At 40.0% G+C, this 72,089-nt stretch overlaps 2 protein-coding genes, 2 long non-coding RNA genes and 1 pseudogene across 9 annotated transcripts; all 5 read left to right on the plus strand.

Annotated features, from left to right (window-relative positions):
• The first annotated feature begins 4,691 nt into the window (after positions 1 to 4,691).
• Positions 4,692 to 4,764, plus strand: LOC139957829 (U2 spliceosomal RNA; annotated as a pseudogene).
• An 11,411-nt stretch (positions 4,765 to 16,175) lies between these two features.
• Positions 16,176 to 28,621, plus strand: LOC139954825 (uncharacterized). Of its 5 annotated transcripts, XM_071954788.1 has the most exons (8): positions 16,176 to 16,623; positions 17,383 to 17,444; positions 17,848 to 20,395; positions 21,732 to 21,835; positions 22,560 to 22,962; positions 23,662 to 23,883; positions 24,800 to 24,884; positions 26,803 to 28,621. In XM_071954788.1, the coding sequence occupies exons 5-6, from the start codon at positions 22,644 to 22,646 to the stop codon at positions 23,790 to 23,792; spliced, it is 450 nt and encodes a 149-aa protein (XP_071810889.1). In that variant the 5' UTR covers positions 16,176 to 16,623; positions 17,383 to 17,444; positions 17,848 to 20,395; positions 21,732 to 21,835; positions 22,560 to 22,643; the 3' UTR covers positions 23,793 to 23,883; positions 24,800 to 24,884; positions 26,803 to 28,621. The 5 variants fall into 5 exon arrangements, with proteins under 5 accessions (XP_071810889.1, XP_071810885.1, XP_071810888.1 ...); XM_071954784.1 differs by having other exon boundaries at positions 17,383 to 20,395; XM_071954787.1 differs by lacking the exon at positions 16,176 to 16,623 and having other exon boundaries at positions 16,912 to 17,444.
• Positions 28,622 to 32,501: 3,880 nt separating this feature from the next.
• LOC139984848 (uncharacterized) lies at positions 32,502 to 38,994 on the plus strand. The gene is made up of 3 exons (XR_011799207.1): positions 32,502 to 35,529; positions 36,486 to 36,605; positions 37,118 to 38,994. It is a non-coding gene; the product is annotated as an uncharacterized lncRNA (long non-coding RNA).
• Positions 38,995 to 39,952: 958 nt separating this feature from the next.
• LOC139954842 (uncharacterized) lies at positions 39,953 to 45,938 on the plus strand. Of its 2 annotated transcripts, none has more exons than XR_011788208.1 (4): positions 39,953 to 40,315; positions 42,356 to 42,532; positions 43,947 to 44,032; positions 45,412 to 45,938. It is a non-coding gene; the product is annotated as an uncharacterized lncRNA (long non-coding RNA). The 2 variants fall into 2 exon arrangements; XR_011788209.1 differs by having other exon boundaries at positions 39,957 to 40,315; positions 42,356 to 42,523; positions 45,412 to 45,934.
• A 3,687-nt stretch (positions 45,939 to 49,625) lies between these two features.
• LOC139984485 (uncharacterized) lies at positions 49,626 to 58,838 on the plus strand. Its single transcript, XM_071998400.1, has 6 exons — positions 49,626 to 49,685; positions 52,327 to 52,474; positions 52,748 to 52,856; positions 56,771 to 56,855; positions 57,433 to 57,528; positions 58,605 to 58,838. The coding sequence occupies exons 1-6, from the start codon at positions 49,626 to 49,628 to the stop codon at positions 58,830 to 58,832; spliced, it is 726 nt and encodes a 241-aa protein (XP_071854501.1). The 3' UTR covers positions 58,833 to 58,838.
• The last annotated feature ends 13,251 nt before the right edge of the window (positions 58,839 to 72,089 follow it).

Genomic DNA, 72,089 nt, shown 5'->3' on the forward strand with positions numbered 1-72,089 from the left:
ACAATAGGCACATAACAAAAATTACCCCTACTTAAAAGGTTCATTATCGAATAAAAGACCAAATATCTATATGACTGGGGATGTAATGTAGTCCCAAGTTTGTACGGCACAATACAGTATGGATAGAGCTAACATGCCTGTATGCATACTGTCGTGTGCCGTTATAGCGAGATTAACAAGCAAAGAGGCAGTGAGGTAGCAGTTGGTAAATAAAGCTCAACTATTGCCAAACTATTCACAAAGTTATGATGGCTGACAGATGCTACACATCTCACTCAAGCATATTCCCTTCTTGTCTTTTCTCTCTTTAATTTTGTCTTATGTGAGTTTACCTATCAATCAACTATCCAGTAAAGAGGGTAGGTAAAACACATAGGACAAAGAGACACAAAAGGAATACATATCACTGGGATCTTTAAATTGAGAAGAAAAAGGAAACTACTGGAAGGGAGGTTTTGTTTGTCCACGGCAACAAGACGTGTAATTTTGTACATGCAGGGACAGTGGGAAAATATTGTATTTACAGCAAAGCAATCTAATGAAAAAACAGTACAATGGTAGAAGGTACAATGACAAGAGAAAAAGAAAAAAAAATAGAAAGTCACGTCACTTAGTGACTCCTTGGCAATATGAGAAGAAACTTTCTAAGGAGCTGAATTGCTCAGCAGAATTGAGTAATGCATAACTACGGAAAGAGGGTTGAAGGTCAAACAAACTTCACTTATGCATAATAAGACTTATTATGACTGTAACCAACAATTCACATTCAACGACATTTAACCGCCACGGAAAACCCAAAAGCCGAAGGGGCGCTACGGTAACACTATCCTAAAATTTGATTTCCGGGTTTAATGTACACACAATATTATTGCCGTAAATATCACATATCAAAGATTGGTCCTTTTGAGAATGTCACACTTCACCGCATCCAGGACTGCCTGCCAAGTGGCTAATTTCCCCCTAAAAACATCACATCTACTCCTCCAAACAGTTTTTTCACAATAGAACAAAAAGAAATAATACAGTGAAACACAACAACAGGACAAACTCGAGGATCTACCCCATATAAAGCGAAGCCCTGTCCTACCGACCATGAATGGTCGCTGAAAACACTCAGTTGCCAGTTGGCTTTCGTGGAGTGCGGACGTGTTATTTTTTCGCTCTCGCTCTCCATCTATGACAGGTGTTATTGTACTGAACTGTACGCGTATTTTTTTCCCCAGGACGAACGTGGGCATCGGCCAATCAAATCCCTGGATTCCAAACATGTGACGCTTTTTCAAAAAACATGTTCTGAATCTTTTTTCCTAGTTTTGACCCCAGATTATGAACGACAATCCTGCAATTTCATAGATGGTGTATCCTTAACCCACTTTCTAAACCCTAACTCTGATTTCAAACGAATTTGTAAATTCCTGAAACCCACGTTCGTCCAGGGAAAAAAAAAAACGCGGCCAGGCCACAGAGGAGCAACCAAAAAAACAAACTAAAGACAGGTTGGTGAAACTACAAACGATATACGAACTGACGCACACACGAACACAAGCTATCACACCCGCCTGGCGGGAAGCGTTTTTTTTACAAATTCGTTTGAAATCAGAGTTAGGGTTTAGAAAGTGGGTTAAGGATACACCTTCTATGAAATTGCAGGATTGTCGTTCATAATCACAATCCAACTGTCGTTCATAATCGCAATCCAACTGTCAATAATGACAGTTCGGTGTGGGTGACAGTCCTCCATCTCCCTCTGGACATGTCTGAACAGGTTGTTGTGCGGACACTGGGGCGTTTTGGGAAAGTGACCGGCTACGAGGAGCCGGAATTCCTTGAATGTAAAGGTGTCAAGACCGGGACTAGACGAGTTACAATCGAACTCAAGTCCGATATCCCCTCTACCTTGTGGGCTAATGGGCACAGGGCCCACCTTGCATACCCGGGCCAGCCTCGCACTTGTTGGAGGTGTGGGCTGGAAGGGGCATGAGGCCAGGTTGTGCCCGAACAAGCGGTGTAGCCGCTGTTTACAGGTTGGGCCGAGTGTAAAGGGGATATCGTTTGCAACTCGTGTGGGAAAACGGGCCATCTCGCCCGTTTATGCCCAGACCGCTCATACGCCGCGAGAGTGGCTACGGGCGTGGTTGAAGCGGTCCCTGTCCCGGCCTCTGACACCGTACCACATGATGCTCCTGTCACTCCCCAGTGTCCGACACTAGCGCCCCGATGGAGGCTTTGTTCCCCCTTTCGTGTCCGACCTCTCCCCTGATCGAACTTGCCGAGACTGCCAGCCTGCCCACTGAGGCAGAGCAGGACAACGGCGGAGATGGTACTAGCGGAGTGGCACGCGGCGCAGGATGCCGCTTGTACTGGTTGACCGGTAGCTACGCCCGCTATCGGTGATACTAGTCGGGCCCCGTGTCAACCGGCCCAAGAGACATTAAGTGGCCCAGATTCTGACTCGCCAATGGAGGACTGCACTACAGCCTTATTAGTTGTGGCTAAGGAGTCCTCCGATTGGTTTGATGAGACAAAACAGGCCACTGATCTCATTGACTCGAGTGGCCCTTCCACCCTACCCGCAGCCGCTTCCGCTATACCGTACACGATGGTCGCTAGTGGACCCTCCTGTTCCTGACAGGGAGGTCCACTCGATCAAGGTTGACGAGGAGTTAAGAACTCTGCTCCCTCGTAAGAAAAGGGGGGAATACTGTTAGGGGCTTGAAAAGACCCGTATTAGGAAAATTTCGCAGGTAATGCGCAAGCCTGTCGTCTGCTATCGGGACGGCGTACCCCAGATGAATTTTGGAGTTAGTTAGTTCTTTGTGTGGGGTGGGGGGTTTGTGTGGTCCTTACATAATATGGGTTGGGGGTTTTCTGTTTGTGGTTTGGTGTTGGCTTTTTGGGGCTGGTTTGTGGAGCTTTATTGTTTTGGTTCTGTTAGCCTTTGGGTCCGTGTCCTTTTCACGTCACGTTAAACGCTATATTTTATACATTTGTGGGTTAGTGACAGATTTCTGTTTGTGGGTTTTTGGTGGTTGTTAAACAGACTGGGATTGTTTTTGGTTTTGTTGACCTTCGGTCCGTGTCCGTTTCTTTGCACGTAAAAAGCACAGGGTACTATTGATGTTCTCTGAGGTGGCACCACTGGACAGACACATATCCAATAGTTGAGTGTGGACCTTTCCTCTGTTCACGTCGTATACACGAACAGTCAGTGGATTCATCTTGGAGATACCTTCGTCGTTTGAGCTATCTGTGGCCAAGGAGTATGGGCCCCGTCTTCATTTGCTCAACGAGCGCAGATCTGTATGGAGACAAAACAAGTGAAATATGTGCATATTATTTAAATATATTTGTTGTGGCATGTGACACAGCTACTCTGGATACTAAAGTCTGAATATGATGATGACCGGGAGCCGTAGGTTAATCCTCGACCGATAACTCACGACCACAGACCCCAACACGAAATGAACAGTGTTCCTCATCTTCGCATGAGAGAGTTATCATGTATGTTTCACCCCTGACGACTCTCGAACTCTTCCAGAATAAACGGGGTACGACTTCATTCATGTACTCAATAACGAAATGTGATCTTGGTCAACTTGAATCGTGATCCCAATTTGTTAAGAATGATTCTTTGCAGGATGGTCCCCACTAAAAGCAATAGGGTTCCTGTACTCCTCCTGAGGGAGCTATCACACCAAATACCAACTTCATCCGACTGTTCCTGTTCTCAAGCAATGCGCGTTGAGGTATAAAGAACTCTCAACTACAATGGATGAGGAGTCGTTGGTCGATTTGATCATCCGAATGAAACTCACCTGAAGTATGGTTTCAATGCTAAATTAACGATGCTATTTGTCTTGGTTCTTGCACAAGCATATGACTTGGCAATATTGGAATCCGGGAAAATGTTCTTCATGAGTGGTGATATGGTGTCAGCCATGGCGAAACTGGCGTTGTGTTTCACTAGGGTCAAAGCCATGCGAACCTCTGCAGTAGTGACCCGATTCAGTATGAACAGAAGAAGTCAAAATTAATAACTATATTATACCTTTTCTTGCGAAAACAAATTCACACTTAAGATATATATATATATATATATATTATCAATAAGTGTGAATTTGTTAAGATATATATATATATATATTATCAATATCTTAATTTCTGTTGGAGGTCGGATTAGCTCAGTCGGTAGAGCTTAGGACTGATGATCAGAAGGTTACCAGTTGAAATCCCGGCGGGCTGGCTTTTCCGGTGTCTCGTCCAACCCGGGCGTTATCGGGAACCTTGTGAGGTCACGTGTAAATAGTAGCGTGCGCCGTATGTAGCAGCCCTGTCGGGATGTCCCCCAGAGGACACGATGTGGTGACACACGGGAAGCGTGTGTCCAGATTGAACAGCACAAGTTGCGTTCTACATAGTACGGGTTTGACAAGTCATTAATGATCAGGGGTAATATGCTGTGAAACGCCTTAAATTAGAGCAGTCACTGACTGAATAGGGCGATAAATAAATGCGGTATATTATTATTTTCTTCTCATTGAAAACTTGGATGAGTGTACCTTGTCTGTGATAGGATCTTGTAGAGGACGAACGGTTGGCTGTGATTTGAATGCCTTGCATTTGTTCGTGTGTTTTGTACTCTCGCAGTGCCGCTGGATATCTCTCTCTCCTTGGCTAAGATCATGTGTAGTATCGCTTCTCGGCCTTTTGGCTAAGATCATGTGTAGTATCTGTTCCCTTCGGGAATGGTGATACACACCTGACGATGATCACACAGTCACAGTCCCGATGCAAGAGGACTGGGGCTGAGAGCGGATCAGTCGTTTGCTAGTTTGGTTTTCGTGCCCAGGTTCTTTCCTGGGTGACTTTTTCTTAAAAAGTATCTCTCTCCTTGGTGGGAACAGCTGACCGTGCAGTGACAAACTGTACATAGGGATATGCCTGTGTCCATGAACTGGAGAATTTCGTCTTGTATTTCATCGAGCCGTGGTATTTCCTCCTGTGGTCTTTTTTAGGAGAAACTTTCTGTGAGGAAACCTCCCGGGGAGATTTGGTAGACGCAGGTATCGGACACACTTTGCTGGGAGAGCTAGGAAACACTTCTTTTCGAGGTACCTTCACATTAGATGCCATAGGAGACGAATTCTTCGGAAATACTTTCGTGAGAGGAACTTTCCTCTCGTGAGAAGTGTCTCGGGCACTTTCTCATTAGTTGTTTCTGGTTCAGCCTCCCGAGTTTTTCTCAGAGTCGCTTCCTTTGCCGGAGAGACTTTCAGGGGTACAGTCTCGGATGTTTTCCCTGTGGCCACTTTCTTGGGCGATCTGTGTTTGGTGTGTGTCATTTTCCTTTTCCTGCGATTCACCACAGTGGTCCATTCTGACTCGTTTTCTGCGCCAGGAGACCCTAGCAAGATTGAAATCAAATGTTTTTCATCAACTCAGGCCAAAATGTAGAATTCTGTGATTGTATGAAATCTGATTTGATTTTAATGCTACGGCTTCAGGAAGCCACTGAAGGCTCATCAAAGAACCCTGGTCGTGCTGATTGTGGATATCGAGGCAGGGGTGCACTGTAACCAATCCCAACCTGCTCCCGGGACCGCCATTTTATGTCCCCATTCGACGGACGACCAGTCAATCCCAGGATCTAACCACTTTCTCAGATCCTGGAGGAGCAGAAGTTTTTGGTCTTGTTTTTTCGAACTTCAACCACGGTAACTGCGTACAGCCGACCGACAAGACTTATTGCAACTAACTTGAATTCGCAACAACCCCACATAATTACCAGGCCTACTGCACCACAGCAGAGCCTGGACGCCAAGACCCTGCCAGTCGTCACTGTAAGTACAGCCACCTATGGAGCAAAACGCCCGACGGTGAATGCGGGAATCGAACCCGAAAAGCCGCAACCATTGTATTGCCAAGCATGACTGGTACCGCTCGACGACTGCTCTGCTCTAGCAGATTCATGTTAAAGCATTTCCAGTTTTTCTTCAGTGATAATGGTATATATATTGCACCACGTTTCCAGGTTACACAATATTATCAAAGTCGACCTATATAATTGTGTAAAACCATGGAACCTATCGGATGTAATCATCTCATGCATCGTGTCTAAGTCATCTGGGAAAAATATAAGTGCAAGGCTCACCATTCGTCGTAACTTTCTTCTGGGTTTAGTGGATTCCACAATTGATGATGCTGAGACACATGGAACAAGGAGGTTTTATGGTTGCTAAGTCCAAATTTGATGCAATTTTTGGAAGGTATACTTGACAATTACAATGCGGTTTTTCGGACGCTTGTGCGGGTCAGCGGGTTTGGGTGTTACAATGCGGGTCTAATTCCCGCGAATTGCGGGTCAGTTGGGAGCTCTGCATGTAATTTTAAACCAGAAAACGAAAAGGTTTAGACTAGTCTACCACTGCTATTCCTCTCCATTTTTGTAATTTCCAATCATATGATTTAGCGGATGTTCGGAAACACTTTTTGGCTCACCTTTGGGGGGGGGGGCATGGCCCCCCTTGGATCCGCCAGTGCTACTGTATCGCCTTAAAAAGTGATGAGAGGAAATTGTTTCTCCAGGATCGTATCGTGGGTATCGAGTGCGTCTGATATACGAACGTACGTAGTACGTACGTACGTACGTCTATGATGATATGCACTGTACTGATCACGCGTACGATAAATGTTATTCACAAATTAACAGTCAGAATATGAGAAGTTTTCGCAGCTATTCAACATGAACGTACTGTAGAACGTCAGCCGCATCACCTGGTATGAATTGTCGTCAATATGTGCGTGATGCTCCGCATGGCCAATGGGTATGGAAAAAACAGCGCCCCACAAGTGGGAAATAGTTTTGGCACTGCTAATCAAACAGTTGAAAATTGTTAGATTAACATACAATGGCTATGAGCTCAAGTTCAATGTTTCATCAGTCTAATTAACAATACTACAATATCCATATTGGAAAATAATTACCCTTCTTGTTTGTCAGATTCAAACTCCATGGTTCCTTCTCTAGGCAGGAATAATTTAATCCGCTTGCTAGGTAGGAGGTAGTCCGAATAATCAGAGTTCGGATGGGCACAACTACACAAGCTCCAGGCAGCACTGGCCCCCGTAGTCTGGACATTAACAACAGTCCGGCTAGGGATGAGGTGTCGGGATCATAATCACCTGCAGCCAGGCGTTATCTGTAGCATATCCCCCCCCCCCCCCAACTTTCTTTTTCCTATAAAAACATAGGTGAATTTCACTCCATGGGAGTGATCACTGAGCACATTCCGATATAAGAGTGAATTTCCACTCCTAATAGAGTTATATTCACTCATATTAGGAGTGAGGAGTGAGAGTTCAATTTCACTCTTAATTTGAAGTGCGCCGAGTGATCACTCCGATGGAACGAAATCCATTTGTTTTTTGAGTGTTGCTAGATATATGAAGAAGAAATTTACATACCAATACATGTTATCGGTCATCGATTGGCACAAAAACCCAGATTCTGATGACAGCTGCCTCCAGAAACCCAATAAATGGCCTAATTAGCACCGAGCCACCAATGTGGACCATTACCGAAACATCGATGCGTGTTAGTCTTCCATCCCCTTCCTCTAATGCTATTTAAGTCCACATGTGGGCATACCCTGGAAACCTACTGGTAGCCCACATGGGTTTGAGTTGGGAGAAAGGCCTTGACACCTTGAAATGACAAATGATGCCAACTTCCCTCAAGTTAAAAGTCTGGCTGAGTTGGCTAGGCCAGTCAGCATGAAAGAGAAAAAACCTTTTTTTGCATTTCTGTCACCAAAGTTGCACATCTTGTTGGTTGCTACTTTGCCTCACAGCTGGTGCCATCTCCTGCGATCTGGGGGGGGTGCTGAAATCTCTTATTTTCTCTGCACGCTCCGCGCCAACCAAGGTGGCGCTCCGCTTAGATAGTAACCTCCGGCCCCCACAAGAAAGGACAGCCCACCCATGCCCCCCACTCAAAAAGTCTTAGCTACGCCAGTCTCTTGTAAAAAACAAATTCTTTCGAGGAATAGGTGTCATGTTGTTTTTAGGGGTAAATTTGCCACTTGGCAGGCAGTCCTGGAGGCGGTGAAGTCTGACATTCGCCTTCAGGTTAAAGGCTTTTGTGTGGTCGTTTGTTTGGTTTGTGTGGTCGTTACATAATATGGGTTGTAGGGTTGTGTTTGTGGTTTGGAGTTTGCTTTTTGGGGCTGGTTTGAAGAGCTTTATTGTTTTGGGTCCGTGTCCTTTTCACGTCACGTTGAACGCTACATTGTATACATTTGTGGGTGAGTGAGAGATTTCTGTTTGTGGGATTTCAGTTGGGTTTACGGTGGTTGTTTAACAGACTGGGATTGTTTTTGGTTTTGTTGACCTTTGGTCCGTGTCCGTTTTCTTTGCACGTAAAAGGCACAGGTTGAAGGCATGGGTGTCAATCCAGGGGGGGGGGGACGGGGGGACACGTCCCCCCACATTTAGATGGATGGGGGAAACAATATCAAATGTCCCCCCACACATTTGGAAAAAGAGTAGTGTCGTGGCTCTATTTGGAGGACCTGGACCTATGTGCTTCTCAGAAGCTCTCTACCAACGGTTGTCTGACAGTCCTTTAACGTGTCAATTGACTGTAGATGACATTCAAGACACACTTGCTCAAGATGTTTTGAAAAAGGTAATCCATATCTACTACATGAAATTGAAGTTGATTACATTTATCCAAGTCATTGTTTGCTTATTGGGAATGAAAACAAATGTAAATGCATTTTATTTTCCATCAGAGTAAGTATTTCCATGCCAAATGAAGGTAAAACGAATATGTGTGTTGGTGATAGCATGTGTGTGACACTGTGGCTTTTAAACACAATATCTCAAGAAGAGAATGTTCAAACTTGCTATTTAGCTAGCCCTTAATAGTGAGTCGATGATTGCTACTGATGTTCATGGAGGTTAAAGGTCAGCAAAGGAGAGGTGAAAGTCTGAAAAATTTGAACAACGATATATCTCAATAAGAGAAAGTTGCTTCAACTTCAAACATAGTTTGTTGGTAGAACTTGGTCAGTAGATTTGCAAGTTTTCATGAGGTCAAAGTTCATCTCAGGTCAACTCAGGTAGAAAGTGTGAAAATTCCTTGTAAACACGTTATCTGAAGAACAGACCTGGTTGAACTGTAAACTTGGTATTTATTCACGTAAACCTAATAGCGAGTTGATGAGCAATATTGATGTTCATGTTTACGGTCATTTAAAGTCAACAGAGGTGAAAGTCTGAGAACCTTGTAAATGCTGTATCTCAAGAGGGGAAAGTTACATGAATGCCAAACTTAGCATGTTGGTAGTAAATAGCTTCCATGGTTTCCATGGAGTCATAGGTCAACTTTTCAAACAAGATATTTCAATAACGGAAAGTTACTTCAACTTCATCATTGCTTCTGACATTGGCAAGGAATCACTAATTGACCTTTCAAACCCATGAAAGCCCACAGAAATTATCTGCTACGCAAGGTCTACACACTAAGTTTAAAGTTTAAGTAATTCTTTGTTATTATGATATTGCATTTACAAAGTTTTCAGACTTTGATCTTTGTTGACCTGAATTGACCGCCATAATAACTGCTAATTAATATCTGCACTTTAAGGGCTACCTACAGCAGGTCAATAAGGCTATGAGTATACTATTTTTATTTCGTTTTTCCGACTTTTTTTTTACTTTGAATTGAGTTTTTCTGAGTTGAAAATGCTTTTTTCCGACTTTGTTTTCGTTTCTCTGCCTTTTTTTATTTGTTCGTTTTTCATACTTTTTTATTTCCGTTTTTCTGCCTTTTTTTCGTTGTTCCGACTTTTTTATTTTCGTTTTGTGCCTTTTTTCTTGACCCTGTAGCATTTCTGCAGTATGTATACAGTGCTACTGTCCACGTGGAAATAACTTGTATTGTGTGTGCCGGACAGCGGATGTACTGAAGCTAGGACTAAAGCGTAAGCCGACATCTACAGACGATCGACTCGCCTCTTACCAGCATGGAACCCAAAGACAATGTTGAAGGTATCCTTATTAAATGAAAACTCAGATATGATTTGAAATTTGAATATTCTTGTGTGGCCTAACCCAGCCATAAGGGTTGTACTCACCTAGGCTGGGTCTATTGCAATAAGTCTAGCCATAGGCCTATTACTATAGCTTTTAACTTTAGTTATCGTTTTTTTAGTTCAAATGCCACGCCAGTTTGGCGTACTGCCAACTTACAGTATGCATGCAAGATGACTTACAGTCACTCAGTCATAGGCTAATACTGCCCCATCACTTGCTCAAGATATTCGGCGTAGCCTACCCTAGGGGGGCCTACATACTTTCCAGTTTGGGGTAGGCTAGGTTTACAAATGACAGTACGTCCTGGCATGGGCTGAAAATTTCTTTCTTTGGGGGTGCGAGGAGGGCTATTTTAAGTTTTCAGTTCAAAGTTACCCCGTCAACAACAAGGAAGAAGGTCCCATGTTACTTTGGGAGGACGATTTTGTAGATTTCAGGGGCCAAATCGACCGTAAGCCCAGCTTATTTACACTTTTCAGCCCTGAGTCCTGACACAGGATTGTGTTACGCGTAATGTTGTAAACGTATGCTCTGCTAGGCATAGTACGGGGGTGCTGTAGCCTACAGCCCGCCAGCTTTTCGAAGGCGACGCCTAAGGCTAGGAGGTGCATGTTTCATGTTCAGTATGTTTATGGCCTAAGGGTTAGCGTTTCTATTCATTGAACAGGACTTTGGGTCCAATAAGCTTCACAAATCTCCACACTAACATCCTTGCACTGCATGCAGTAAAAAATATGGAGACAGGAGAGTGGCAGGGCATGTTTTGGTATGGAAATCATGTGGGCTTGACATGTACATAAGTGCTAGCACACCTGTGTGTTCACATTTTACAAGTACATTCTTACTGTACACATGTAGCCAAAACATACCTGTATGTATCTGTATAGTGACGTCAGTCGCTACGAGGATATTCCCAAACAGTTTACTTGTAGCAATACATGGACGAGAACTGGGCAGATTTTTAGTGCAAAATGGCTGCATTATTAGGTCGGGGAAGCCTTATCTCACACAGATGGGGAGGGGAGGAAGAGGCTCTTGGATTCATGAGCCTTCCCACACAAGCTAAGCCTCACAAGATGAGTGAAATACAGTTGTTATGGGAAGGATTCTCTAAACTATTTCTTTCTGTTGTTAAATACCATTTCTTTTAGGTGGTGGTGAAAGTCCATATGAATTTTTGACTAGTCGTGGGTTTGAAGAGAAGAAAATCCAAGAGATTAAGGAACAGAAGCTAACTTTACTATGTGGAATACCATTTTCTCACCTGTTGAGGCTAGTGGTATAAATTGCTTTATAATACCTGTTTAAGTGAATTGCATGTTTCCATAGACTGACTAAACTGCAACTTTGAAAGTATAAGTTGCAGCTACTGAAACGCAGAATTTACAAACACCACAGAGCTACTATGATATGGTCAAGGAATAGGGAGTTGTAATCACAGTTCTAAAAAAAGACAAGGTGGTTTGCCAAGTGTATTGGTATATTGGTAAAATCTTACAATTAATTGCAAGTAAATGGGCAGGAAAGAGAAATGTGTGATAATACTTTCTGTCATGAGTGCTAGGTAGGATGTGCTATATCTAGGAAACTACAACTAGGTTGTTTTTTATGTATAATATTTTCATGAAAGGTCTTTGCATATTTGAAAAGTGTAAAAACATTAAAATCTATAGTCAAGCACTGCTACTGAAACTCTTATCATGTTGACAGGTGTAAATGACCAGTGATTGGAAGATGAAAGCATTGCAGTTGATGATATGGCAGATTGATAGTGAACTACCCATGTTAATTCCACAAACACCTTTTGAAACCAAATTTATTTCCAGAAGTTTTGCAACCTATAATGAAACTTTATGTTTTCAGTTCTGATTATCAACCTAACCTAATGCCAAGCTACCAATACCAGTATGTGCGCTCATTAAGTCTCATGCATTACGCATGATGCTGACTATCGTTATACTTTTTGACAATTATTTTTGCAACTGACATTGGCTATTGACTAATCTATGTGATCAATATGATGACATGTACGGTACAGGTACGGTGACCGGACAACTCCCCCCTGGACAATTACCCCCCGGACAATTACCCCCCAGACAACTTCCCCCTGGACAATTACCCCCTGGACAATTCCCATCCAGACAATTCCCACCCCGGACAGTTCCCCCCCGGACAATTCCCATCCCGGACGACTTCCCCCCGGACAATTACGCCCCGGTCAAGAAAGCGGAATATATACGTACAAATATATATATGCTGTACTTGCGATATACATACATGGTTAACTTCAAAAATACATTTTAGACATATTTGTTTACACATATATATTCCCTGAAAATTATATTTATTCCCTTAAAGTATATATTTATATATTCTCCAGGCGTACAGAAAGTATTTTCGTAATAACAAATATGTATTCTGTGCAAAAATATATATTCTCTTATAGTAAATATTGTCCGGGAACCACAGGTACTGTTATATGTTATTACATGCCATGTGTACTTCATATATCAGACTCAACCTGGGTGGGTATTTTTGCCACTATCAGTAGATGAATGGTAAATTTAAGATGCCCCTTTAAAGTCCATAGGCTGCAAGTTATAGCTTATGAAGAAATCCTCCCCTAGGCAGTGACATGTTAGACTTCAGGACTGATGTCTGGAGTGGGCACTGTCCAGGAGGTAAATTTCAAGGGAAAAGTCGTTCCAGGGGAAGATGTCAGGGTGGGAATCGTCCATGGAGGAGTTGTCTGGGAACCGTATGTATCATAATGATTGCATAAATTCCCTGTTATTAGAATTAGGAATCAACTTGCACTACTAATAGTGTAATTGATGGGCAGCACTGCCCAGACATATATGAATGTCTTGTCAACATGAAAACTTGTACAAAGCGGGCGTAAAGTTCCTTTCATATAAACGGAAGTTCTTGAAAGGTTGGCATTTTCAAAGTTATTATTTGGCATAGATGAGCCTATCCTTGCAATGGGCGATGCAGATCTATCCCATGTCTTTCCAACATATGGTGACAAACTAGCTGTTATTTCATATGCAAAGCAACAGGAGAGAATAAAGCAAGTCAATGCCAGAAAAAGAGCTTTATTTGAAAAACTCTCACAAATTTTCATCAAAGAAGTACCAAAATCCAGTTAAGCCGACCAGAAAGATCGAAATAGGATGGATAGATTACAACCTTTCAAAGAAAGAATACAATCAAGTTAGGACAAGGTGTGGGGCGGAGTCAGGAAAATGAGTGTCAACAAGGATGCTAAGAGTATGGACATCATGAGAGAAGCCAAAACCCTGTTTTTTTTTCAAATTGGGGCTTCATCAAAAGGGAAAGAGGAAGAATTTTCATTTGAAGTCATGAATTATCAACTTGTTGAGATGGACAATATCTCAACAGTAGGTGATGTCTACAAATGCACCAAGTTTTCGCTACTAAGGTTCTATCTTGTAAGTAGAAAGACCCGAGTTGATTGTCATGTAGAATCAGATGAATCTGACAGTGAGTTATCTGTCTTCAACTTCAAATGGTTGTGCATTTCCACCTACTAACGAGTTTCCATCAATTTCAGGTGAAGCAGCATGTTTTTTTGCCCTTGGCAAGTACCCCTACACAAAGTTCTAAAAAGACAAGCAGTGTAGAGGAAATTTGTTTGACTCCTGATGACCTTGAAGTACAGTTTGGTCCGTTCATTTCAGATGAAGACATTGGGGAGCACCCTGCGAATAAAAAGGAAACGGCACAAATTATATGGTGGGGTCAAGGGGTGGAACCTCTTGTGGGTGTCAGGGGCGAAGGCCCCCGAAAAATGTAGGTATTTTTGCGTGTCTGGCGATAACAAAATTCGCACTTGAGGATGCAAAATACTGACAACCTTTTGAATTTAAATTGTCACGAAACTTATGGAAATTTTAAAATGACAAGTTATAGAAGCTATATTATGTTATAAAATGGAAATAAAATGCAAAGCCCTGTTTGTAGACTGCCTAACAATGAATAGCGTGCACTATATGTACATTTTAGAACTGCGGTGTTTAAACCTACCCACTAGTACACTACATGTGCTGCGAATTTTCCCAGGTACCTTGCCAAACAACTATGAGCTCATCTCATCCCCTATCTGTAACACCTGTTTCATCACATTTTTGGCTCGTTTCCAAGGGACGTTTCATGGAGTGAATTCAGTAAAATGTTTTGGCTCCATTCTAGAATTAATTAGGTCAGTCAGTAAAGGATCGGTAAAGTAATGCGAAATATTGCCTTAGACGTTGAAGAAAGTAGGTAAACTATCCCCATAACATTTACCTAAGTAAAACACACCTCAAGTCAACTGACTCCTCCGCATGAACAAAACAAGTGATTCCCCATGAAACACAAGGCACAGTGCATACCATACACGCATAGCACGATATTAAAGCCCTAGCTATGGCCATCTTTATGAAAGTAACCCTTTTAATCACATGTTTTAGGCCACTTGGCATGATTAATTAAATCCTAAATATTGCTTCCATGTTCTTGTAGAAATGTCTACTCCACAAAATACAATGAGCTGTATTTTGTAGTTACGTGAGATCCGTTACCTCCGAGGTGGTTAGGCTATTTGCTATACACTTAACTATGGTAGGATATTCTTTTTTCCGTATTTTGGGAAATTCTAGAAAATACTTTCTTTTCTCCCCGCTTAACACAAGATGTGGTCTTATAGAAATAGAGCCTTGTATACATGACATTAGTTGCATTTAGCACGATATGCCATTTTAGCGTAAATTTATAGCCGTGTTTTGCTCGATCTTTTGTAAAATTTGAAAAGTGTAGCACGTCACTTTCTGTACACAATTGGTTATTTCTCTACTGATTTTCGATTTTTTTTTCTCAATACACAACTTGTATTGAGTATAAAATTATCGCGAATATATTGGAAAGGCTATTTATGCTCGAAAATCGCAACTGATGGCACCATTTTGTGTCTGGTTTCAGTAAAAAAAAATAAGGGGAAGAGGGACACCCCCTCACCTCAGACACCCGCCTTAACTTATGCCTTAACTTTGCAGGCCTAGATGCTGAGATTTGCCCCCAAAAAACATTGAGCAATACATTTGTTCTCCCCATGCTCTATTCACTCGGCAAGGAATCGCATCACAACGTTGTGTTCTTTGCATGCTACGCGCCAAACGATTGATGGTAGTACCATGCTTATACTGCATTTGCTTATACTGCATAAAAAAGAACAGTAAATATGGGAAGTGCCTTTTCCGACGATCGGAGTATTTTGTTGGTTAAACAATTATCGTTGCGCTCAGATACTAGTGTCAAATATGTGTTATAGGCCTATAAATGTTGCCCCCCACCCCTCCCACCACTTACAAACATTTCTGCGGACGCTTATTGAGTATTCAGCAAAAAGTTCACCCTCTGTCAAGGACGCAACGACTGGGAGGGGGGGAGAGGGGTTGTGACCCCATTGCAACTTTTACGAGGACCTGCCCAACTTCTGGAAGACATTATTTTCTAGGGTCGAGGTCCAAAATAGCCCGTTTATTATCGTGAAACTCATCCATTGTTCACAGGTGCACGTTAAAATAAATAAAATTAAAAACAGGTGGTCTTTACTACTAGCTTAATCTAAATAAAACATTAATTAGTATTTTATGTACACATGATCCTAATGTCATTCATGACATCACAACGGCAACCCCGACGGCAACACTTCCATATACGCTCAAATACGTGATACTGAAAGAAGATCCCCAGTTCCTAGTGACGTGCTCGCTTTGCTCGCCCACAGATCACGTTACTATTGGCTGTTCCCCCCTCACTTTCAACACGTGGTTTCCCCCTTTGCTAGAGAACGAGGTTAAGAAATTTTGTGACAACCTGCTCCACTCTGGAGTCTCCATATGTAATTTAGTTGGATTGTCATCATTTTTGATAGAATATTGTAATTGGCTACGGTCTTGCTACAGTACAGTTGTTTTGAAATATGGATATATCAGTTTTCAGTTTGATTCTACATTTAGTGGTGCCATCCCAGTGCGCATGCCGCCGTCGTTCCGGCGGCATGTTCGTGCCGTCCCCGCGCCGGCCTCGAAACGCCGGTACTGTTTGCACACTGAAATTCCGGGGAAAGACGGCTGACGGCGATCCGCCGTCGTTTCGCCTCTGGCAAAATTCAATCTAACTGTACTCTGTGGAGTGCACGATAACAGCTGTGGGAAGGTGGGGGGGGGGGGCTATGCAAATGCCAAAATGTGTGGAATCATCGAATGACCGAACACATATGATCCGATTTTTTTCGGAGAGGCTTGCAGATACATTTTGATTTTGTGTGCAAGTGTTGCACTGAGCCCTGATTTCGAGCTTAGGGTAACCCTTCACAATTGAGACCAGCCTCGCGCGTACGACGTATATCCGTCTGTTCACCATTTCTCGAGATCTTGGAAGGTGCACATGTTTTGTAACATACGTAACCCGAGTCGAAAAGTTTTTGCCGTCTTTCGAAGTCCCGTGAATCAGTTAAATGTGAGTATGTTTGTTTATAGCCTGTTTGTTCATATTATGACTTAACGCGGCACAATTCATGTGCAACTCGATATTGTAGGGGCCTAGCCTAGTACAGTATTAGTAATAGTAGCTAATATGAGTATGAGTGTTCCTTATTATAAGCTGTAACAACTGTTGAATCTCACCACACTGGAGCTTAGGAGGTATACGTGGGGACTTGATCCAGGTTTTCAAGATTGTGTATGGTTTCGACAACGTATCCTTTGCAGACTTTTTCATGTTTGCTAAGAGAAGTTGTACCAGAGCTCATTGCACAGCTGGTCCATATTTGAGTCACTGAAAAACCATGTTTAGAAAATCATTACTCGAATCAAATCAGGAGCCTTCACAGGCATATGTAGAGACATGGCTCTATATTTCGAGATAATATGTCAAAAATTACGTTTTTCGGTGTAAGTTAGGGCCAAAACACGGTCAACAGATAATATTTCTCCAGAGTAGATTTTTAGCTCTCCAGAAGCGCGACACTGAAATGCTATGCTACATAGGAATAATTTAGCAATAGCGCCTTCACTTTGTGAGTAATCCTTAGCAATTCAACTCGAGCATTTTCATGATATAGAATTTCGGTCAACCACAGTTGAAATGCTTCGTGTAGTGTGTGATCAACGCTATCACTAATGTAATTCAAACGGTAACCATTTAGCACATATTGTCATGGCTAAATACTTCTAAGAGGCGTTAGACCTTCTTTTTATGGCCAATTTGACCATCCAGCTGTTGGAGGATGACGACATCGCTCAATCTGAAGAAGATTCTGACGATGAAGTCCTGATATGGTAAGCCACACTGTATGTATTTTGTATACATATACTGTAGTCGCGCAATAGGCCTAGATATGACTCATTGTTACGCTTGACTAGGGGGAGGGAAAAATCAGTCATATTCCTCACATTCAAACATCAAATTATATTTTACTTAGAAAATAACATGTCTTGAACTCATGAAACTATGAAATGGTCCAGCAGATTTCATCAAAATAATTTGAAATGCGCAAAAGAAAGTACAGTGTATGTATCATAACCTCATTTGCATATTTACATAATTAGCTGAATTGCCCAAAAAAAATATAAAAATTAAAAACCTCATTTCGATACCTATATTAAAATACTTGGGTCCCTATTGACAAAAATGAACAGATTTTAAGCACCGTAATTACAATGTGTAAATATTTTCCCCAAGGAACAATGATATGACGTGGCAATAAAGCATTCAGTAGAATCAGAGCATCAGATTAAGGCTAGTGGATTTTGAGATGTATCCAAACAATGGGTATCAGGAGTCGATCACCAGCACCGTGCACGTAAACATTCCTCTCACACAACATTGTGTATTGAAGACCAACGTTTCTCTCGTGACGAATGACGACTGAACCTTCTTTTTGGAGTATCCAACGCTGATGGAACGATGCAGTGAAATTATCTGTTCTTTTGGACAAGTTCTTGGCAATTTTTATTCTGTCAGTTCAGTTAAACATGAAAATCCAAACCTGCATATATGCATTTGCCAAAGAAAAAGCAACAATCGAAATATTATAGTCAGATGGGGTAAAAACAACAACCCCCTTATATCAAAGGGGAAGATTTACTGGTAGTTCTTTTAGGTGATGTCTAGTTTATTACTATAAAAAAATGTTACACTCTAAGCCACTTCAGTGCCGATCACCATTTTTCGAATCAATCGAGCGCTGAACGGCTGAAGTTTGTACCACATTTCCGAAAGTTTCTCCTGCATACGTAGCTTAAATGATGTAGAGTTTTTCCCAGGGGTTACAGCACTCCAGTTACATGTAGTAGTATTACACTATCCCGTAGTGGAATTACTTCATTCACGTTTCGTAGAAAACCCTACCTTCCTGCTCTAAAACACTCTGCTTTTTGCCCAAATGGAACAATTTTTACTTTAAAGTTGGTTTTAGAGGTTCAGCAATTAGTTTTCATGCCCGTCATGTGTCAAAAATGTTTGACAATTGGGCAAAACTAGCTATAATCGGCTCTTGTAATGATTTTAACATATATTGCACTACATTGTGTAGTGTGTACTACTTTGTGTACATTGTGTACATGTGCACTACTTGTGTACATGTGCACTACATGTACTTTGTGTACATGTGCACTACATTGTGTACATATGCACTGTACAGTGCGGTTAACTGAACATGACCTCTGTAACAAGCCATCCACAATCAATATAAATTTGAAATAGTTAAATTGTGATTTTTTTTCCATTGTATAGGATAGCTTATTTATTCTAAGATGCTGTGAAATATGCTAACATGATTTCCAAATACATTCTTGAGGTAATGACATGTTTTCTAACATACTGGTAAAAAACCACAATTTTGTTATTCTCCAAAATTGCCACTTTCTATTTGCGAAAGATTCGCACCACTGCAGGGCATGCGAGAAAACACTATTGAAATTCCGCTGCATATCATGCAGGTATGCTCCAACACAATGTTTTTAGATTTGGCCACTGTTTGAAATTTCGCAGAACTGGTACATGTACAAATTTCAACCGTGTGCTGTAGTTTAACTTGACTTTCAAATAGCTTAAAAATTGACAATTTGAATTCTTCCAAAAATCCGGAAATCATGAAACAGGCATGTAAATGTGTTAATTATACTATTCACAAAATACTGGAGCACAAAATTACAAGGTGTCTTCCTACAGCTGATTTTAGTTTTTAGGCTGAACTGTGACCCTGTACAAAACCATAGCAAGTTCAAAAGCCTAGACCTGCCTTGTGGATTTTATAACATGAGTTTACCAATCCGTACCTGTGTACAGTGTTTATGGATAAGGGGTGGGGTCAGGTGTTAGTAGGGTTTAGCAGTCAAGGTCAGGGGAGGAAAGGTTAGGTTTCAGGAATAGGGTGAGGGTTTAGGGCATAGGGTTGCTAGGCTGCAAGCTAGGGTTAGCCTAGAGCAGGGGCGGAGTCTGGTGGATGTGGTCTACCCAAGCTTGGTCCTGAGAATTTTTCAAGGTACCACCTGGGTCACTAGAGGTGCAGTAATTTGTGTAATTTATGCACATTTCAAACTTGGTCAGACCTTTGCAAAACTGAATGCCTATGGTCCTATAACCTTTGTCATGCATTCACTGTCATGAATTTCACCATATCCTTGCTTTTATATGTAAGTCACGTAAATGCTGGCAACCCACAACCTTTAAGATGCTTTTTACTGATCTTTTTATCGGCCCACCTGAAAATTCCTACATCGAACCGATCGAAATGGTTGCAACTAAATAACTACTGTAACAATAAAACCGCTGATCGCGAAACAGGCGAGACTAGCGGTTCGAGAACCCACTTGTTTTTAATTGGTTCTCTCAAAATCAGGGCTGGAATCAAGGTTTCAGGAGGGGCAGGGCAGGGCAAATTATAAAACTTTCAGGGCACCAAAGGCCGAGCCAGTGAAATTGTATTGCCTTCTATGTGCTAGTTTGGGTTGGCACCAGAGGCCAAATGGCCTTCAAAAAGGTACATTTTGTGGGGCACCAAGGCCATTGCCAAAAATCTGAAGGCGGTGGCCTCCGGATAATTCAAGCCCCTCCAAAATACAATCTTGCCCCTGTAGAACATGGGATTATTGGATCAGAAAAATAGTGCCCATAAATATTTTGCCTTTCAAGACGGCCCTGCGGTTTGAGAAGGCAGTGCGCTACCTCGAACCACCCAATACCGAAACATGGGCAGTTCACTCTGTGAGCGTGATCAAGAAATCAGGTAAGTTCAGAGCTTTGCATTACTTTGTTTCTGAAAGTGGTCTAGAAAATGTGTGGCAGTCAATAGTTCAGGAGGTCCCGTCCATAGCAGCATGCACCTTTCAGTCTTTCACATATGTAACATTGAATTTGAAACTGATGACCATACATGCACCTATTTATTTGGCTTGGTTCCAGGACCAAAGTTTTGTAATTTCTAGGGCTGGCCTAAGAAAAGCTGTCTTTTGGGAGGACTTCAATGCCAGTGATGAGGGGCGGGCAGCAAGGCCAACTCTCAAATTCTGACGAGGGCACTGAGACACTTTAAAAAAATGATGCAAAGAATGTCTGAGCTGTCACTGTCTCCGTAGACACGATTACCACAGATTTTTCCATGGGCCCATCGCCCAGATCCAGTGTCTCAAAAGGTTTATAACTAGCTGATAAGGGAGTAAGGGAGAGTGGGGTTAGTTTGAACATCTTTCTCTCAACATAAAAACCATCTTAAGTAAGTGTCACCACCCATTGTAGCCCTTAATTGCCAACCCCCATACACCATATTACTTCCAGACTTGGTGATGAGTGATATAAGGGGAATATTTGTGCCCAGCACAATCAAAAGTGGTGTTTCTTCCTCATGGAGGGAACCAACAAAATATTCTGGACTGGTTTCAGAGTATTGACAGCTTTTGTTCTAAGCTTCAAAATGAGGTGGAAAGAGTTTGTGTAGCTGGTCGCCATTCTGTGTAATGAGCATACAAAGGTCCAATTAGCCAATGGGATTAGTTGGAAAATGGTGTAGGTATATTAGCATTTTACATATTGTTCATACAATTTCCCTTAAAACACATACAAAACACTTCGAACTTGATCTGCAAACATAGCAGATGCATGCTACCAATATTTTTATTCCCCCAAATTGTCTAATGTCAATGATCCAGGGTTCACAAATTGCTGTGTTATTTCTGTAGCAGAGATATTTTCACTATTATTTTTATATAGCGAGTCTTGGTTCATTAACATCCGATACATTCATTGTAATGAAATAACAGGCATGTATCGAGGCTACAATGTGTATAGTTGTGATGGGATGGTATTGTATCTGTTTATGACGATTGGAAGGACCGTGGTTTTGCGTGATAGCGCAAATCCCGTAAACATTAGACATTTCTGGTCTATGTGGCGCATTTTACGATCTCTTGCGAATCCTGGTGATTTGTGGATACATCATTTTTTATTCGGAAAATTACTTGGCGCATGTTGATGTTTTGAATGGCGCAAATGGCAGAGCCTAGATGATTGGATAATGTAGTATTTTAAGTGAACCATTCTGATGTAACACTCACTTCTTCCTCAAGTGTCATATGCGAAGGGCAGACGTGACATGGCCAGAGCTGAGGAAACCTCTGATATACAGACTTGAGATTGAAGAGGAAGAAAACCGGAGACCCAAGCGCAAAAGGTAATGGAACTTTACACTACATAGTGTTTTTTTCTCGGGCAACGTTTTCTGAAGCATTATCATCACTGTGATCGACTGTATGCTTCAGTACCTGGCAGCAAGAACTGCTCAGCAGTCATAGGTTCCGGCGGTATATGGTCGGAATGGCCTGTCTTAACATGGGGGAACAGGCTCCCTATGTGATAGGAGTGTTTAATAACTAGGTGTTATTCCATCCTCCCCCTCCCCAGGCATCCATATCTGGGGTTAATCCTGTCACTGCTGGGGAGAGGTAAATCCAGTATGACCAATCCCATGTTCCTGTCAAAGTTGAAAAAATACTGAGGTATGAATACCAGCACTTCAGGCAATTGATACCAATAGGTTGAAAATGCCTTACGGTGATTGCAGCCGCTGTCAGCCAGGACTTTGAATGGAGGCAGGGTTCCTGATAAATTCTCATGTCCCAGTGCTATGGAAAAAAAAAATGCCCCCTCATCATTTCCCATAATGTGCTACTTCTGGGTTTCTGGTGCAATTCTTACGTTGATAAATGTGCACTAGGTGGGTACAACACATGAGATATCAATATAGGATTAGAAATGTGCATTTGTTCTGCAGTTTATTTGTTAATCTCATACATCCCCCAATGTACATCCCCAATATCACACATTGCTAACACACTCAGGACTCAAACATCTGGTATTGGGTTTTCATCCATGGCTAATCATTTATATATTTTCAGAGCTGCCCGAAAAATATTCACCTCATCATCGGAGGACAGTGACGTGGGGATGACCCTTATGCCAACCCACCAGCAACCAACCAGATGGTGTCACAAGCACCACAGCAGCCTCATGCATCACACTTAGGACTGACACCTACATCAGCCAGGCAGACCCCAGCTCCAGCCAGACCCCAGCTCCAGCCAGGCACACTCCAGCTCCAGCCAGACCCCAGCTCCAGCCAGGCACACTCCAGCTCCAGCCAGGCACACTCCAGCTCAAGCCAGACCCCAGCTCCAGCCAGGCACACTCCAGCCAGGCAGATCCTGGCACCAGCCAGGCAGATCCCAGCAACACAAACCCTATATCCACCATCCGGACAGACGTCATGTACAGCCAGGCAGATCGCACCTCCCACCGATGGTACGTTTCTTAGGTCCTTTGTGCAAGTACACTAGGTCACTCATCAACAGGGTTCTGTAGCTTTGCTGACCGGCTGCAGCCAGCACCGTGCATGCTGACTGTTATTGGAGAGCAATCTCGGGTTGGCCCGAAAATCAACTGAAAGTGTTTGCCGGCTGATGTGTACAGCAAATCACATACTTGGGCTACCACAATTTCAACTGATTGTGTCTGAAATTCCATAGAAATGCCATTGCATAACGCAATATATTATGAACCACATTTTATCTAGTCACTGGACACATACGGCGCAACAAATTCAGTTTGACACTTCTAGCTCAGGAAAATGAAAAACAGATTCCACAGGCAAGGAGGATACCCCCTTCCCTCAGGCTAGTGTTTTCCGAGCTGTTGCCCTACCCTGCATATCCCATTCCCCCAGGGTCGGGAATGTGAATTTGCCATCCCGGGGGGAGTGTTCCTCTCCTCCTCTGGATATTTTGTTTGATTAATGGTGCTCCCATGCAGCCTGGCTCCAAGGGCACTGCCACTAGGAGTCGATTTTGAAAAACAATTCTTACATGCACAAAGTAAAAATTACATGCTTTTGTACGACTAGAAACCCCTGTAGTTACACTGGCTACCACGTGTTGAAGTTGGGAGTCCCATGTAGCTGTTGGCAAAGGGATCTGAGCCGTATATATATTTTCTATTTTACAGTTGGTCTTCGCTCGGTATTCACAATGCTGATGGAGCTTAAGAACGAGCAGAAGGCGATGCACAGACAGATGAGGAAATTTGGCATGTTGCTGGCAGCCATCCGGGATGAGGGTGTAAGAAGTAACACATGAGCCTCCAGAGGACATCAAATTACATGCTGTGGAAGACTTGGATAGGTTAGAAGAGTCCCTTGCTGTGGATGGGGAATTGGAGAAATATCTGGTAAGTTTACCAGATATGTTAAACACTGGATAGGACCAAATGCTAGATTCTATCTTTTGGATTTGGGATCTTATCTCGAAGCTCAATCAGCCTTCGAAATAATTGGAGACATCAATGTAATCGGAAACGAATGCCATTACTTGATACCGGGGTAAGTGGGCCCATCCACAGAGTAGTTACGATAAAATTTCACCACCCAGTTGTCAAATTCACTGAATTGTCGCCGACGCCATGTTCAAGTCAACTGGATATATTTTTATTATGTCAATCTAGAGATTGTACTGACAATCATTTCAGGCATGCCTTAATAAATTCATGGAACACAGAAAAAGATTGGTGTTACCATTGGAAATACGGAACTGACAGGGTATCGGAGAAAATGTTATGAAATGTTTTGTGGAGAATGGGTTCACTTATTCCTTCCGATGAAATATTCTCACTTTTGTACGATTCCTACCCTGATGAGAAACCATAGAAACAACTGTTCATTGCCGAATCCATGAATAATTTTGTTTTCAGTTTCCTAGGGGAGCAACAACACCCTGCCCACTTTAAGAGAATGGGCCTAACACTGACTTATCATATCAGAACAGGTGTGGTAGAGGACCACATACAATGAGCTATTTATGAATTACTCAGAGGTATATGGAATAGAACTCCTAGAGAAAGAAACTTCATGGATCTATTTCTCATGGGAGGTGCCTAATACTGCAGTATTATGAGCCTAAGGCACCGATAGCTGTTCATGAATTGCTTTCGATTAGCCTTGGTTTCCAGGGGGCACCCACATACTGCGCAGCATAGCAGGTCACAACAGCACCCACGGCATATGTCAAAAACCACCGGATTTACAAGCGTGAGGTCTGACACTACTCCACTTTGACTTCTGAATCTGTCTTTACTTACTATCCTGCAGATCAACCATCTGTTCCTGATTGGGGGCACAAATTTTAGAGAATGTGTAAGGTCCATGCTCTCTGCAATACGGGACGTTCTACAGAGTAAGTTTGATGCACATTGCAGTTCTGAAGCTCCTTTTTGTCTCGCCTGAACTTTGTTCAAGGAGAGATAGTGATCACTTTGTTGTGTGTCTGTCTGTCTGTATGTATGTGTGAGGTCATATCTTGTCGCAATATCTCATGAACCGTTAATGCCCTCATGCTGAAATTTTGTGTGGGGATGTATGGTGGTGAGTTGTCATTGCAGAGCAATTTTCGTCCCGAAAGACCAAACTAATTTGCATATTAGTTGAAAAGTCGACCGAAAGCTTGTGTACAAGATATCTCATGATCGATAAATGCGTTGGTGATGCAGCTCGGTATATATGTTAACTAAGGAGGGTAGACGAACTGATTATATTTTCAGCCTGAAATATGCTAATTAAGTAGTCTAATTAGCATAACGTATGCAATTTGTTAAACTTTGTTGGATTTTCACGAAACTTCGTGAATATGGTCTACTTTCAGTTCCGATGAATTAATCAGTACAGTCGAGGTCACCGAAGGTTATTTAATGTGTCTAAAATGCTACTCAAGTAGTCTAAGTAGCATAACATATGCAATTTTTTAAAGTTTGTTGGATTTCCATGAAGCTTGGGGGATATGGTCTACTCTCAGTCCCAGTAAATTCAACAGTAGTGTCGAGGTCACTGAAGGTCACTTAATGTAAACATTGTGCAATGCAAATGAAATTTAGTAAACATATTCATATTAAAGGTGCTGAAACTAGTCATTCCAAGTCCAATGTCATCAGAGGTCAATAATTAAAGTTGTAATTACCATATAGTATTCCTCCAAATGAAACTTTCAACATATACACTATAGTACTCTTATTTAATCAGTGGATAAATTCTAAGTAGATTTTTCTGTGACGACTCATAGAAAAAAACACTGATCGTGCAATCAGGCGAGACACTTTTCGGCGATCGCCTTATTATTAAAAGGGGATTATATATGTTGACCATGTGGAAAATGCAGAGGTAGGCTTTCCCGAACATTGTTGAGAAGACTGACTGCGAGGTTGGGCTGGGTTGGGCTTACAGGTGGAAGGTCAGAGGTCTGACTCCTGGCCAAGCCATACCCAGGAGAAACTTGAACATTGAACTGACTGCCATATGTTGCTGGGTGCATGTATTGCAAACAGTGGGGAAAGTCTGTAGGTCTGAAGGAACATAGATGAAAAATGTAATCCCCTGACAACAATGGCAGTAAAAACATGCAAATAGGGCAGTGGACCAGTTACTACCCAAACACAATTCCGATCCACATCAGTAGTCTCATCTTGGTTACATGTCTTAATCAGATAGGCTTATATGTTTTCAAAGTTATACAAATCGACTTGTTTCAGTCTGCTTCTCCCAAAAAAGCAGACCATGGGCCCTAAAGTCGAGTATGAGAATCGGCCAATAAGCCGTACCCATGATATATTAGTGTGTCCCACATTCAAAGTCGACCGTCATCCATATCGACAGGCGCACAAAACATTGCAACGACTTAGCAAAAAGGGCTAATGTGAGCACATCAGCCCAAGTCAATATTCCAATGGGTTCAAAGTCTGCACCTTATCAGCATTACATCATGCCACCACGCAAAGAAATACTAAAGTGGTTTTTGCCCAAGGATCCTGGCCCAAAATCTGTGGACTCTGATTCCAGTATCTCAGGTAGCCAGGCCAAGGTGAAGGGTTAACCACGCAAGGGCGGAAAATATCGGCAAATCTCACAAATTTCACTGATCGGAATAGCAGGCCGATTACACGAATATTGGTGGAACTGATAATCGGCCAACACTACTAATTTGATCAGGAGCAGAGCCTGAAATCTGGGTACATCTCATAGCTGCATTTGTCAGTGGTAGTGTTGTTGCTCTTATTCCTGCCTGGCTGTTCATTCACAATTCTCTATTGTTTTACATTTGAAAGGTGCAATCAGAAAGAACCCAGCCACATCATCAGTCAGCAATGCGGACACATCCAGAGATGTGTAATCAGATTTCTGAAAGGTGCCGCAGAAAGGGCAGATAGGGTAGGAGGAAGGTGCCTGAGGTGGGAGAGCCGGCCCAACCTGAGATGGATCCACACGATTCAGCTGTAGATGATTTTGTGGATGACATGAACATTGATGTCATTGCATCATAAGATGAACTTCATCAACCACCCCTCACACCTCCTTCCGTTCCCCTTCTCCAAACCCTGGTTTTACAAGGGTCATAAGTTGGGAATTGGGGATCTCATATGTATTGCACCCAACAGTGATCCACCCGACTCACTCTCTCAAGTATCACAGTATTCTTTCTTCTTAAGATTTTGACTTGCCCCTAAATTCTCATGCTTCAATGGATGCTGACCATAGTTTGACTAATGTTTATCGTCTGCTGGGTGATCAAAGGTGAATTGCATCTCCTCCTGCAAATGAAATTGGAATATCATGATTGATACTTGTCAGTGTTATCTACTAGTGACTCCCTTGGCGTGTTCATGAAATTGAGGTGAAGGGTCATTGAAGAGCCATAATGCAGCATTATGTGGAAAACTGTGTCTCCTCCCACATCTCTTGTTCAATTATCATGATACTTGGTGAATGATATTATTGACTAGTGATACCTTCGTGTTGTTTAGGAATTTTAGGCCAACATTAATTAAAAGGGCATGATAGGCAATTATGTGGCATAGAAATAGCCAAATAAATTGCAGAATGTATCTCCTACAAATAACGTTGGAATATCATAACTTGATCAGTGGTATCATTGACTAGTAGTGCTTTTGGGTGTTCAGGAATTTAAGGTCAAGTGTTATTAATGGGGATATTACTAGCTGCTCGATGCAAAATTGTAAAATGCATATCTCCTCATACAAAGAGCACTAGATTGTCATAAGAGAAAAGTGGCAAAATTGCCAAATAATTTCAAAATCTCCTCCTACAAATTAAGTTGGATTGCCATGATATGTGGTCAGTGTTATCACTGACTAGTACTGTTCAGCTAGTTTGGGAATTTCAGTTCAAACGTCATTAAAGGGGCATGGCAATTATTTGAAACTTTCCAATAATCATCTCCTCCTTCAAAAGAATATCGTGATACTTTGGGTCGGTTTTATAATTAACCAGTGATTCCTTCGGAATGTTCAGAAATTTGAGGTGAAGCATTATTAAAGGGGCATAATAGAGCAATATGTGAAAAACTGCAAAATGTGTTTCCCTGTACATCTTGAATTTTATTAGCATGATACTTGATCAGTGTTATCATTGACCAGTAGTTCTTTCGAAGTGTTCAGGCACTGTAGGTGAAAGGTCTTTAAAGGGGCATAATAGCCAATTGTGTAAAAATTACTAAACTTTGCAAAAAGCATCTCCTCCTACAAATTAGGTTTGAATATCATGATACTTGGTCAGTGGTTCCTTTGGGTGCTCATTGAAGCGGCCTAATAAAGCATAATGTGAAAAACAGGGAAATGCGTCTCTCTCCTTCTACATAGACTAAAGTTGGATTATTATGATACTTGGTCAGAATTATCATTGACCAGTGGTAACTTTGTGGCAGGAGACATAGCTAAACATGTTTCTCAGAAACTTGCCTCCCTCTCCCACAACTACTTTGAATGAATTAGACTATTTAGAAATTTTTAGACTATTTAGAAATTTGTACACTATTTTAGACTATTTTAGAAAAAAAAGGACTATTTAGAAATAGAATGAATTAGACTTGAATGAATGGGCCGAAGGTCCAAAAAGCCTCTTGATTTAAAGTTTTGTGGTCCATATTTGGGTATAAAATGAAACCTTCATAAACTAATAGATCAAACTGTTTGAAAGTGAAGAAAATAATGTTTACATGTTTTTGTCATCTATATGTTGAAAAAATGTGTTGCCATGGCAACCGTTAAAGCAGCATAGATATTTAACACTGCAACCTGTAAACCTGTGATGGGCACTTATTTGCAATGTCCCAAAAGTCCAAAACGATTTGCATTGCCCCCCCCCCTCCCTTAATGTGATGATCCGCAACAAAAAATACCAGGGTTTGGAATATATGAAAGAATAAAATCCACCAACAAATTACAAATTCCTGATCAGGAAAAGATAGTACTAGGGTATGTTTTTTTTTTGGCATCATCATGTGACAACAATGTCATTGCCATGTATTATGGTTCAATATTTTTCACTATGATTGCCTCAATTTTGTAAATGATGTCCAAGTATTGTGTATTGACATGTTGACCGACTTCTACTAGTTTAATTTTTTACATGAACATTGGCATTGTAGGCTATTCTGAAGTTGTAACATCAGTTCAAATTGGTATGTTGTAGGGCTATGTGCATGACATATCATGATATAATGTGTGTAATCACTACTGTACATTGAGTGTACATACTGTGTACCGAGTCTTTTTTATGATGGAAATAAACTTTAAGTTCTTTCATAATCTGTGCAGACTTGGTCTTAGTTTTCGTTTGATATGTTCCGATGTCAGCGGACGGAATGGACGTTTCGGAAGACAACCGGCGTCGGTTGAAATGCACCATTTGCATTCGACTGGAACTCGTTTGTGCAATGCATTGTTTCATATATCCTCCTCACAATGTTTGATATTGTTCCCATGACTCACTTTTTCAAACTGTGAATGAGGAAGTGATGAGATCAAACCCCCCTCATGTTATGAAGGTGCTGAAAGAAATTGAGAGCTTGGTGCCCAGATCATACCGTACTGCAAGAGAAGTTGTAATGACCAAAAGGCCCATGTTGCTACTTGCTTTAAAATTCAATTATGCAGTTATTTTTTCCTGTCAAAAGTAACCCGATACCTACAGATTTCAGGGCTTCCATATACTCTTCTACTAAAAAGCCTGAAAGAGTGCGAGTGCCTTTTACTAGATATTTGTACTTCTGCAGTTACATAATTTGAATGAATGAAAGGGATGAGCTGTAACACATGTACAAGATAAAAAATGTGCTATGAATATCACAGATAAATAATCACTGACACAAAAGAAGCTATTCAGAGGTTCTTTCCAGTTGCTACATTAAACTTGCTACCAATGTAGAGTTAGAAATCTCATCATGCATTATAATTAAAACTGTATTGTATTAACTTTGGAGCATTTCATTTTTAATGTACTTGATAATTTTAGAGAACAAGAAAAAAAGTGCCAACCTTGTGGAAAAGAAGTCGCTCTAGCCTGGCTTGGGAAAGAGACTGATCCACCATGGCTACAGATTAAGAAAGTCAGTGAGGAAAAAAGGTAATCCCTTCACTTTCCATTGATCATTGAAGTAAACTTATTTCTTAGCTCATCATAGCTACTGTATTGTTCATAATAGCCCCCCCCCCCCCACCCTGATACGATTTCAGAGGGAAAGAAACATGATGTAAAACCTTCATACTTGCAGAAGTTACCTTGAAAACACCATTTCCTGGCCAGGCAAACTTCAATTGAGCTCTTTCTTTGTATGTGCAGTTGGTTACCCTTAGTGAGTAGACTGATCCCTGTTTTGGTTTTGCTGTCGGTCTCTGAGGTCAACAGAGATCAAACAATGAAAACATTGTAAACACTAATAACTTGCTGAAGCAAACTTAAATACAGTGGCGCTCATACTTAGTATGTGTGTTCACTATTGCTTGTGGTAGAAGTCAAAGGTCGGTCATCTGAAGCCAGAAAGTGAAATTTTCATTTTAAACACTACATACCTTGGTTATTAAGGAAATCGTCAATTCAGCTCATAGTTGGTGTGTGTGCTCACCATATCGTTAGTATTAGAACATGATCCCTATTGTTGCGGTGAAGGTCGAAGGTCATACAGGATCAAGAGAGGTGAAACACTGGAAACTGTCAAAAAGCATCAAAGCCACCTTACATAGACAAAAATGTGTACCACATCTAGATGCCCCCCACAGGACAGCCTACCCTACATGGTTCACCCACGTACCGTTACGGATGCCAAATATAGCACCGTATTGCATCTAAGCCACATTGCATAAACAAAACAACCCTTAGGCTCATCCCTCCTCCACAGAACACTGGATTCTCCCCAGGTACCAACTAGTAGCGGCTCTAAATTACTCCCTTAATTTTGGTATTGTCCCTTCCCCCCTCACTCTATAACTTAAATATAATTAGTCGAGTTATATATGTAAAAAAAAAATATTGATATCACCATTTTCCATGTAAATATTGAAATAAGTAATGTTTTCCAAAAAAATGTGTGTGTGAGGGGAGGTGGGGGAAAACCCCTTATAGTCAACTCCCCCAACATTATAAATTGTCTTTCAATATTACTAAACATTTACTCTGTACTGCTGTAATTTGCACAAACCATATTGTAAAAATTTTAAATATTTTGCTGACAGGACTGGGCTTATTTGCTGGCAAGGATTTCATAGCTGGTGAATTAATTGTTGAGTATGCGGGGGAACTAATAACAGAAGCGGAGGGTAACAAAAAAGAGGATGAAACATATATCTTTTATTTCAAACATGGTCAGAAAAAATGATGGGGAGTTTTAATGCATGTTTTGTTATATGGGTTCACTACATCATATAGGCCTACTAGCTACTGCTCTCATGGATTTTGACACAATTTAACTCATTGGATGATGGGTCATTGAAATTGGATGATCATTGACAATTGGATGAAAGGTCATTGATGTTGGGCAGGAAAGTCTTGTCAATGTCGGGAGACAATAACATTCCAAAAACTCAGGGTTGTGATCAGAAGTTGGTCACAAAGAGTCCGATAGCTGCAAGCCCATGTTGCTAACAAAGCTCAAATTCATGGGTACATTTTGTGTAAATTTCGTCACTACAAAGGTAATGATCCAATTCATCCAAATGTGATTTGAGATCCCTGCAGGAGTCACTCGTTATGTCATTTTTTGTAATTCATTCCAACTCATGAAATTGATTGTGACTGAGGTTGTATTCTGTTGGCTTTGTTAGCTCATATCATGCTGGTATGTAAGTGCTGGTGGCGACCTCCACCATCTATCCATCCATCTATCTATTCGTCTGTTGACACTTGTTGAACTGCTTCCTTTCGTACAGCTGTCGATGGATTTTCATGAAACATGAATACAATCATTATTTCGTGGGGGGACATTTCGGATGTTCAGAATTTTCAGGTCAAAGGTCATCTAGGGGTTAATTTGTGAGGATCTGCAAAGTGCTTCTTCTCCTACAGATAGCAATGGATATTAATAAAAGTTAGTCATAATCATCTTTAACTACTGGTACGTATGACTGCAAACATATTTTTACAGCCAGACCATAGTCATTAGAAAATGGATATACAGCTTCAGCATAACTGTTACGTTCAATATGACTTTCTTGTATGAAATACATCACATTACCCACATATTTGTTAACCTATTAAGTTGTGTTCAAATGTTATGTTGTGTTTCCTTCATCATTCTTCCAATTTTCATTTCAAAGTGTCTTGCAACAAATGTTTATGTCATTAAAGGCATTAAGAAATGCATTTCATTGTATTTGTGGTCTCATTCTATTGGTCTCATTCATTTGTCTATTATTGATCATTAAAGGTATACTTAATGCATGATTTTAGTTACCCCAATGCCACCCACCCCCCCCCCCCCCACCCCTACATTCATTCATATGAGTATCTACATGCTACTCCAAGAAGAATCAGTAGATTCGCACTTCTGATACCATGCTTCCAAAGAAAAACTAACAAAAGTAACTTGGTGTTTATGTTACTCATGATAAGTACATGATACTTATTGTTTTTAGGAGAGATGAGAGGTGACACTCTTAAAATCTGCCGAAAAAACTTGCTTGAACACGCTAAGTCTATGGTGTCAATTCAGTGCCGCCTTGGTGTGTGTGTGTATTCCTTGTGATGTGTACAGGAGTCCTATTGATTTTGTGGAGGTCTAAGCACATTTGTGGCAAAACTTTTGTAGAAATATTAATTAATGATATGCCATGTTTTGCAACAAACAGCTGTGTGATGAACACAATATAAGTGATGACACACACCATCTTGGAAATGAACATAATAATTGATGACATGCCACGTTTGCAACAAACCTGTGGTGATAATGATAAAAAGATAATGATATGCCATGTTTAGCAAGATAAACCCGGTGACCTGTGAGCGACCAGAGAATATCGTTGGACATGTAACCAAGAGGGCGCAGGTTTGATTCCGAAGTGATGATATCCAGTGTCCCTATAACTGGCATAGAAAGGCCTAAGGGTGGCTCTATATAACCATAGCTGTTAAAAATGGCCACAAAATATCATACTAATCACAGTGTGGTTGTCACAATATAAGTGATGACATGCACACACTATTTTGGAAATAAACATAATTAATGACATCAACATACAGCTGTGTGGTGGTTACATATTAGTGATGACACACACCACCCTGAAAATGCACATAATAATTGGTGACACATGTTAATGCTTGTCCGAATATAAAGTGATGACACACACCACATTGAAAACAAACAATAATTGGTGACACATCTAGTGATTACACACACCACATTGAAAAGAAACATAATAACTGGTGACACACATCCATGTTTGTCAAGATGTAAAGTGATGACACACTAAAACGAATATAATAATTTGTGACACATCTTGATGACTGTCAGACTATAAAGTGATGACACACACCACCTTGAAAAAAAAATATGATAATTGGTGACACATCTTGATTATTGTCCAAATATAAAGTGATGACACACACACCACCTTGAAAAGAAACATAACAATTGGTGACACACATCCATATGATTGTCAAGATATATTAGTGATGACAGTAGTGTGTCATCTGTCCAAATGTGTACCACATGCCATCCAATTTGTATCAGATTTATAGGTTCCCTCAGTTATTTTAAAATATTGAGACCATTGATTATTTACACTGATGGATAGCCATGGCAAATTTGAACTCCAAATGAGGTTTCCTTACTATGTCACCATTTGCAAAGTATCTCGTACAGGTCATCAGTTGTAAGGGGAAGACGTGTATGTGTGTATGGGTGCGTGCGTGAACGGCGCCTATCGGGGATAATCGTTAGGATACACACCCGTCAACCGGGGATACTCCGCGAAACGGGGATATCCCCGATTTTAGATTCATGAAACTACAGTCAAACGGGGTGTCAATTATGTAGCTCGGAGGTTGTTAGTGAGTTCTGAGCATGTTCCCCACTATCCAGGTTTTAAACGCAAATAGGTGTAAAAAGTGTGTATGGCTCGCATGGATTTTTTTCCATACACCGGTGTAAGCCTGTTTCACAACATCCGAATGGCGCGCCCCATTTCCCGCCTTCTCCGCAGAACCTTTGTATACCGAGTACGACGAAACACAAAAAGATATCGATCAACCAAATGCAAGTGAGTTTTCGTTCAAATCTAAAAGAAGGAGACGACTTTATTGTTAGAAATCAGCCGACTGGCATATAAAAATTAAAAAAAGTAGACAAAGTAGCAAACTTACAACTTAAATAAAGGTAAAGTCGTTGCAGCAATTAAGCATGGACGATAACGTTAAGTTATAGTACGGGCCTAGACCTAGCTTTAATTTTAACGGTGCGGTACATCATAGAGTGCCTTCTTAAGTTAGGCTACAATCAGACCTAGAAGGGTTTTTAGGTAGAAATTTAATAACTTTATTTACACAAGTCATGGTTATTGTTAATGTTAGGTGTAGGAATTGGTCAGTGTATCATTTTACATGTATCACTGGCATATCAACGGGTTGTTTTATTTACTGCCAGTGCTATGGAATTGTGGACAACCAACGTTACCATCACCTCCACACATTGACGATTGTGTTACTAGGCCTACTAGTACCACATGGCTTATGATAACCTATACACTAACTAGTACATGTTATGTAACGCATTGCGTTTGTGCAGGTGTACATGTAGCCTAACGTTTGGGTCCAATCCTGAGCCTATGCTTAATTAACACTTAAGATTTTTGTGGGACAATTAATGGAAATTATGGAGCATTAATTAGTCCTTGCTTGTATAGCCTTACACTCCACCTCTAGTCATAGCTCTTGTCCTGCTAATCCTGATTTTCCAAGAAGACACTATGCTGTAAATGTGCAAATACACATAATACAGCATTTTTTACCAATAAATGATGAATAGGGGCTAGCCCAATTGACATATGACTTTTGTAAAATGAAAAGGTGTTGTATTTTGACTTAAGAAGAAATGATGTATTCCATCATCCATGTTTGCACAAACTTGTTGAACAAGATGTTTACATCAGCGCAAAGAATTAATTTTGCTGGATTTTGTTAATTCATATGGTTATTAAGACAGAGCAATTTGCCCCTACTCGTCATTTAATGGTAGTCCTAGGAAGAGCAAAATCTCAATTTGCACAAAGTTTGTATGTTTCATGAAGGGCTCTGCACAAACAAAAAATTGTAATTCAATGGTTTTACATATTTCTGAAACTTCCTTGAGTGATGGGGGTTAACCTAGTATTGTAATTAATTTAAATACAGTCTCTTGCTCAACGTAATCTAAACTTATTCCTTTTGATAACAGACACAACAATGAGGCCAAAAAGAGATGATTGAACCATGAGTAAGTGGCCAAAAAATTCATCAATCTGAAGCAGATAGGCAGGGTTTTACTGTGAAAGAAATAACCCCAAAAGGTAAGTTGAAATTCTAAGAATGGCTACTGTTTTTTTAATTAAAATACATATTACTTGGTAATTGGATAGTAAAGTGGGGATACACACTGTTGTAAAACCAATATACTGGGGATATCTACAATAACGTCCAATATGACAGTTATTAACGTTAACAAATACTACTGTAGTGTCAATGTAGCTCTTTCACTTTACTTTTACCTGAAAAGTATCATCTCCATGAAGGACATCTCATGCTGCTTTGTATGAATTTGCAAGCAGTGTGCTACAGCAAATGGTGTGGTTTGGAAAGAAATGACAGTTGACATGAACACACTAAAGGCTGTGTATTGGCTGAAGTGATAGAATTAGTGTTAGCAAACTGTGTAGCGTAATTAGTGTGTCAGTTTTTAAATTCAAATAAAATGGCCAACTTGTGTCCCACTTATCAATCAATCCTTTGCCAAATTCTGCTCATAGTAGTCTTTGCCTCAATCTAGTAGTTGAAGAGTTACCTGTCTCCACCCCAATTCAATCTTTGGAGCATGGTAGTCCATCTAACTTCATTCACAAGTGGCTGTGATGCGATATTTTTCACACAGGTTGTGAGGTATGCAGGTCCTTGTTCAACCACTGAGGTATCCTCTCACCTTTCTCAATGCTAGCCATCAAAAGTCTTGATCCTTGATCGTGCTTTTAACGTGCAAAGAAACGGACACGGACCAAAGGTCAACAAAACCAAAAACAATCCCAGTCTGTTTAACAACCACCAAAAACCCACAAACAGAAATCTCTCACTAACCCACAAATGTATAAAATATAGCGTTTAACGTGACGTGAAAAGGACACGGACCCAAAGGCTAACAGAACCAAAACAATAAAGCTCCACAAACCAGCCCCAAAAAGCCAACACCAAACCACAAACAGAAAACCCCCAACCCATATCATACTTGATGATGATTTTCTTTTCTTATGAACAGGAGGTGTACCAGAAGGAGACTATGAGCAAATGGTTTCTGATCAAGATGACTGTATTGATCATCCTGTTGATGGCAGTGATATCAAGAAAGGATTCTCTGTGAATAATGATCAACAAACAGGTATAGAAATTCACTTGGTTCAATATCTATTGAGCTCTAGTTTAAAGTTATAAAAAAAGAGTAAGCTTAAATTGCCCAAAAGATTGAATGCTTCTTCTTGCTTTGTGGTCCGGATTATGTCAGTTCAGTCACTTCATAACTTTCTAGATTACCAGTTGGCATAAGATCTACAAAGTGGAGCTTTGAAGAGCAAATTGGAACAGTATGCCTATGGTAGTTGGGAGGATAACCAACCTTCATTGCTTTGATTTACATCAGTACTCCTTAGTAGTAATGCTGTTTAAAGCACAATACTTAACAAGCTGTAATGATTGATTGAAAATGTGAAAGTGCTCATATTGCTTTTAAATATTGTCCTCTCATTGTAATTGTTGACATGAAAATTATGTGTGTGTGCACTATAGTTTTTATCTCAGTACATAACATGAAAGGAGATATTGTCACAGTACCTGACCACTAGAAGTGCAGCTTTAAAAAAATTGCTGTGTCTTGATCTATACCATCTCTTTCAGTTGTTTTTAGAGCCAATTCCCAAAGTCAACAGAAGAAAACAATGGACTACCCATGAGCGAGCAGCAGTCCATCAGCACTTATCAAATAACAATCTATCAGCAAGTTATCAATAGCGAACTGCATGAGTCCGGAACCCTACCTTCCTAACAGACGATGGACTAATATTAAAGATTAAATCAGAAACAAAATATATTCTAATGCAAGAAAGGGACAGACAAGCTTTGTACAAATGTAAGGAGTTCATTTGCAGATCTATACATTTCAGACTGCAACCTGTAAGAAGTTATTATCAGGGTCCAGGGTATTGGACTGCATTTAAGAAGTGAGTTTTGGACACTAGGTCACTGAAATACGCTTAAAAGGGGTATTCATCATTTTGAAGTCATTGTTACTGAAGAATTAATTACCTTTAAAACTTTACGCACTGACCACTCCCATGTATGGTTAGTCACTGAATTTCACTGGTAGTTGAATAAACCTGAGGCTCCTTTGTTTGTCACTTATGTCACACTTTCAAGTGTTTTTGTTTTGGTTATACATAACTTCATGCATTCGTCTTTTGGGTTTACTGAAAGTTGATGTTTTGTTATATGCTCATTTTGTGCTTTAAGTAAAATAAAGTGGGTCAAACTCAGAAAATAATCTTGTCCTTGTGCATGTCTTGACTCAATGTGGAAGCAATAATATGTGAGGTAATGTTTAGATGATGTCTTGCAAAGCCAAAGTATTATGCTATATTGTTGAATTTGTTAATGAAAATTCAATTATCTTACATTTATCTCTTGAGTAATTTACAGATGATATAATAAAAGACTCCCATGCTTTGCCACATGCACTGGTAAACAGATACTTGAGTTTTGTGGAATTGTACATTCTCATCCAATGAAAGGAAAATAATCAGCCATTTTTACTAATCATGTAGGTCAGTTGACAGCATCTTACAGGATGGCAGTATGAGCACCCATGTAAAACAAAAAAGTCAACGTGGGATATGTCATATTGTTCCTCACAATTACATTGGGGATATATATGTTTAACCCCAGTCCCATGTCAAACACCAAAAATTGTGTCATCCCCACTTTGCACGTACAGGTTGAAACTAAGAAAACAATGCTTCCCTTCTCAATATGATGACATGCAATACCAGCCTGTATTTGTCATAAAATGCGAAAAACATCATTGAAAAGTTGCTCAGAACAGAAGTCCCCAATTTGGATTAATACAACTTGCTTCCCCAATAGGCGCCGTAAACGCGTATGGGTCAACGTGTGTGTGTGTGTGTGTGTATGTATGTATGTATATATGCATGCATGCATGTATGCATGTTCCTTTGCTACTCGGTAGAAATACCACAAATTTCTGATCACTGAAGTACATTTCATCCAGACACACACTCTCATTACAAATGAAAGGCGTGTGGTAAAATAAGTTTTCCGGCATTTTTTATTATTCAGTTGGTTATAGTGTCTGTTGACTATTCATTTTTAGAGACTCATTGTCAGTAGTGAGCAATTGCAGACAACCATCTCATAGTCATTCCGTATAACCACTTTGTACCTAGCCATTTTTTTGAAACACTATACATCGCTCTTTATGTGTTTGTCGATGTTCTGGAATTGATGATTGAATAAATTATGAAACGATGAAGAAAGTTTTTCCAATATATTTGTGGGCTGTAATAAATATCAGGGAGTACGCTCTAATAATATCGTAACACTTCTTTCCTCTGACTAACAAAAATCAGCCTTGTATCTTCAATGCCCTTTTCCGATTGCCTACAGGGAAGGCGGAACCGGAAAGGGGGGAGGGACTTTGAGGGGCTGAACCACCTAGTTAACGAAAATCGTGAGGGGGCTCAAGGTTTGTTTGCCCCAGAGCCGTATATGCCCCTCCCTTAATGTTTGCAATGTTTTCCAAAAAGGTGCAAGGATCTATAATTAGTTCTTAATTACTGACGTCAGTTCAATTCTGTATTACCTTAGCTGCTACATGGGGCCATACAACTTTCATGTATCTCTCTTTATCTCCAAACTTTACAAGGTCTGAGAATATCATTTCGATAGGCGATCTAGCACACCGCATTTTCAGCCCAACTGTTTGACACTCTACGCGCCAGCTGTTGCTTTCGCTAAGATAGTGTCCCATCTTAGTCCCCCCCCCCCCCGCCAAAAATAATATGCAGCCACGCTGGGTCCATCGTGAGGAATTTTGTCCCCAATTTCCCCTCCCCCACCAACTTGGTGACTTTTCGAACCCTGGCCACCCCCCGATTGTATGTGAATTTAATGTTTCAGGCTGCCAAACATGTTCATTTAGACAGGTAGTTGCAAATCCCAGATTGATAAAACTTACACATATAGAAGTCTGGAATGTATTACAACTCTTCATATCCTCATACTGCAACTAGTGGATAAACATATGAAATTCTGTTCTGAAAAGTAATGCAAAGCAAATAACAAGAAGGGACCAGGAACGATGGCCCAATCATTTTCAAGCTATGCTTTAAAGTGCCCCATTCCTACCCATCTAGACGATAAATACAGTGTTATTAGAGTTGCTACACTGTAAATTTTAATTAGTCATATACACATGCCAAAATGGTCAAATGACTAATTTTGCATTAGTCAGAATTTTTGACTAATTTCATCAGTCATATGACTAATTAAAATGGCTAAAGACCAATGAAAGTTAGTCATTGTCCAAAATAGTGACGAAGCATAATTAGTGAATTGGGAATCACGAAATTTGATTTCAAAGCTTTATTTCTTATTTTTGGTCTTCAAGGTTTTTGGTTATTTACTTACAAACAACTTCTGCGCCACAATATGGATGAATATTAAAAAATTGTTTATAAAATCACCAATAATTAAAATCCCAAGGAATAATGGATATGCTATATAACAATTTTCGGTTAAGTGTAAACTCTAACACGTCATAAGAAAAATTTCCACAAATTTTTTGGGGAAATTGATAATTACTTATAGCAAAAACTTAATTAGGTTAAGGCGATATTCCAGCACCGGTACTAAAACGTCTTCGTCATTTGACTAATTTAGAATTCACAAATGACGTCAGATATACGTAGTCGCGCGTGCGCACTCTGCAGGCGCCAGGCCTCTAGCTCTCGATGATTCCGACGCCATATTAGATACTGCAGTAAGAAATTCTGGAGCCGAGAAAATGTCTGCAATCGCAAGGTGGGTGTATCTTATAACTTTACTAAATTGTGATTTAATTGCAAGTTATTCTTTATTTCGTATTTTTAGAATAGATAGTTAAATTGATGACATGTAAATTACCAGTTTTAGTTCTGCTTAGCAACAACGAACGTTCGTCGTTCTAGCCTAACGTTATGCCATATGCATGATATGTGCAGGATACCTCATACTCATAGGCCTAACGTGATTCAATAGGCTATGATGTGCACACAAATTTATCTTTGTTTATTTTTGTAAAGTTCATTCTCAGAACCATTAAATGTTAACCTGAGTAGGGCTTAGCTTATTTACTGTTCAAATCGATGAAATTGTCAGACTGAAAGTAACGGTGGACAGCGTTATAACTACGGTGGTCGGCACTGGGCGGCGGGCCCGACCAGCACGGAGGATTTTCGCCCACCACTCCGGATGAAAAACACTGCTTCCGACCGGCACTAATTTCACATAAAAAACTGCTTAAAACCTAACTATTTGTGAATAAAAGTGTTACTTGCATTAATACTTGCTATAATCCTACTTATGGAGAACAGGACCTAAACTCCCTAGCTAGGTGGAAAAATATCGGTTTGCTGTACGGCAATTTTCGCACTTCAGCGGATCTGTACTTTTTTTTAGCCAGCTAGATGGTAAACATCCCTTTTCATATCATGTATCACTGGATTGGGGGTTTACAGCATTTGGTCGTTTTCTCGAAAGGGTGTATTACAATAACGTTTCTGGAAAAGTTTCTCCAGTACACGTGTCTTGATCATACCGTGGCTGAGCTATACAGCAGCTTGAAGGTCCTCTGCTTCATACACTGCAATACGATGTGGTGAATTGAAGTGAAACTGTTTCGCAAATAAGCTTGCATAAAATTTTCACCGAATAGTCACTTATATCTCTAACCCTATGGCAGCCTAACAACACACTAAGTCAATGGGGGAAATCAAGCCTAACCATATGTTTATTCGCTGAACCTGTGACGCAGTAGGCTGGCACTAAAATTATCCATGGTTTAGAGGGCTGTACTACTATTATGCAGATATCAACGTTACGGTCAATGGTCTTTGTAGTTAGCATATATGTGTGGCGTAGCTTAATTTGTTTTGTTTGACTTTTGGTATGTCAACATGGGTTTTCTGTAGTTCTTGGGGCATATTTTTAATGCAAATGGCTTATTCCCATTTTCAATTGTAGTTGCGTACCACTCGTTGAACAAGGCTAACAATGTACCAGGTGCAGGTAAAGGCTATACTTATGTGCTGTTTTTATCAGACTTTCGAGTAGCCCATTGTCACAATCATTCATAAGTGACTAAGAAATTTTATTTATGAGGTTTGATAACGAGGAAGATTTGCAAGAATTATATATATTATTGACTCTCGGACATTTGGTAGTGGCGGATTTGAGTGTATAAGGCAATTGTATTAATGTTTTGAGGGAGATAAAATTGGACTATATTTCATTAAAAAATGCCAGATTTCTACAGTTTCGAGTGAAATTCAATTAACCAATGCGAATTGTATCCATCGATATTTGGATTAGTCTCATTCTGTTGGGTGTATGTAAGAAACAAAAAGTGAATTCATCAATCCCATTAACACATTTGAAAATCAAGGGCACTACGGTCAATGGCAGGTTGTTCCTACTAGGCAGAAACCGTACTGAGCCCTATATTTGTTATCCAAAATTTAAATTCTTTTTAAGTAGTATACTTTTTTGGGTCAACTATGCTCTTTATACTTTTTTTTGGCAATTGCACTTTTTATGCCAATTAAGATCTCTAGTGATGTCAAGAGTGAAGAATTCCTAAACACTTCCTGATAAATTTGAATTTGAATTTACCACTCAGCCTGTGACACCCCAGAAATATTGAAATTTTAGCTGCTCCTGCACTAACACCCACTAGAAGTAACCTTTATATTCAACTTGATTTTTTCCCTCACAACCAATAATGTAAATATCAGTGAATGGTGTGCAAGTAGGTTTATTTCTCAAACCCTGAAATTGATATTTCTGTATATTTATTTCCAACAGGTATGCAAACAAGAGGGGATCCATGATTTGTTTATAGCTCCATGGTTGTAGGAAGGTCTTATGAAGTATGGCAAATCTGTACTACTTAAGGTGTGCCAGTCGATGAAGAGAAGGATGAGGTCTTTTCCTGGGCAGTTGATGAGATGCAAGGGCAACGAGATGAGCAGAGTAAGAAGGGTACATTCCATTATATGGTTATTTATTAATATTCAGTGAGGAAGTGTTGAATGACTTATCTCTTTGATTTAATAGAGCCCAAGTCGGGAATGGTTTAAAGATTCAGGTAACATGGAATTAGAGGAGGGACTTAACCTTAGATGTAATGTTGCACAGTAAAGCAGTATTTGAAAAAAATATTGGTAATTACCAGTTCAAGCAAGGTACGATACCACAAAAATGAATGGACCGAAGTACCATCAGTGGCTATACTTATGAAATAGTGTAACTGGTGATAGCATGTATTACACATACCCTATATCACATAGTTCTGAAGACAAAGTAAAGCAGGCTTGGGGTAATCGTAATCAGTAATCGATTACAATCGATTACTTTTTTTGAAGTAATCGTAATCGATTACTTTTGTGAAAATTACAAAGTAATCATAATCGTAATCGATTACAAAGGCAAAGTAATCGTAATCGTATTACATTTATGATTACAGTGAAATTTGAATGAGAAGGGCAAAATTAGTAGCAATGATTAAAACTAATTCTTACTATTGGCTTTTAGTGTGACCAAAGAAGTGTTCCTGCTTCTAGAATTCTCTAGCACAATAAACTTATACTAAGAAGTACTGGGGATTTGATCGCCATATTCAAGGATTTATTATCACCTGAATTATTCTGTTCAATGCTGCCTCTCAGCCCTATTTCATTGCCCTATTTCCCGGCAGAGAGTTATATTAAACAGATATGCAGAGGATTGTGCAAGTAACCACAATGTAATCATGATTGTAATCACGATTGCATTACAATGTAATCGTAATCGATTACTTCAACTTTCGGCTGTAATCGTAATCGTAATCATACATTCTCAAGTAATCGTAATCGATTACATTCAGATGTAATCGCCCCAAGCCTGAAGTAACTAGTACTTGTTTTCAACAGTACCATGCAATTTCACTCAGATGGGTTCATCATCACAAAAGCAAGCATCAAATAGAGGATCCTAAATAATTGAAGCAGACATTTTGCCTGTCATGTTTATGACACACATGTTTATGATTGCTTGTGTGGTGCTTCCCGGGTCAGTACTTAAAAGGAATCCTGATCAATGAAGGGAGACTATTTTGCTGTCATTTTGTACAGGTTATATCAGCAGAGCTCTGACAAGGTTTATAATAGTTACATTGTTATGAATTGCAATAAAGTCCTGGTGAGAAGGAGCCATGTTATGAATTCGTATGAAGTCCACGAAGGGGCTATCCTGAGGTTTGTCCGATTTAACAAGAACACAAGGTGCTGCAGAACAATAAAGACGAAGCGTTATTCAGAAACATAAATTTCAATGTATAAGAGAAGTAACCGACTTTATGTGGGTATCATTGTCATTGTACACATCTAATTATAATTCCTTTTTATTTTGTCAACAGATGCCACTGCTGTTGCTGCTGTGCTTGGTATTCCATTGCTGTTGAAGGAGAAAATAAAAAGCTTCCTGATATTTGCTGATGAAAGTGTAAGGACATATTTAACTCTTCAAGTCCCATGGGATCTTGTCATAATTGATTTGCAAGTGTACTTTTCAAAAAATTAAAAGTAGACTTTACCATTTCGCTACGTTACAGGACTGTTGGTGTCATTCGAAAAGCTAATCTTTTTTATTGGGGGGGGGGGGATATTGAATACTGCCCTCCACCACACAAGGGCAGTCCGGATAAAGGGGAAAAAGTTCCCCTTTACAGTGTTGGATATATATATATATTTCACTTGGGAACAATGGCAGTTTTTTGACAAAATATGAATGAAAATTAGACAAAATTGGCATAAAATTCAACAAAGTTTGTTTGAAATTCTGATGTAACCTCAAAAGCCAAAATAGGGTCAAGTACCAAAAATCGAAATTTTGAAAAACAAGTTTCTAGGATCAAGGGCATGTAGTGTGGGGGAAACTTCTGCCAGCCATGTTAAGTCCGCCATTCAGTAGGGTGGGGTGCTGGGGAACTGTATGAGGTTTTTGTTGTATTCGCCATTGTGTGCCCTTTTTCAACACAAAGTGCCCCTTTTGTGGGGATTTGTCCCCTGCCCTATTCCCATGTAGGCGTCCCTGTTTGTACATTCTTTTACCAAAAGAATATATGTGGATGCCTTTATGATCTGTAGATAGCTCCTAATGTTTTTATTAGTGATATATATGGTCAATTCTATTTAAACTTAGCATGGTGGTGTTGGTATAAACATTTGCCATTTTAATTTGTTCAGATTAATTTTCATGAGTGGACAGGGACAGCAATGAATTTCCTACAAAACGCTTGTAAATCTATGAGAAGTACTGTGATGGGTGTTAAACCAAAATTAATAGCCAGTTTGAATTTCATCTTGAAAGCAAATGTTTTTTCATGGTATTTGGAAACAACAGTTGGCACTAACTGAAGGTGAAGAGTTGGTCTCTGAAAACGTAGGCCATGTGACCATACCTTTGACGCATAAGGAACAGCTGTGCCAAAAATATGACCTGTAAAACTGTTCATAATCTAAGCACATTAGTATTATAAATTTCTTATCAATATATGTGTGGAGTGTATGGTTTTGGCAGATTGTTTTGTGATTTTATTGTTACTTTTGAATTGTCCAGGGTTAGTGTTAGAACTAATTTTTAACAGAGAAAACAAATTTTCCAAACTTATATGCAGCTTGATTGGTTTACTTGTCGTGAAACTGCATGCAGCTAGACAACAGCCATTTTGCTTAATATCACACTTGAATGGGAATTTAAAAAAGTGGTGTAGAAAGCCAAATTATTTCAGGTTCAAGTAGGGTGACTAAAAGCCACATTGATACCAATAATCACCTGTACCAAACCATGTAAAATATTATGGTGTATTTTCTTGCTTATAGAATGAAGACCCCCAAGCCTCTACATCAGGGGAAATGGTGCCACTTATGGAGAATCAACCTGCTTTGCAATATTTGTTGATGGGAAGAAGTGGGATCTTGCAGTCTGCTGATTTCGGATTTGTCTTCATACATTGCATCGTTTTACGTTTTCGACTTAGCTTACCCCACTATTTGAAAGAAGACCATGGTATTCATTCAGAAAATCATCTTAAGCATTAATGACAATTTTAAGTTAGACCTTTCCATTCCAGGGTTAATCAAAACCTGTAGGTGCAAAAACAAGAATAGACCTCTGACCGTTGTCGTTTGTCTGCTGTTAAAACGAAATTATACTTTTAAACTACTTGATACTTAAAGTGTAATTCATAATAAGATTGAAATATTAAGCCCTCTACATCAAGGGAAATGGTCCCACTTGTGCAGAATAAACCCCCTTTACAATATTTCATGGGGAAGAAGTTGGCTCTAGCAGTTGGTTGATTTCAGCTCTGTGAGCATACATAGCATCATACTATGTTTTCAACTTGGCTTATCCCACTGTTTGTAAGACCAGAATGAAAACATTTCATGGTTCCTTGCTGCTGTTCATTAGTTCCATTCATAGGGAAATTTCTAACAAAGCCCTAATACAACAACAGTAATTTATGCTCACAAACTTTTGTTGCCAAAGTAATGCTAAGCCCTGATATCAATTGCAACACACATCAGTGTGTGAAGACACTCTACCATTATCATCATACCAAGTTTGACGAAATTCCAACAATAGTAGCCAAGTAATTGCAATTTGGAGTATTTCACGTTTGACCCCATGACCTCATTAATATTCATGAAATGAGCACCAACATCAACAGGGATAATCTACTTACTATGGGCCACCCACTCACCAAGTACGGTAATGATTGGTCATTCCCTTGTTGAGTTATTGTGCATACAAACTTTTCATAACGAAATAATGCTAGCCCCCCCCCCCCTTATAAACATGCATGATATCAATTGCAACACACATCAGTGTGTGGAGACTATCTACCAATATCATCATAACAACTTTGACGAAATTCCAATAAATAGTAGCTAAGTTATTGCAACTTGGGAGTTTTTCACGTTTGACCTGTGACCTCATTTATATTATTTAACTTTGAACTTGTATAACTTCGCACACGAAGGTCACATTGGGGTCAACCTATTGACATTTTTGATCAGAAGGCACCTTTGACATCTGAAAATAGCATCGAAACTGTAAAAATCCCCAAAACATGAAAAGGTCACCAGAGGTCAAATTGAGGTCAAGGGTCACCCAGATGTGGGTCGACAATTGGATTACATTGAAGCAACTCCCAACCCAAACGGACACTTCGTTCTCAAGTTATCGCAAAAATACTAGGTTTTTTATCATTAATTGACCTTTGGTGACCTCGGATCACATGACCGTTAAGTTTGAAAATATTCCCCTATACCATTTGCAACTTGTCCCAAAATATCAACCGTGTCACACCTTGGAACTGGGAATTATTGCACTAAATGTCTGAAAATTTACTTTCACCTCATAAAACTTCACACACAAAGGTCACCTGGGGTAAACCTATTGACATTTTTAATTGTTGAGACGTGAATATAGCATCAAAACTGTAAGAATTCAAACATTTTTTTCTTTGCCCATTTTCTCACCGAAAATACTAGTTTTTTAACATTAATTGACCTTTGATGACCTCGAATCACATGACCGTTAAGTTTGAAAATATTCCTCTATACCATTTGCAACTTGTCCCAAAATATCAACCTTGTTACACCTTGGCCCTGGGAGTTATTGCATTAAATGTCTGAAAATTAACTTTGACCTTGTATAACTTTACACACAAAGGTCACCCGGGTGTCAACCCATTGACATTTTTGATCGGAAGGTACCTTTGATATCCAAATCTAGCATCAAAACCAAACATTTTCTTTTTTGCCCGTTTTCTCCCAAACTAAGCACATTTTTTCTAATGTGACCTTTGACCTTTTGACCTTGGTTTCAAATGTAGTTTGATATGCTGATTTCAAAAATCAACACGATAAGTCTGTACAGCCATCCTAACTCTGACCGAAAACTTTGACCCCATATAAGTTCGCACACAAAGGTCACACGGGGGTCAACCTATCGATATTTATGATCGGAAGGTACCTTTGACATCTGAAAATAGCATCGAAACTGTAAAAATCCCCAAAACATGAAAAGGTCACCAGAGGTCAAATTGAAGTCAAGGGTCACCCAGATGTGGGTCGACAATTGGATTACACTGAAGCAACTCCCAACCCTAACGGACAATTCGTTCTCAAGTTATCGCAAAAATACTAGTTTTTTAACATTAATTGACCTTTGGTGACCTCAGATCACATGACCGTTAAGTTTCAAAATATTGCCCTAACCAGTTCACAACTTGTCCCAAAATATCAACCTTGTCGCACATTGGCACTGGGAGTTATTGCAGTTTTAGTATTTTGGGTTTTTGGACCATAACTGACCTTTGGTGACCTTTGTGGGCACCAAAAACAATAGGGTTCATCTACTCACTATGGGCCACCCACCCACCAAGTTTAATCATGATCAGTCAATCCCTTGTTGAGTTATCGTGCATACAAGCTTAAGCGTCACACACACACACACACACACACACACACACACACACACACGCCAACCTGAATACATAGGTTCCTTTGCTTTCAGCAAGGAACCAAAAACCATGGTCTTCATCCAGAAAATCATCCAGTATTTTCTGGTCAACTTCACACTTGTTGTGTAGCAGTACATTTTAAAGCGACGAATTGAGTCGTGAAACATGACATGTTTTTAATAGAACTTTGACTTTTCAGTTCTTATTAAAATGTATTTGTCCATTATGTATGAGTGGACATACTGCTGTATAACTTTTATATAAATATATTGTATTTTCAATCCTCTGACACAATTTGGTGATTGGGACAGCCATTTGGGACCAACTTGTTTATAATATTTGCATCCCTTGAAACAGTTGTCTGAAAATATTGGCTTAATCTGACAAAGTTTTTATTAATGATTGAACCATGGGAGAAATATCACCCCATTCTAGCTGTAACACTCCTATTGAGGCTTTTCATGTATGCTTTTCAAGATATGTTATAGCAATAAATGAGTGGTAAAATAAAGCCATGATTTCTGTATTTTTTATTCAAACATACCTTTTCAACCTTGCAATAAGATTTCCTTCATTTACCCCACAAGATTGCCCAATTTTTGTTTTTCTGGGAGGGAGGGGGGTCGGATTGTATTGCAACAGCCAGCAGGAACCCTGAGTGAAACTTACAGATTTTATGCACACGAAGATCTCCACACAAACTGGAGGCCCAAAACATCCGCTAAAGTGAAATCAAAATCGTGATGGATGGCGCATTAGTCTGATGACTAATGAATAACAGGTCAAGTGCTGTGCAGGACTAATTTTGGAAGTCACCAGACTAAATGAATGGTCATATGACTATGATATATTAGTCACTTGACTAGTTTAGCTAATTAGTCATACGACTAATCTTTGCTGCTTAGTCATTTGACTAATTTTAATTAGGCGTACGAAGCACTGTGCAGGACTTATTTTAATTAGTCAATTTGACTAACTTAGATTAACACTGTATGAAAAGTGTATATATGAAAAATAATAAGAAAGCAATTTGAAGTCTTAAGACCCTACGAACCAACAATTGTAGTTATAGTGATTCTGAAACAAGGATCACGAAAGGATACTCATCAAAGCTGTTAAAATCAACAACAATGGGTAATGGCAAAGCAAAACATCATAGAGATCAGGTTACTCTCGTATACAGTCAGTCATAAACCACGTTACATATATGCAAAATACAGTCTGGTTGAAAAAAGGTTTGACACGAGAAATTGCCATTCAATTGATTTTGGTATCAAAGAAAGCAGAATTTGTGTTTAGGGGATTTGGGATATATAATCCGACACAAAATTATGCTTTGCTTGATACCAAATCAATTTTCCCTGGTTCAGGCTAGTTTTTGCCTTTATCGATCAGATTAGGCTATCACCCAAATTCAGCGCGAAGAATTTAAGCAGTAAAGTTGTCTTCCGTCCTCAACATTTGAAGGAATATGCAAATGATTTTCATCAATTAACAAAAGGCGTAGTTCATGCAACTCTTCGTCACAGGGTATATCAGTCTTCAAATTACATTCTTCCCTAAATGCATTTAGTTCCTCCTCGGGAACTCTACAAAGGTAGTCCTCTGTTTCCAAGATCTCGGGTACGTCGTACATAATTGGTGGGCGTCCATGATGTGGATTACCTCCTCGTTCACTTCATTTCCTTATGTAATGGTGGTTCCATTCAATACTGATTCCATGTAGCTCCTTCTGTAAGGAAACATAACCATGACGTCATTGATATAAATTGGTTATTTCTCTTATACACTGAGAGGGGAAGAGTCAAAAAATTGCAGCTTAGACAGTTCTTGCTTGCTTGCAATGTCGCTGGGCTATACGGAGGCTGGCCCTCTCGTGTTCCATCTCGTCTTTACTTCACCTGCGAGTAATTTCAGGTTTTGACCTGAAAAAAGGTCATGTTATTGTAAAAGAGCCTTGAATTCGAAAACGTGAAAATAGCCACACTCCCCGTAAAAACTCATCAAATGTTGACCATTTCACGAACAATTCCTCTTTCCGTCATGTTTGTTTATGTGAATAATGAGTTCTTTCGGGCAATCAAGTAGAACACAGTCGACGTTGAGTATTAACAAGTTAGTGTATTTTACAACATAACATAGTCATACTGTACAGGACAGATCTAGGACGAGATGTCCAAGATTACTTGTTGACGGCTGGAGAGACAGGGCGAACCAGGACGAGCAGACGGCGTGCTCTAACTTGGCTTACAATATACAAATGTACAACTCATTAACACAAATGGTTCCGGTAGATTATATAAATACAATGCAATGTCTGCACATTTGCATGTAATGCGTATTCAATAACATTACAGTTTCACACCAACATTATGAATCAACGTGATCTACATATGCAAATCTGTGACGTCAAAGATGACATAGGCTAAGGAATATGTAAATATGTCATCTTTGTTTAACCTTCATTCAGAGGACAGTTGTTAGTAGCTGTTGTCTACTCGGAAAATTTCACATCACACACCAAGCTACAAAGAAGATAGCAAGAAGTTAAGAGAAAATTATATAGGGTTACCAAAAGAAATACTGACACTGTGCAACACTGATTACTTTTGCATAGCTAATGAGTACTGACGGGTACAGATAGTGGGACTCGATTACGGGTAGGCTATATGGATACTGTCGGTACCACGCTGATAATTATAATTGGTTCCCTCACCGGAATAATTTCTAGAAAACAGAATCTGATAAGTTACTGATCCAAAGAGTCTGCACAAAAGTGCCCCTCGTCGTACAGGGCTTGAAACAATTCCATCCAATACTGAGAGCAGTGCTTTCTTAGCATAGCCCACCATGCTTCAATTCGTTGGTTTCGGGTGCTTTTGCCATATATATAAATGGATTGTTTGCTTGGTTTCGTCTAAAGAAAGTCTGCACTTGTTCTTTGAGAACATTTTCCGTTCCCATGTCAGCCCGAACTATTGATGGGCATCCGCCACAGTGCTGTACCGCATTCACAAAATAAGCGGCAATTATCGCGGGGTTGTTATTTGTATAAGATGCCTCCAGCCATATAATCTTTCTCGAAAAGCTGTCAATGCAACCACTAATCGCGATTCCATACCTTTTTAAGTTATCATAGCCATCCACGTGCCACACAAAGTTAGGGCCACGAGAATGGTAAGTACGACGTATGATCTGTTGTCTTGATCTGAGTCTAACCCCATCTGGATCCAAAGTCGATAGAATCAGTCGAACCGTTTCCCGGTTTGCCATGAACCCTGCCTGTCTGCATTTTAGTGCATCCATTTGTATCCATGCAATTTTCCCGAGGTACGAATATGCTTTTCAATGAACTCTGCGATTTCGACGTCGTCCGATAAACACGTACGTTGATACATACCTAAGCTGTCAAGGAGCCTTTTCGTATGGCGCTCATTTATATTGATGTTATGCTTTACTGCTAGCACAGTCCTTATTTCTATGTTTGAATACCCGAGCCTGAAATACAATGTAGGCAATTGCTCCCTAGACAAGCTAGCAGCCATTGCAGCAGTAGGTTTACAGTGATCTTAGACAGGCGAAGCGTTTGGCTTTGCTGATTACAACGTGAATGTAAACACATTGCAAGTATAGGCTAGGCAAAGTCGAACAAAAAGGGGGAAAAAGTGAGAAAAAGGAAAAGAAAATTCATAAAAACGAAAACAAAAACCAACGCAGAAAACGAACAAAAAGCACAAGCAACCAACAAAACGAAATTATAACTCAGAAAAACGAAATACAAACTAAAAAAATGTCTCACAAACGACAATTTTTGGGGTACCATGGCCCTATTGAGCTGCCGTAGCTACCTACATACACACATTGAAAATGATCTTTGACTGTTATGAAACTTAATAGACATGATATGTTGGAACTTTTACCAAGTTTCACTGCTTTAGATATTGTATAAACCATGTTTTTACACTTGGACCTTTCTTGACCTCAAACAGCCTACCAAAACCAAACCCACAACAGAGTCCCCCAAAAGGAACCCACATACCTACTTTGAACTTTACTATTATTATCCATCTCTCGTTAGATTGTTTCATGACCAAAAAACACCACACACACTTCATGACCATTGCAATGATTCCTCGCGCCTTCGACAAGGAATCAATAAAATATATTGCTGTCGTTCCAACTGGTACTAAACCAGTCTGTAACATCATTTAAGATAAATCCTTCATTCAATTTAAGCACCAATTTTGTTTGGTTTTAACAATAGATTTCAGATGCTGTCACTTTGGAGGATGTTGTGCAGGAAGTACAAGAGAGTCAGGACGTCCTTTCCATACTTGGTTCCATACGACAGATTAAGTCGTTAGCCGATACGGATGAACTTGTAGAGGATGCTGTGTCATTTTACTTATTTGGTAGAGCGCAAGCTGCAATTAGACCAGTAAGTAAAGTTCCAATTTTAACCGAACATGTGAATAGTTTGTAGCAAGTACTAGGGGAAATCATAATTTTGGCTTACTACTTTTGCATGAGCTGTAAATCGTGATACTAAGTGTTATCACACCTCTGAGTTTGCTTTGCCTAACCCTTCCAAACAAATTGCTTTTATATAAAACATACTTGCGATGCCTAGAGGCAAGAATCTACGAACTGATTTTATTCTGCTACATTACGTGTATTACTTTCAGATTCAAGGAGGGTCTTGAAACAGGTGGCATATTACCCGCCATACAAAAACATCCACATGGATTTAAGTGAATCTTTGTCAAGCCAGAAGAGCGGCACGACCACACAACAGTGCGAGAAATGTTGGCTCCATCTCTGTCACCACGTGGGTCCAATAGGAGGAACATTGAGAACAGAATAATTTGACTGTCGAGAGATTGGCTAATTGATGTTGAAGGTAATTTCAAGTGTGATAATTTGTTTACATGACATGTTATTGTATGAACTAAAGTAATTCTTGTTAAGTAATTCATGTTAACCCTGTTTCTTTTCAGATCTATGTATATCGCATTTGGATTGCAGCTTCAGTACACTACCATTCCATGTTTTTCTTGCTTTTTTACCCGTTGCTGTTTTTCAACCCTCTTTGTATGATACCTATATTAGAGTGTATCATAGTTCAGATGATTACATAGGATTTACATGTGTCACATGTCACGTTATTTAATGGCAAAATGTTGGTTGGAACTTTCAGGTATATGCAATGGGCTGGAGAAATAATCAAACTGTTAACATTGAAATACTCTGCACAGTGCATGTCATTTAAGTGGCATGATAACAAAATTTGTTTACTGTTATAAATAATGATCCAATTGGTAACAAATTCACTCGTGCAGTTACTTTGTTACTTTTCAACAATTACTTATATTTGCAACTACGTGTGATGTTATTCCATCGTTTGGGTTTACACCCTGCGCCATCTTTGGAGGTAACACACTATGGGAGTATATACCCAGCAGCAAACACATGCTCACTTGTGTTAGGGCTCCCAGCCCATTCCAACTTTGACACTTGGAAGACCAGAATGGAAACAGGAATACTGGAATCCCCTACATTTGGTTTGCGCTAAGCTGCTCGATATGTGCTAAATTCTCTTTTTATGTTAGTTACACCAATGGGCTGCCTCTTTGTACTTTGTCTTTCAATCACATTGCCAATTCTTGCGACTTCGTGTTGTGGCACATAAAAGCTTGTCTTTTTCTTTTGCATAGTTGAGATCATTACAAACGTTTTTATAAAGATCACTTTGCAAAGCATTAGTTCTTCCAGATTTATCTCCTAATTCATAATATTGATGACCTTCCATATTTCTAACGTAAATGTAAGCTTCAACATACTACCTATAGATATCACTTTAAACATTCAGTACTATATGGATATCTTCATGACATACCTGAAGTGATTACTGCAAAACCTATTGTTAATTTAACAATGGGAATAATAAACCTGCCACCAAAGTACAAATTACATCTCCATTCAGCCATTGTTTGTTATTCCTGCCAAGTTAAATTTGTGTAAGTTTTGAACTCAGTTACCTTTTCCGATAACGTATTCATATACAAACATAATTACTTTGATGAATAACTTTTGTTATTGATTTTGTTTACATTTGCAGTTCTTATACAATTTATTCTCAGATGATATTTAACAAATTTTCTACCCTTTTTATACCTTACATTATCGATTTATATATTTGTATATCATGATTGTTTGTATTTTACTGTAAAGCGCCTTAGAGCAATTTCTGATTGGATAAGGCGGTATAGAAATTTTGCATAATAATAATAATTTGTATTATCCTTAATTACCATACGACATTTTTTTTATGCTTTTTCTGAAACTGTAATGCCTTTACGACTTGTGTTATTTCAACAAAGGAAGTAGCTTTGCAATTTGCCTGCAAATTTGTAGTCCGTCCAGCCATTGTTCTCGCCAACTTTTTGTTTATAATATCGGAGGTCTTTTGTTTTTCAATATGTGCACATGTTCACTTTTATCTATAATTATGGGAGTTATTGTTTCCATCTACAGTCTGTCGTCTATAAGTGTTACGACATATCTGAAAGCATTGAAGTTTTAAAACTTTTGAAGTGTGTGCCATTATTGTCAGTATGTCATAAATGTTTCTTACTTGATGTCTCCCTGGTATAGACTTACATCATCATCATCATTGTATTCAATCTGCTTCTTCTGTACATTCCCTCATGTTACCATGTCCTGTCCTTGAGTATAGTTGGCATGGGAAGCTACTTTCAGTCATAAAGCCCTTACATACATTGCCCTCATGTGTGAGAATACCAGTCACACTCTCAACATTTGTCTCTAATATTCTCTATATTCATACTTTGTTGTGTGCCTTACTATATTTACATGACAAAAGACTTTTGTGTGCATGTGTTTCATACCACTGATATTCTTACCTATTATATAGGTTATATTTTTCCTTACCCGTAACTTCCAGGAATTGGAAGCAAATTAAAGTTATATCACCTTCATTGCCTTCAAACTTCTTCATTTCTTTATTTGTGTATAGTGTGAGGGGTTGTTATATACTAAGTGGGAAGTAAGTTAGAGCTAATGAAGAAGACAAACAGGATGTAGGTAAGTTACCAAATTAACAGTTTAAAGGAGACACAAACCCACAACATTTCCTTAACCCTTATGATGGAAACATATATTATAAACACTGTACACGCCTTGGTTTATTTTTGTCCGATTTTGCCGCTACTATAATCAAATGTATGGGGCGCGCCATTTTGTACACCCGCCCTCAATATAGTGACGTAGAAGATTCACTTCGTTTCACGGAAACCAATCACTCACACAGTACATTGATATGCAGATTTTGTGTTAACATTGGCCAAAGAAAGTTACGAAAAAGTGGCTGAAAAAAGTTTCAATTATGCCGGAATGCCAAGCTTATGCTTGTAAAAATCGTCATGGTGCTGGAAAATCTAAGGGGAAGCGATTTTGTTATTTCTGACGGAATAACGGACCCGGAGAAGAGAGAACTTTCCCAGAAATGGCTACATCAGATCGCGACTGGCCATACCGTCGACAACTTTACGTTCCACAAATACAAAGTTGTTTGCGAGGACCACTTCGAACTAAACCTAGAAAAAACTTCAAACCCGGCTCCTTCCAACCATTTCCCTCCATCGTCGCCCGAAAGGCCACGGTCGAGCACTGCGCCATCTGAAAAGATCAGCGAAACAGGTAAAACCTAACGAAAGTCATTTGTTTATATCGCGCAGTTCATCGGAGTATAACATTACGTCGCCAATCTGTGAATGATGTGGGGTTCAAAGTGTATATTTATATATGAATAAATGTAGAAAAATCATTTGTTTTGCATATCGTCACGTATTCATTAAAAAAATACACAGATATAATTTAATATTAACGCTAAAATAACACAGCTTCTCATGGCACTAGTACAATAAGCTTACATTGATTCTGTTACTTAGTACAGTTCACAGCTTCACATGGCACTAGTAAAATCATTGAAAACCCAACAAGGGCTTATCTTATGCTGTTAGGGAAATGAAATCCAAATCAGCCATGAACCCCGTGGCATAGTTAACTGTGTTTATTCCCCAGGTTAAAAATGAGCAATATCCATGTTGGTAGTTGAAGGGTTTTTTTTGTTGAAGGGTTGGTAGTTGAAGGGTGGATTTTCCATATTTTTGGAAGCCAATTTTGTAAAGGGAAAAATGGGTCACTACATCAAACTGATCACGGGAGGGGGGGGGGGGCACATCCCCCAGTCCATCGCTTATCTTCGATAGTCCTGGGTTGACGGCACATTATGATTTCACAAAATGTGGCTTAAAATAAAAAAATCACAAACTTTAAAGGGGGCGACGATCCCCCTCTGCCCCCCACCCTGGAGGTGGTTCACTAGTTACAGCAGCCACGGAGATGATCGACCAGTGCTTTTGGCAACAACAAAGGCTTGAAAGTTCGCTATTAAACATGATTTAAAATTAATTTTGATGTGAATTGAGAGCTAGTATAACCAATACTAACATATTAACAATTTATGCTCTCTCTGTTGGTTATCTTAAAATTAGAGTCAAAATATCGGTGCCGTGGATATAATGTCCAGCAAATTCTTATAGACTGCTCCTACTTTGCCATATGTTTCCATTTTTTTGTTCATCAACTTTTTCAAATGTTTATGTTTTTATACTTTTTTTTGGTAGGAAATCAAATCAACTTTTGGCAGCAAAGGATCAGCCACCTTCAGAGGAGCGTACACTGTGTCAGCCATTACACTGTTCACCTAAGGTATTAAAATTTATTACATTTTTTTCTGTTTAGAATTGTTTTTTCCCAAAAAAAATTCTGAAATTTAAACATTTGGGGAGGGGGCGTGCCCCATGTCCCCTCTGGCTACGTACCTGGTTATATGTATTCTATTCTACATGCAATATTACTGAACTTCTCAATTTACAAACTTCATGTTTTTGTTTAAGTATTGCTTCAATATTTAACATTAAATGTTCAAAATGTATTAATTTGACTGCAGTTAATGTAAATTTTGGCACACATGAAAATTCAAGACCTGAAAATATTTAACATTAAATGTTCAAAATGTATTAGTTTCACTGCAGTTAATTGTAAATTTTGGCACACATGAAAATTCAAGAGCTGAAAATGTTTAACATTACATGTTCAAAATGTATTAGTTTCACTGCAGTTAATGTAAATTTTGGCACACATGAAAATTCAAGAAATGAAAATATTTAACATTAAATGTTCAAAATGTAGTATGACTGCAGTTAATGTCAATTTTATACTTTTTACTGGAATAGTTGTGATTTTGTATTGGAACTAAATGTTGTTTTAATTCTCTTATCAACAGGGAGTTTCCACTCTCTTTGATCCACCTGCTGAGGTTCTTTGTCCTGCTGTCACACCCACAACTGATGTAACACGGATCACTCAGCAATTCCTACCTGTAAGTTTGGCTTTAACTTGTTATCTGATTTACACTATATGGGTTTGTTTGCATCCCTAAGAAGATTTTGAAGTTGGAAATAAAGTATGGAGTGTCACTAAAAAATTCAAATATACACAACAGCCCTCAACTCCATTTCAAAAAGGGGCCCTCCAAGAGTGGATCCCAGAATATTTTCGAAAATTTTCTAAAGAGCTAAAAAAAAAAGGCCACCGCATTTAATAGTGGTTATGAATTAACAATTTCCGATGATTTTTACAGGGGCTTTAAGGTCTGTAAACTCTCCCTTGGATCTACCCAGTCAAGCTGTGGGCTCGTTTTTAATCTCAGAAAGAAACCATAATTAATGTCATCCTTAAAATATTGTTAGCTTGGAGTAGCCCAGTCGGTTGAAACATTTGGGTACGTAGGCAATATTTAGTTTGCAGAAAATGTTTTTGAGAAGGTAGGAATTTTCGGAGAAGGTACAGTTACTCCAAACGTACACTTTTATAATGATGGCCTAAGGGCCATTCATGTACCAAACAGGAAAACTTCTTTCTTTCCTTTTTTCCCCCGTTAAGGTTGTCGCAAGGTAACTACATACAATTTGTTTTTTTCTGAGGGATGGGGGAAACAAAAGAGGGCAGGTGGGTTGCCTCTATAAAAAAGTACTGTAAAGGCAGAGCACTGCACATTTCAAAATGCAAATTGGTTGAAAAGACATGTTTTTACATTAATTTAAGTCACAATACAGTTTTGTACTCTTCAGTAAAACTGGGTGTCAATGTCAATTAGTAGATATGTCAGTGCCTTAAATGGTGTATCAATATTTTTGGTACAGTTCAATCCTTGAAATTATATATCAGTCAGTTATGGGCCATCGCATTTGTTCTTTACAAGCAGGTTTTGGAAAACATGCATGACATTTTGTTTGTTGTATGATATTTTTGAAGGTTAATTGTAAGGCATGCCGTAATCATTTTTAATGTCTGAAAATTTGGTATTTTAAATTTGGTTTGGGCAGTTTCAAATCAATGCTTATCTTATGTTAGTCCAACTCAAGTGTGTACGCTCTTTCGTTTATTACTGTACAGGATGCCCTTTCCAGAGTTTGCGCATCAACTCAGACAGATAAAACTGACGTTACAGAGATGAGATGCCAAGCTGGTATAGCAGAAATCAAAACCCACTATGCTTGTACAGTAGAATTGGACCAACCATACAGCATGTTATCAGCGGATGTGTCCTCCGAGGGAATGGCTCCACCCCAGGAGACCCCACTGCAGCAAGAGACTTTGCCACCACAGAGGTCCTTGGAATAACACAAGTCCCCCATTAAAATTGAAAAAAAGGTGAGGACAAACAGTGATAGCAGTGAAAAAGGATTCCAGGATGATGAAAAGCGAGATCCATACTATGAACCGGAAGCAGAACTACCAATCCTTTCACTGACTGACTCCTTTGCAACAAAGGCTGTAGGGAACTAAAGTTTATAGTATTTCAGGCTAACATAAAACAGCTTTGTTATCGTATCCAATGTTCCCAATGTTCAAGTAATGTGACAGAAATAGAAAAGCAGGATGCCCACTGGAAACCTCATCTGTTCTGAGGCTACCATGTTCTCAGGACTGACATATGAAAGAGTTGCTTAATTCATGAAATTTTTAAATTTGCAGTTCTTTTGTGATGTATTTATGATGTATCTCATCCCAGAGATTAGGAGTTACTGGGATGCACATCAAAAGGCAGTAGTTGACATATTGAAAGGATCCTCAAGTGATGTTATTGGTGATGGGCGTTGTGATCCGCCAGGGTTTTCAGCCAAGTATTGTAGCTACTCTTTGATGGATGTCAGTTCAGAGAAGGTGGTAGACATGGAAGTTTCAGAAACTGGGGCATCTGAAAGAATGGAAGCAGTGGGCTTCCAGAGGTGTATGGATAGAGTCCTTAATGACTGTAAACTTAATGTAAAAAGATTTCCTACTGACCGTCACCCAGGAATAAGAAATTTAATGCGTACAAACTACAGTTCTGTAAAACATAATTTGGATATTTTTCACCGAGCGAAAAATGTCAAAAGCAAATTGCGCAAAGCGGCAAAGAATAAGGGAAAAAAACAATTGGAACCTTGGATAAAATCCATAATCAATCATCTGTGGTTTTGTGCCGGAGGCTGCAACAAGGACCAGGAGCTGTTGGTGCATCTGTGGTCTACCATGTGCTACGACAGCAAGAGTGGGCAGATGATCCTAACTTACCCACAAATGTAGCCATGATCCATTGACAGATCTGCAGCAGAGAAAGAAAGTATGGCTCAAGGCAGGATCATCTGCCTACGAGGCACTGAAGAAGGTAGCCCTGGCTAAGCGACTTTTGAAGGACATTACATTTCTTGCAGAGTGCTTTTTACGTCACCCGCCATGCGGGATACAAAACGTCACGGCCAAACGGCACTACCGAACTATCCCATTCTTACAAACGAAAACTCAGGTCAAGCGAGACAAAAAAGTTCATACGCCCACCGACCACGCAGAGACAAAACGCCCAACCACCCACCTGTCATCAGTAGACACATCTGGAACAGCAGATGCCGCCTTGTTTTCGATGGGGACGTCTGGAGGGTAGAGGATGTTTTCCCCCTCGTGCAAAGTGACATCACGTTGCGCATGGATACCTTTCGTAGACACTAGCGCAAGCCTGTCGTCTACTTTCGGGACGGCGTTCCCCGGATGAAATTTTGAGTGAGTTAGTTGGTAGGTGTGGGGGCTGTGTGGTCGTTACGTAATATAGGTTGGTTTAATTTTTCTCTTTGTGGTTTGGGGTTGGCTTTTTGGGGCCTGTTTGTAGTGTTTTATTTCTTTTGCTTCTGTTGGCCTTTGGGTCCGTGTCCTTTTCGCGTCACGTTAAACGCTGCGTTAGTGAGACATTGATGGGTTTAAGCATGCATTCAGGAAATACCATAGCTGCGAGACCCAGCTCGTTTCTGTCATCAACGAATGGGCCTCCTCCCTTGACCAAAGAAAGCAAGTGGATGTCTTCATCCTTGATTTTGAGAAGGCTTTTGACACTGTTTCTCACGAATTATTGAAATCTAAACTGTACACTATGGGTGTTTCACATCAGGTTCTCTGCTGGGTGGATGCTTTTCTGAGTGATAGAGAGCAGTCGGTTGTTGTCAATGGGTCTAGGTCTAATCCTTCTAAGGTTACTTCCGGTGTTCCGCAAGGGTCAGTTTTGGGACCCATTCTCTTCCTGGCCTACATAAATGATATTGGTAATGCTGTTTCTTCTGGTGTCCGACTGTTCGCTGATGACTGTGTCTGTTATCGGGTTATCGATGATGTCAGTGATGGTGATCAACTTCAGGAAGATATAAATATACTAGGGCAATGGGCTAAAGATTGGGGCATGAGTTTCCAGCCGGTGAAATGTAACATTATGACCATTACTAGAAAGAGGAAACCTGTAATTTTGAATTACATATGCTCAATGGGGTTCACTTGGTTAAGGTTGATTGTGCTAAATATCTGGGTATTCATATCACTTCAGATCTCAACTGGGGAAAGCATATTCAAAATGTGTGTAACAAAGGAAATAGGATATTGGGAGTTCTTCGTAGAAACTTATCCCCCTGTTCGAAGGATGCAAAAATGGCTGCATATAAAGGTCTCCTCCTGCCAGTATTGGAATATGCCAGTTCTGTCTGGGATCCCCACCAAGCTTTCTTGCAGCACAACCTCGAAAACATTCAGAAGCGTGCAGCCCGTTTCATCGCTTCAGATTATTCAAGAGAGCCTGGCTCTGTCTCATCTCTGTTACGGGACCTAAACCTGGTGCCCTTGGCAGAGAGGCGCAGACAAAGTAGAATCATCTTATTTGCTAAGGGCATCTATGGTCAGGCTCAGATCCCTATTGACTGCCTAAGAAAGCCTCTGCGTAGGAGTCGGAACATGCATGATATGCATTTCTGCCAGCTGTATGCCAGTACCAATTGCTATAAGTATAGTTTTTTTCAAAATACAATTAGGGATTGGAATAGTTTGCCTTCAGACCTCATTAGTAGTTCCAGTGGTTCTGTGAATCCTATCACTTATATCAGTACTCGGGTCAGATTTAACTAGTTATTCTCTTGACGTGTGTGTGGTGAGATATTGTCCCTTTCTGCGGATGTGTCACCGTATCGAAGACGACGACGAGTTGTTGTTTTACAGACTGGGTTTGTTTTTGATTTTGTTGACCTTTGGTCCGTATCCGTTTTTATTAGCACGTAAAACGCCAACAAAAGCAAGCTAAAGACAGGTTGGTGAAACTACAAACGATATACGAACTGACGCACACACGAACACAAGCTATCACACCCGCCTGGCAGGAAGTATAGCACAGTACAAAAACAGCTGTAACAGATGGAGAGCGAGAGCGAAAAACACGTCCGCACTCCACGAAAGCCATGCGCCGAAGAGATTAGAGTTTGGTTATTCTCCAATGACAGCTCGCTTGAAGTTAGCTGCCATTGACCACAACAAGAATGTTGGACGGGCAAAGGCCCTTGTGAAGAAGCCTCAAAAAGGCTCAACCACACGAGGGGAAATACAGTACAAGAAGGTATTTACAAAAATTACGAAGAGTTGTGTGCTGAAGGCGAGGTATGAAGCCAACAACTATGATTATGTGAAAGATTTAATGAAGGGGGTTGTAGATCGAAGACGAACAAGGACAATTGACCCTGTGCCAGCAGCGTCTGCAAAAAATATCCCACCGACTGAAGCCCCATCAAAAGAAGAAATGTTAAAGAGCCATACTTGTAGGTTTTAAATTTTGTATTGTTTAAGTTGAGCATTTTCGTCTTAACTAACTTTATTTCTTTTAATCTTGATTACTCTGTATCTTCTGTACCAGACAAATAAGGTGGTAAACTGTATACAAAGTGATCACTTTTCTATCCTGTTATGCTTCTTTTCATTAGCATTTGCAGGAATTTTCTATCTAAACTCAAATTCATCTTTTCTTTACAAGAAAGTGCAATATTGTTTGAAGCCGAGGACTAGGAACTTGCCTACACATTTTATCAGCATCTTGTTAATAAATATTTGTGCATATTTGAGCCCAAAAATTACTGCCAAAGTTACAAAGAGAAGCTTGAAAAAGAAAGTTATTCATAATAAAAAATATATAGGCCTACTATCAAATTTTCCATAGTACATACTTACCTTGATAATGGTGCATTTTCATTTTTAAAGATAAATATCCACACACTTTTCAACTGTATGCCTTTCACCTATGCATGTTACATATTGTTTCCATGTAATTGCTTTGTTATCTCATTATCTCAACTTTCTCAACTTATTATCTCAACTTTCTGTGTGATTGGATTATGTTGTGCTTGGTATACTGTCTGTCGTTATGATAAGTCTTTCATCAACGATCGTTGAAATCTTATTCAACTATGAACCCTGTTATTGTTTTTTAAGGTCACCTTGCTTGTAATGCTAAGATTTCTATACAAAAAAAGTGAAACGTTCTCTTTTTTATGTATTCATCAATGACTGTCACAGTTGTTGCTGCTGTCATCTTTTCAGCATTTTGTGTATTGTTAACGTTTTATTTAAACATGTGTACAAATTATTCTAAACCGTTAGACATGTGTAGAAATTATTCTAAACCTCCCTGGTTTAGTGGTTAGTGTTTCGCCTATTACAACAACTTCCGAGGTTCAATCTCCAGTGTCCAACTGGTGTTTACAACTGGTTTACAAAATGGCTCTTGTATCTTTGAATGACCTTTGGGATGCAAAATACCCATTCAAACCAAACAAACTATTCTGAAGATTAGATAAATTTTCATATCTATCATCATTTGGTTTGTAATAGATAAATTTTTTCAATCATTTAAACATTGATTGATAGTCTAATATTATTATTATATAGTTTCATTTGTGACAGAGATGTTAATTTTTTTCATTAACATTTAATTAAACTCATGCGATTTTGCAAACTCTGAGATAAGCTTACATGTTTTCACTATTTATTTGAATATTTCTGCAACCATTTGATTATTTGTGTTTGATGTTTATATCTTCTTTATCTTCACCTTGTGCTTGTGATTTTTTGTCGAAATAGATTTTTCTTGACAATGACAAACATAAAACACATACTGATTTTCTCTTTTGGGCCTTTATTCTTTGCAAAACCCGAGATCCTTTACAATTTTGTTTAATAGATCCCTCTCAGTATTCAGTATTTTCTTCATGAAAAGATGGATTTACAATTATGTACTGTTATACACAAAATAACAGGACATTAGCAGTCTATTTTCTTACCAAAAGGTCTTTGCGAAAGATTCTCTTAAACACCATCAATGCTAGTATTTTTAATTGCAATGATGAAATGTATCTGCACCCAATTCATTTCTTTGCACTTTGCAGATGTTCATATTCTTAAAGAATGCTACTAAAAAAAGTTTATATTTTTGCTAACATTTAGCATACCATTGTTTAACATACAGTGCTTTTTCTGTCCCGATCAGCTGCAATAAAAGAATAACCATGAACTCTAAATTAAAAGCTCCCCATGTCATAGTAGACATACTGTGCTTTTTACGTGCTAAGAAAACGGACACGGACCCAAGGTCAACAAGAACCAAAAACAATCCCAATCTGTAAAACAACAACTGAAACCCATAAATCTGTCACTAACGCAGCGTTTAACGTGACGCGAAAAGGACACGGACCCAAAGGCCAACAGAAGCAAAAACAAATAAAACACTAAAAACGGGCCCAAAAAGCCAAACAACAAACAGAAAAAAATAAAAACCAACCTATATTATGTAACAACCACACAACCCCCACACCTACCAACTCACTCCAAATTTTATCAGGGGAACGCCGTCCCGATAGTAGAGACATATACTGTACTGTACTGTACTTTGTCATCAGTCAGTCACACAGCTAACAATAAATATGAAAGAAACCCAAGTCGTTGTTTTGCAACGATGCCTCACTGTTAATTCAATTTCAATTAAAAGGAATACTTTGGCATTTATTTCATCTGTTATTGCCAGCTAAATGGCATTGAAAAGGATGCAGTTCTTCTGCGTCATGATTTACTTAAATACAGCTCTCTAAATGTGCTGCACAGTAGAACTGATATTTCATTTTAACGAAATGATTGTTTATACAGTTCTTTGAGGAAAAAACTCACACACAAGCAGGGCTATACACCATTATAGAAAATAAAAAATCCACCTTTTAATCCATAGTTAATGCCTCTTGTACTTGAAGGTACCCTGAGTAGGTGTCATCTGGAAATTCTACCCTGATTCGCATGACACAGCAGGAAGGTAACACTCTCCTGTTGCCTTTTCCTAAGGGTTGACCTCTGCTTGCCCACAAATTTATCTGTCCACAAGCCATCAGTCTTTTCTGCCTGTTGAAATAAAATGAGAACACTCATATTTAACATATTGAATAAGATCATTTTAGCATTCCATTGCTTTTACGTTGCATTGAGGTTGGCTGTTGGAAAAGTGCTCAATTGAGCTGTTGCAGCTTCAAACTTGGATGTATTCTATGCACCACATTCCGAATATCTTCAAAGTGTAGATCCATGCTGCGTTGATTTACTGCGCATCTTCGTACAACTCTTCCAAAGTCTGAAGGGATGCAGGGTATACAGATTAAATAGCCTTTTATATTTTCTAATTAACTGAACAACTCACTAATCATGTCAATCATAGAAAAATTTAAAAGAAATGTATTAATTTAGGAAGAAAGTAGGGTTTTCCTTCGTATCACAAAATGAAGAGCAAGATAGACAGTAGGGTTGCCTAATCTTAATTGTTATAAACAAAAATTACCTGTTCTTCATTTGACCGTGGGCTGAAGTGGCGGTTTAAGAAATTGTTGGAAAGCAAGCTCCAAAACTAATGTCTGCAAGCATACTGCAGCAAAGTTCGTGTCTTCAGTGACACAGGCTCCAAAATCCAGTTCATGTTGCCCAAATACCGAGTGACAACAAACATTCTCCCTTTCAGAAGGCATAGCTTCACATTCCCCACACAAACAATAATCTCCTTCACTATCAGTCTCATTTTCACTTCCAACTGAGTCAGCGTCAGTGGCATTTGTTCTAGCAGCTAAATTTACCATTTCAGCTTCGGTATACTCGGGTTCAAACTGATAGCCCTCAAGTCCAAAATGTTCCATTTTCAACCAACAATTACGATTTGTCTTTAGGCCTACGTACTTAACTTTCATATGCCTGGGCCTGCGGATTACACACTGAAAGAAATGTTAGGCTCACAAACGACTCGCCAAAGTCGTAAACAAAGTTTGCTTGTGGCAAGTGCTGAGTTTTTGTTCGATTCCGTAAAAAGAATGCTTCAAAGTGAAACTGAATATTCTTACAAAGTGAAAGAAACACGATGAGTACAAAAAATGTTTCATTTTACGAAATATGACCAATGGAACAGTGAATTCGAGGTTACAACTTCGTATCTTCGAGGTACTGATGACGATCTTTTCGACCGTATTTTATTCTTTTCAAGCAATGAAACAAATTATATCGATTGAAAAAGAACAAATACATCTATTATTATTACAAGAAAGTAAATACGCATTTATAATGATAAAAACTAGAATGCAAAAATGCATTGTGGGTTTCGATCATGTAACATGAGCAGTTTTTGATATATGTAACATTCCATGTTTCACTAGTTTTAAAGAAATAAAAGTACGTTTTCTGTCTAAGCACTGTTCGTAACATCCCCGTCCTCTGCAAGACATCGTTACGTACACGTGGACACATAGATATCACCATACAATACAGGCTTGACTGTGTACAGGGCAAGCAAAAGTTTTCCTATTCCTATTTCCATGCGAACAAATTACCTGACAAATTCATGTTCGAAACGTTGACATAAAGTAACTGCTGTAACACGCAAGTTTTCCAAATCGCTGAAAATAATTATGCCACAGCGTTTGTTAAGTCTTATTTTCCTATTTCTATTACCGGAAAATGATAGTTCCGTTCGTAAAATGACTATTTAGATCGAACATGGAAGTTACTCAAACCCTAGCCTACACGCAAAACTTTGTCGTATTTTAATAAACAATCTACGGTACGAGAACTAGGCCAACATTACAGCCAACTTCATGAAGTGACAACAAATGAAGTTCACAGGTGCTTGACCTACTTTCTCCTTGGCAGGCGGCCAACAAATGTTTTGACACCAACGTCAAGAACAATGGTATGTACCAAAACACTTTGCGTTTTGATATTCAACAAAAGAATACGCAAGCTGTTTCAAGCACAACCATTTCATTTGGGGGGGGGGGGTTACGGTATTTTACGTAAAGTTCATATGAAAAGCTTCATCCAGAGTAGCTGCAACAACTTTGCGAACATCGTACAAGTATTATCGGAAGATTTTGTTGAATAAGCCTACTTGGTTGCTGTCTTGTAGTAATATATATCGCGCCTAATGGCGGGTATATTTCTGATAGATTCCCTCGCTTGATATCACTCACCAAAGAGATATTTTCAGAAGTTGCTTAACAACAAGTGAAAGGAAATTTTAGAACCGTTACGGCTTTTGGAAGCTAGTGTACAATTTGTTCAGTGTGTACTGCAATGAACTTTTATTGCCGGGAAATTCGGCTGTAAGACCGGGAGACTCCCCGTAGTATTTGGAGCGTTCCCGCAATCCCGCTGCTGGGATTACTGTATATGCGGTATGCGTAAATATCACACTAATTGTCGTGCGGATTCAGATTCAGATTCTCTTTATTGCATCCCAAGCTGGGCAATTGATTGCTCACAATATAAAACATACGTAAATACACACAAAATATATCAGACTCTCAAATACTGCTTTTTACGTGCAAAGAAAACGGACACGAAAGGTCAACAGAACCAAAAACAATCCCAGTCTGTAAAACAACCACCAGTAAAACAACCACCAGTAAAACAACCACCAGTAAAACAACCACCAGGAAAACAACCACCAGGAAAACAACCACCAGGAAAACAACCACCAGGAAAACAACCACCAGGAAAACAACCACCAAAAACCCAACTGAAACCCACAAACACAAATCTAACGTGACGCGGAAAGGACACGGACCCAAAGGCCAACAGAAGCAATTAAAAAAAAACAGTACAAACCGGCCCCAAAAAGCCACCCCCCCCCCAAAAAAAAACAAACTCATATTATGCAACGACCACACAACCCCCACACCCAACAACCAACTCACTCCAAACGCCGTCCCTACAGCAGACGATAGGCCTTTTTGGGGGTACCCCTCAACCCATTCACATTAAGGGTGACGAGGGATAAGGTGCCTATCTACGATGTTTTGTTCCCAATACGGGTCTTTTCAGGCACCTAGCCGTGTTCCCCCTTTTCCTGCGAGCGAGCAGAGCTCTTAGCTCCTCGTCTTTGATCGAGTGGACCTCCCTGTCAGGAACAGGAGGTCCACTAGCGACCATCGTGTCCGGTATAGCGGAACCTACTACGGGCAGGGTGGAAGGGCCGGGCCGCTCGAGTCAATGAGATCAGAGGCCTGTTTCGTCTCGTCGAACCAATCGGAGGACTCCTTAGCCACAACTACTAAGGCTGTAGTGCAGTCCTCCATTGGCGAGTCAGAATCTGAGCCACTTAATGTCTCTTGGGCCGGTTGACTCGGGGCCCAACTAGTATCACCGATAGCGGACGTAGCTACCGGTGAGCTACCGGCAAGCGGCATCCTGCTCCGCATGCCACTCCGCTAGTACCATCTCCGCCGTTTTGTCCTGCTCTGCCTCAGTAGGCAGGCTGGCGGTCTCGGAAAGTTCGATAAGGGAAGAGGTCGGACACGAAAGGGGGAACAAAGCCTCCACCGGGGCGCTAGTGTCGGACACTGGGGCGATGACAGGAGCATCAGGTGGTACGGTGTCAGAGGCCGGGACGGGGACGGCTTCAACCACGCCCGTAGCCACTCTCGCGGCGTATGAGCGGTCTGGGCATAAACGGGCGAGATGGCCCGTTTTTCCCACACGAGTTACACACGATATCCCCTTTACACTCGGCCAGGGTATGCCCAACCTGTAAACAGCGGCTACACCGCTTGCTCGGGCACAACCTGGCCTCATGCCCTTCCAGCCCACACCTCCAACAAGTGCGAGGCTGGCCCGGGTATGCAATGTGGGCCCTGTGCCCATTAGCCCACAAGGTAGAGGGGATATCGGACTCGAGTTCGATTTCAACTCGTCTAGTCCCGGTCTTGACACCTTTACATTCAAGGAATTCCGGCTCCTCGTAGCCGGTCACTTTCCCGAAACGCTCCAGTGTCCGCACAACAACCTGTTCAGACATATCCAGAGGGAGATGGAGGACTGTCATCCACACCGAACTGTCACACGGTGTGACCTTCAGTCCCTCAACTCCCTCCAACACATGGACACCTCGGACGCGGGCAGCCTCCGAGGTGAACCGAACATCCAAAACATTCATACCCCGGAAAGGTTTACGCTGAAGCGCGTCAACCTCTCCAGGGACCTTTAAACCAACAGAACGCAAAACTGAAAAAACTTGTCCGGGTACGACCTTAGCCGCCCCCGAAAAACTCAACAATACGATTTTCCTGTCACGGCGAGCCGCCATGACAGCTAGGGGTGTGGCAAGCCACGCACCTAAGAAAAACAAAAACCACGCAACAAAGCCAAAACTACACTAATCAAACGTAAAAAACACAATGTGTGTGGTCAACGAAAAGTGGAGAGCAGCCGAAAACACGTCCGCACTCCACGAAAGCAAACTACAAACTAAGCAAAGTAAACAAAGCAAACTACAAAACTACAAACTACCGTGACCGGACAAATACCCCCCAGACGATTACCCCCAGACAATAGCCCCCCGGACGATTACCACCCGGACAGATACCCCCGGACAAATACCATCCCGGACAACTACCACCCGGACAGATACCCCCGGACAATTACCCCCGAGGACAAAAAACCTCCGGACAAGTACCCACCCGGACATATGCCGTTAACTATAGGAGACGGATGCAGCGACGGATACGCCCGTCTTTTTCGAGTTTAGTTTCCCGCGGGCCTCAACATATACCCTGGTCCCTCGGGCAACTCCGAGAGCATATTCACAATTGGGTCAGGGTGACGGTTAAACTGGCACCACTAGGGTCGTCGTGTGCCCTGGCCCTTATAACCTCCTCCCGACTTTTAAAAAGATTCGAGCTTTTCATATATAGCCCCCAAAACTCCTGGATAGGGTTTGACAATGGCCCGAGGCCCGGGGGTTGGGTTGGGAATTGCTCACTGCTGGTAGTAACTATTAATTTACTATTTGTTATAGTGACACTATTCTGTATTATTAATCTCCGAACAATTCCGGCTTATTGCGACTTACCATTTTCAACTTTTCTTCTGAGTAATTTTACTTGATGATTTGTTATGTTATGTTAGTTTTTGTATAGCGCTTTATATGGCACAGCCATCTCATAGCACTTTCAATCCCTGGTCATCAGGCTGGCTTCTGAGAATCCAGCGCACACACCTTAGTTACCTCACAGGTACCCATTTATAAACTTGGATGGAGAAGGGCAGTCGAGAAAAAAGTGCCTTGCCCAAGGACACAACATAACAGGATTATATATAAAACAAAAGCATTAGCCACTCGGCCTCCACGCTCCTCTTGTGTGCTTTTTCTAAGCTATTTTTTCCTGTCAGTGCACGCCACTTTAGGATGGGAGGAGCAGAAGGGAGGGGTGGGGCAAGCAAAACCACGGTCCACCCCTCTAGTTTGGTGTGCATGATCATCATCCATACCCCCCATGGATTGCTTCATGGACCGCTGGGCTATCATAGTCAAACCCGGTTACGGTGTAGCCCGTTATACCAGCAGAATTGCCTGTAAGGTTTCATAATAGTATGTACGATTTATTCATAACACCAATGGAAGTTAAAAATGTACCTTTAATTTAAAAAAAAAAATAGTATGTACGATGTATGAAACATAAGTAAAGAAAGAGGCTTGAGACCACGACGTCACTACCATTTGAAAAAAACCTATTCTCTGGTCATTCTGTTTGCAAAAAGAATGATGATAATCTAAGAAATCAATTTAATTTTCCCTAGTTATAATTCTACATTCCAACTATAAACAGATTAGCGATTGCTACATTTCCCACAAATTGCCACCTATAAGCCAAAGAATAATAGGTTTTCCTTCTAATAATTTTTACAAAGGCCGGTATTGTCCGGCGCTTACCGGGGATTTTTCATGGGGTGTCCCATCACCATTAAGAGATTTTCTACTGGAAAGTGTGCTTAGATGCCAAATGGTGTAATATGTTGCCCTTTTAAGGCAAGACTATACTAACATCATTGGCGCCGCCAGGAGTTCCGGGTAAATTTGGGGGATTTGGGGCATCCAAATTGATGGTGATGTCACATATACACAATCAGCATTGTGCATTGTCACAACCCGTTCGGGGATAACCCCCTGAAGTATTTTATTGATTGCTTTACGTGTTTATTTAATTGGATGCTAATTGTTGGACCGAAAAGAGACTGGGGATAGGAGAACTTTGTCATGTCTACTTTTTTATATCACTGGCATGTGACGTGATTCTCAAATGAGATCTAGATGTACATACATTCTACATAAAATAAAATGCGCTTTTCCCTTATACCCCTCCCCATGACCGTCCCCATTTCCCCATTTCCACTCTGCTTTGTAAATCAGACACGCACGCATGATTTCGCCATGGAGGTCGAAGTCACGATACTGATCTGTATCTTAGGGGAGGGGTGGCCCCTTAATTTTCAATATTTATTTATATGATGGTCGTCCGAACCATTCGACCCCCCCCCCCAGCGTATGGGCCTGCATATATCTCATTTTTCGAAATGCCCTTGGATGGAAATCGGAGCAATCAGTTACACATCCATGTCCTCAAATAGTTTTTGATCGCTCGTTCTTTTCATAATCGCTTTTTCGATCCCAACATTTCTGATGGTATTATTTCCTCTGTCCCCCGCTTACTACGCCAGTGGTCCCTTTCGCAGTACCCTGATCGGTACAGAGAGAGAGTTGTTTTTTTGATTTTTTAAGGTTTTACGGCTCAGTTTCTAACCAATTGGTTTAAGCTGCGCCGACGACGGCCTTTTTTCAGTTGTGGCGCACTGGCTTGTTTTCCCTACTCCATTGCTTGAGCACCAAGCACAATAGCAGTAGGTTCCAGTCTTCGGTATGACCCAGCCAGGAGTCGAACCCCTAACCTACCGGCTGCAAGTCGGATGCTTTAACCACGTGACCATGCAGTCGGTCTGAGAGAAAGAGAAAGGGGAAGGGGGGAGTACAACTAAACGACAAATGTAGGCCTAAAGAGGTTGTCGGAACTGTAGCGAAATTTCTCATCAATTCTAAAAACATTTGCACTTCATCACAGTTTGTTAACAATTGTCACTTGAGTTTACTACACAACCATCAACCATCACGCGGGGTGAGTTGGTGGTTTGCAATGTGTATGCCCCCAACCGGCCAGCATGTAGGAAAAATTTCTTCACGGTGTTGCCATCCTT

Source organism: Apostichopus japonicus, chromosome 17, assembly GCF_037975245.1.
Source record: "Apostichopus japonicus isolate 1M-3 chromosome 17, ASM3797524v1, whole genome shotgun sequence".
NCBI lineage: Eukaryota > Metazoa > Echinodermata > Holothuroidea > Aspidochirotida > Stichopodidae > Apostichopus > Apostichopus japonicus.

Excerpts from the sequence above, each read along its gene's own strand:
- LOC139954825 (XM_071954784.1), top strand. The coding sequence starts at position 22,644 with ATGGTGTCACAAGCACCACAGCAGCCTCATGCATCACACTTAGGACTG. Across the intron at positions 22,963-23,661 it reads GATCGCACCTCCCACCGATG|TTGGTCTTCGCTCGGTATTC; the intron begins GTACGTTTCTTA and ends TCTATTTTACAG.
- LOC139984485 (XM_071998400.1), top strand. The coding sequence starts at position 49,626 with ATGCATTTAGTTCCTCCTCGGGAACTCTACAAAGGTAGTCCTCTGTTT. Across the intron at positions 52,857-56,770 it reads AGCGGCACGACCACACAACA|GAAATCAAATCAACTTTTGG; the intron begins GTGCGAGAAATG and ends TTTTTTTGGTAG. Across the intron at positions 56,856-57,432 it reads CATTACACTGTTCACCTAAG|GGAGTTTCCACTCTCTTTGA; the intron begins GTATTAAAATTT and ends TCTTATCAACAG.